The sequence below is a fragment of the Carettochelys insculpta genome, chromosome 7, assembly GCF_033958435.1.
Source record: "Carettochelys insculpta isolate YL-2023 chromosome 7, ASM3395843v1, whole genome shotgun sequence".
NCBI lineage: Eukaryota > Metazoa > Chordata > Testudines > Carettochelyidae > Carettochelys > Carettochelys insculpta.
This window is the reverse complement of record NC_134143.1, coordinates 848,969-918,930: the sequence shown is the minus strand read 5'-3', so window position 1 is coordinate 918,930 and position 69,962 is coordinate 848,969. Positions and strand designations below refer to the sequence as shown.

General features: G+C 54.0%; 5 non-coding genes across 5 annotated transcripts; 3 read left to right on the top strand and 2 right to left on the bottom strand.

The window, feature by feature from the left end:
* Positions 1 to 482: 482 nt before the first annotated feature.
* TRNAS-UGA (transfer RNA serine (anticodon UGA)) lies at positions 483 to 564 on the bottom strand. The gene has a single exon. It is a non-coding gene; the product is annotated as a tRNA-Ser (tRNA).
* A 19,309-nt stretch (positions 565 to 19,873) lies between these two features.
* On the bottom strand, positions 19,874 to 19,947 carry TRNAT-AGU (transfer RNA threonine (anticodon AGU)). Its single transcript has one exon. It is a non-coding gene; the product is annotated as a tRNA-Thr (tRNA).
* Positions 19,948 to 27,835: 7,888 nt separating this feature from the next.
* Positions 27,836 to 27,908, top strand: TRNAK-CUU (transfer RNA lysine (anticodon CUU)). The gene has a single exon. It is a non-coding gene; the product is annotated as a tRNA-Lys (tRNA).
* A 3,988-nt stretch (positions 27,909 to 31,896) lies between these two features.
* On the top strand, positions 31,897 to 31,969 carry TRNAL-GAG (transfer RNA leucine (anticodon GAG)). Its single transcript has one exon. It is a non-coding gene; the product is annotated as a tRNA-Leu (tRNA).
* Positions 31,970 to 55,268: 23,299 nt separating this feature from the next.
* Positions 55,269 to 55,340, top strand: TRNAP-UGG (transfer RNA proline (anticodon UGG)). The gene has a single exon. It is a non-coding gene; the product is annotated as a tRNA-Pro (tRNA).
* Positions 55,341 to 69,962: the final 14,622 nt, after the last annotated feature.

Below are 69,962 nucleotides of genomic sequence, written 5' to 3'. Positions count from 1 at the left end.
GACGGGAGGTGTTACAAGGCAGGTCACAGACATACAAAGCCTTCAGAAGCCTTCATCCACGCCGTGCGGGGGAGTGTGCAGGCCTGATATTCCCTTTGCAGCACACCCCCAGCTGGGGCAGGTCATTCAGTGCTTTTCTCAGAGCTCTGCTTGTCGAAAGGTGACCCCAGAGGGGAGGAGCAGGAACCTGGGATAGATGCAGCCTCTCTCTGACCTTCCTGGTGCCATGTGGCTTGTGTTTCCTCTGTCCCAGCCACAAGCTGCCCAACATGTAACCTGGAAGCCTCAGGGTTATGTGCATGGACATGGCCAAAGAGACCTGCTGAGCCTTCAGCTGGGCCCAGCAGCAGCCAGAGCAGTGACCCAACCACAGTCTCCCCAGCCCTATTATACACACTGGTCACAGACAGCCCCTGGGCTGTGTCTCAGGGTGTGTGCTGCTGTATTGTCCTGGTTCCAGGATGTGGCTAAAACACAGCCCTCGCTGTGAGCAGAATTTGAACCTGCGCAGGGAAACCCTATTGGATTTCAAGTCCAACACCTTAACCACTCAGCCATCACAACTCCAAGGCTTTTTTTCCCTGAAGGCCAGAGACCCTGGTGAATGCTCGGTGGGGGAGAAGGAGGTTCACTGGCCCTGGGGCAACTTGTCACTTGATAGCTGTGTTTTGAGCACACTGCTGTACACCAGTGAAACATGGACTTTTCACTCAAAACAAGAGCAGCGGCTCAACACGTTCCACATGCGCTGCCTTAGGCGCATACTCGGTGTCTCATGGCAGGACAAGGTCCCCAGTAGCGCAGTGCTTGAGAGGGCGCCGCCTCCATGGTCACCCTTCTTAAACAGAGGCGTATGCGCTGGCTGGGCCACGTCTCACGCATGACGGATGGCCGAATACCGAAGCACCTCCTCTTCGGCCAACTGGCGTCTGGAAAGAGGCTGAAAGGGCGACCTAAATTGCGCTACAAGGACACGTGCAAGTGTGACCTCAGTGCTCTCTCTATCAGTGCGAACACCTGGCATTCGCTCGCCTCAGACACGCATGTCTGGAAACAGGGAGTGAAGGAAGCGCTTGTTATGTATGAAACTACCTTGGTGAAGGAAGCGGAAGGCAGGAGAGCCCTCAGAGAGGTCCGTGCCCGTGACCCCAGAGCGACGTCTGCCTCCTGCTGCTCACTGTGCGGAAAGGACTGCCACTCCCGCCTTGGATTGCACAGCCACAGGAGACACTGCGCGAATCAGTCCAGCTGGGGCGCAAACCCAGGATCCCTTGGGATCGAAGGATGCCTACAACTAATGAAAAAAGAGCCGGGGTGGGGTGGAAACCACATGCTCAGTAATTCATATTTCTGCATGTTGCCCTTTTAGCCCCCCTCCCCCCAAAATGGGTGCTGGTGGTGTAGTGGTTTGAATGGCTGCTTCCCATGCAGTTGACTTGGGTTCAATTCCCAGCTTTGCTTCTTACTTTCTCTTCCCCCAGCAAGTGCTCTGTTGGAATTGGAGAGCAGGGATGATTTGCTGCTTGGTGAGATGGGGGGTGTTGGAGTTCTAACTTGTGGTGCTTGGTGTGAACTAAGATCTGTTGGCCAAAGCTTTCAGGCAGCTTAAGTGCAACCCCTTTACTGTGGTCAAAGGAGCCCAGAACAAGGGGAGAGCAAAGCAGCTGCTCACCAGGAGCTTCAGGTGTCTCCAAAACAGACCTTCCCACATGGAAATGAGAAGTGGGAGGGGAAAAGTCAAGTTGAGTTGCTCTGCTCCAGTGCAGTAGTGGTAGAAATGCAGTCACCACCAGGCTGTGGGTGTTTGCCGGCTTCTCAAGAAAACTGGCAGCAGAAAACTCCTGAATATTTAATACCCAGCCAGCAGTTCCCCTCTTTCTGTTCTTTCCAAATACCTACAGAGAGCCTCTGGTGCCCTTTCATGTGAGACCAATCTCGTGACTGATGCTCACCTGCCCCGACTGCCCTGGCTAGACAAGTGTCAGGTGTGAAGAATCAGAACTCTCCAAGCAGAAATCTCCATCCAGCCCTTCAACATGCACCATCCCCTCCCCCGTCTCAGTAACACTTTTCCCATCACCTTTTTGACCCTCCATCTCTTGTCCTTGTGTAAGTGAGGAACAGGAATGCTGAGCTCCCCATTTCCTTACCGTCCCCTGGATATACGTAATTCATGTCTAGGCCCAGTGCACAGATGGAGCTGATGTGGAAAGACATAAGACATAAGAACGGCCATACTGAGTCAGACTAAAGTCTCATCGAGCCCAGTGTCCTGTCTGCTGACAGTAGCCAATGCCAGGTGCCCCAGAGGTGCTGAGGGGGACAGTCAGCTGGGGAAGGGTTATTTTCTCTCCTCTCTGGGCAGGTGTGGATAGAACTGAAGAGAAGAAAATCCACTTCCACTCTCTGAGGATGATGGAAATACCAATTTCTCTTCTCTTCACTTCTACGAGAGCTGAGGACAAGAAGAGACTTTTCCTGCCTAAGCCCAGGATGTCAAAGGAAACAGAACCAGAGAGAGAGCAGAGCCCTGGCTGAGTGTGTCTTGGGGTCATGACTACAGCTATTTTGAATATTTCAAAAAGCTCTTTTGACAAAGGGACTGTGTAGAGAGGGAATAGCGCCTCGTTCAAAATAAGCCATAGTCCTTCCAATGACTGTATTCAGAACAGGCTTCGGTGTCTGCAGCTGCTGTATGTCAAAATAGCTGAGCCATATTTGAAATCCATATTATGTGTAGTAAAAGAGAGTAAGCCGAGCTAGTCTATACATTATCAAACCAAAAAGCAGTCAAGTAGCACTTTAAACTATTTTGCTAGTCTTTAAAGTGCTACTTGACTGCTTTTTGTTTTGATATTGTGTGTAGCTGTGCTATGTTGGAATCGGCTATTCTGGAATACCTCTTCTGGAATACCTCACTCAGGAATAATGCTGCTGTGCAGACATAGCCTTTGGCTGTGTTGACACGTGCCGCTTCTTCTGGAAGCCTCAGGCTAATGAGTTATCTGGAAAGTGCTAATGAGGCATGGATGCAAATTTTCCACACCTCATTAGCATATCAGCACATGGTTCGGAGTCCAGAAGAAGCTCTTCCTGACTCCGAAGTACATGTGCAGACGTGTGGCCTGCGGGGATCTTCTGGAAGGAAACCCACCTGTGCCCCAAACTCGCTCACCCGTGCCCCCAGAGCCCTGAAGTCACTCTTGACCTGCTCAGCATCACACTTTGCCGTATCATTAGTGCCCACGTGGATAAGAAGCATAGGATAGTAGTCAGAGGGACGGATAATCCTCGACAACACCTCTATAATGTCTTGGATACGGGCCCCGGCAGGCAGCTCACCTCCCGAGATGAACTGTCAGGGCGACAGATGGGCACCTCCTTCCCCCTTAGAAGAGAGTCCCTGAGCACCACTAATCTGCACTTCCTCCTCGCAGGGGTGGCAGCAGACTTCCCAGCCGTGGGGGCACGAGGCTTCTCCTCTGCTGTGTGGGGCGATTCTTTGTCTCCTGTATCAAGTACAGCGTAACGGTTTCCTAGTACCACGGCGGGAGGGTTCGGAGCAGGGGTGGAACACTGCCTGCTGCCAGCAGTAACCAGCTGCCAGTGTCCCCCCGATCTATCTCCTCCTCCACCAGTGGTTTATCAGCCGTCCTGTGTCCTGGGACAGTCACCTCAGCTGTCTCCACATGAATACTGTCCAGGACCTTCTCGTGGAGTCGGGTACTCCTCAACCTGGCCACCTCCTCCTGTAGCTCTCCCACCTGCTGCCTGAGAGATTCCACCAGCAGGCACCTTTCACACTGGATGGTGCCCCCAGCCTGGGTATCAGTGAGTGGGAATTGCAAGCCACAGTCCCTGCAAAGCCGCTCCAGCATCTGGGCAGAGGCATCCATGGCCAGGCCGTCTGTCTGGCTACAGGCGCAGGTGGAGGAGACAGGAGTCGTGTTTGCACAGGTGTTGGGGGTGTTCCTAGCCATCGTAGGCCTCCCTCTGTCACACTCCCTCTTCAAGTCCCCGTCTGCAGCTCCCTGTCCGTGTCTCTCCCCTGGTCACCCTTGCCTCTGACTTTCAAAGCCGACTGGCCTGCGTCAGGCTCTCCCCCCTGGGAGTCACACAGGGAAAGGCTGATGAAGGCAATCAAGGGAACAAAGGTGAGACAGGCATCCCACCCGCCTCAGAAACTGAAACTGAAGCTCACCCACCTGAAATCAAAATGGCAGTTCAAATTCAAACAGTTAAGCACACGCACTCACTCACTCACTCACTCACTCACCCGCCCCAAAAGCCAGCGCTCTCACCTGGTAGCTTCTGCCGCGGCAGGATCACTTGCTCTGCCTCCGAAACTCCCCTGTCTGCAGCTCCCTGTCCGCTTCGCCATGAAGTCCAGCCCCGAGCTGAGACTCCTTTCTGCAGCCCTATTGGCAGCGTCCCAGAGCAGTTGATTGACTGACTGACCCTGCTTTAGGCAGCGGCAGAAACAAAAAGTTGTGTCAACAACCAGGGTGAACTTGCAAATGTTACAGCTTCTTAGCAAGGGCGCTGATGACCTCTGTCCCTGAACAACTTGCAGGAGAAAGAAGAACCAGGCAGAAGTTCTCTGTCTGAGCTGGAGCTCACAGACGCAATGGATGCCGGTTTCCCTCCCATGCGACTCAGCAGGTGCAGTTACAGTCCCCTCGAACTGACACACCAGTGTGAATCTGATAAACTCTTGCTCGAGCTGGAGCTGCTGAGCTGTCAGCCGGCACTTTAATGGAGTGGGCCATTTTGTTAATGACCATTTGCATGGCCATTTCGAAGTGTTTGGCTTGTGCAGACGTAGCCTTAGAAAGACTTAGTTTTCACAGCTCAGAAGAGAAAAATTGTTCTCTGTTGTTGAAATATATCGTAAAGCTTCCCACAGAGCTGTCACTAAAAGCAGTGGGGGTTCATCTGGGTAAACGTGTGAGTGTAGGAGGCTCTGAGCGTGTGTGGTCGTAGAATCATAGAATCGTAGAACAAAAGAGCTGGAAAAGACCTAAAAAAATCATCAAGTCCAGCCCCCTGCCCGAGGCAGGACCAAACCCATCAGATCAGCCCTGCCAGGGCTTTGTCAAGGCGAGACTTGAACACCTGCAGGGATGGAGACTCCACCACTTCCCTGGGGAGACCATTCCAATGCTTCACCACCCTCCGAGTGGAAAAAGTTTTTCCTAATGTTCAACCTGGACCTTCCCAACTGCAACTTGAGTCCATTGTTCTGTGTTCTGCCATCCGTGACCACTGTGAACAGCCTCTCTCCAGCCTCTTTGCAGCCTCCCTTCAGTAAGTTGAAGGCTTTTATCAAGTCCCCCCTCAGTCTTCTCTTCTGCAGACTAAACAGTCCCAATTCCCTCAACCTTTCTTCATAGGTCACATACTCCATCCCCCTAATTATTTTGGTCACCCTCCGCTGGACCCTCTCCAATGTATCCACATCCTTCCTGTAAAAGGGGGCCCAGAACTGGACAAAGTCCTCCAGATGCGGCCTCACCAAAGCCGAATAAAGAGGAATAATCAGTTCTCTGGATCTACTGGCAACGGTCCTGTTGACGCAACCTAATATGCCATTAGGTTTCTTGGATACAAGGGCACACTGTTGACTCTTGTCCAGCATCTCGTCCACTCCAACTCCCAGATCCTTTTCGGCTGTTATTCCCCACTATCCCTCAAGTGTTAAAGTTTCATGAAAGGAAAAAAAAACCAATGAGGAAGAAAGCAGAACAGGTGAGGGTTGGACATCCCTGGACCCAGCCTCCCAGAGCTACCAGCCCTCACTGCACAGCGCTCCTTACTCAGGTAGGAGCAGCAGGATCACTCTCCCAAGGGCACCAGAACTCCACAGCAGCTCCATTGGCTCTCTCTGCTTCTCATTTCCTTGCCAGGTCTTCTGGCCTCAAGAACTCCCTCTCGAGGAAGCAAGAAAGTTATGGAAACAGGAATCCACTACTCAAGCCAAACACAGCCACACTTTAGCAGAGACTCGTGTGGCACCCGAGAAATCCCATTCAGCCTGGTTCAAATGCCTCTGGCTATGTCTGTACTACAAAATTAGGTTGAACAAGTTTGTCATGGCTGGTTTTAGTAAGAGGGAGGCCAATGTTGCAGAACAGAGAGACATTTGCAGGCTGACAATTCTGGGCTCCTGGGAAAGGAAAACCAGCAGTGGGAGGATATGGACATGGAACCGACTCTCGCCTCACCTGAAAGGGGAGGAGGTACCACTTGAGCTAAGCCCCCACATATGCAAGCCGTTTGAGGCACCAGCCAGGGAAAGTGAACGCTCCAGAGTCTGAAGTGGAACAGGGTCAGATGTGTGTGGTGGGAGGGGAATATGTACATTTGGGGAAAGGGTCCTGAGTCCTGGATCCCAGCCACATGCCTTGGCACAAAGAGCAACGGCTCCTGCATGAGGTGTGATGTTGGGCTAAGAGTTCCACCCCCCCCAAAAAGCACCACACCCCAGAAGAGAAAACCACTGTGATGTAAACCAACAAACCCAGCCGCACACCCAGCTCGGAAGCCCCAGCTGGCCTTCCCAAAATTCCCACTGAGGTCCATCACACTATGACCAGCCCTCCCTTCACCTTGCTGGACACCCACAGACAATGTCCCGTCCAGCCTTTTCCATCGAGGGCTGGATTCTCCCCTGGAGCTTGAGCGGAGGCGACAGGAGAGCAACAGGGGCTCAGCTGCAGCTTTGGCGCTGGGTCTTGAGCCGAAAGCCACGCCATCTTTCTTAGTGGCACTTGCTTCTTTCCTCTAGTTCCTCTTTGGCAAGTATAGGAAAACAGGCCGGGGGAAAAGCTGGCCTCCAAGGGCAGAGGAGGCCAAGCTTGAAAGCTGTTTAAAAGAGCTGATTGGCCTTTTGCCTCTAGTTTGCCCCGATGGCACCAAGGGACGTTCTCTTGGGCCGGGAGGTGATGGTAGAGCACAGGCCCGCGGGAGAAACAGAAGCGCCTGCCAGAAGAGGAAAGGGATGAGCAAGGATGAGATGCCGTGTTTCTGTCTGCTTTCAAGCGGGAGCCATTTTGCAGGCCTGGCTAAGACGAGAGCCCAGTGGGCTACAGAATCTCCACTTTCTTCTTTTGCCTCTTCCCTGAAATGCCATCCGCTCGGGAGGCGCTCGCCCCGACGCATGCAGACGGGCCTAGCTGGGCAGAGTGGACATGAGCTGATGGGAATAAGGGGAGTTCGAAGTAGGCGGGGTCCCTTCGAAAAGCAGCCCCGTCTGGACGAGACGTGTGGCAGCGAGGTGCGTCAATTTCGAAGTGCCGCGGCTGCCCGCATGCTAATGAAGTGCTGATTATGCGTTTCAACGCTTAATTAGTAAACTTCGAAAAGGCCATTTGCGTGGCCATTTCGAAGTTTGGGGCACATGTAGACGTAGCCATGAGGAGACGCTAGAGAGACTGGGACTTTTCAGTCTTGAAAAGAGGAGACTGAGGGGCGATATGATAGAAGTATATAAAATCATGAATGGTGTGGAGAAAGTGATTACAAAAATGTTATTTACTTGTTCCCATAATATAAGAAGTAGAGGACACCAAATGAAATTAATGGGTAGCAGGTTCAAAACTAATAAAAGAAAGTTTTTCTTCACACAGCGCACAGTCAACCTGTGGAACTCATTGCCAGAGGACGCTGTGAAGGCCAGGACTCAAACAGAGTTTAAAAAAGAGCTCAATAAATATTTGGAGGTTAGGTCCACAGATGGCTATCACATGTCACAGTTTTAGACAAAAGCCAAACCAACCACCCCCCTCCCACACACACACCAGCTGCACTTGAGTTCTCTTTGCCAAAGCCTTCCCCACACTTCCTCCTGCCTGGAGGGAGATTCATGATCTGCAGGGGGGCTGGTGCTACTGGGCTCAGTCATTCACAGCTCTGCCTGGTCTGTGTGACTCCACCCAGCACAAGTTGAGCTTCCTCCGGTGCCTTATAAGATCTAAACACCATCAAAGCTGGGCAGCCCCAAGTGTTGGGGCTGGCAGGGGGTCAGGTGTGGGCAGACAGCAGAGCTTTATCTGATATTTTGAGGAAAGAGGTAGAAAGGTTAGTGGTACGACTAACGAAAAACAAATGCCCTAGAAATGATAAGATCATGGGAGGGATGATCAAATACAGCAGAGAAAGTATGAGTCAGGAAATACACCAACTATGTAACATAGCATGGAAGGAAGGAAAGTCCAGTAAGGAAAGGACAACATCCGCGCTGGTGACAATACACAAGAAAGGAAGTGCACAGAAGGATTACCCTGACAAGTCACCGAGGCAAGCTGCTGCTGCTGGTACTGATGGAGAGACTGAGACCAAAGATAAAGGAACATCCAACAGGCAAGTAAGTGGGATTTGGAAAAGATAAAAGTACCATAGAGCATATTCAGACACTAAGATTAATAGCAGAGAACGCTCGCTGAAAGACCAAGGACATCTACAACTGCTTCATTGGTTGGGAAGGAGGCTCTTGAAGAGTTCCACCAGGATTTCAACAGTTTCTACCCCACCATCAAACTTAGTCTGGACCAGTTCACACAAGAGATCCACTTCCTGCACACTACTATGCAGATAAGCGATGGTCACATAAATACCACCCGATACCAAAAACCCACAGACCTCTATGCTTATCTACACGCCTCCAGATTCCATCCAGAGCAGACTACACGATGCATTGCACACACCCAGGCACTAAGGTACAACCGGATTTGCTCTGATCCATCAGAGACAAACATCTACAAGACTTTTACCAAGCTTTCCTCAAACTACAATACTCACCTAAGAAAGTGAGGAAACAGATTGACAGAGCCAGACGGGTACCCAGAAGCCACCTGCCTCAAGACAGGCCTTGCAAAGAAAACAAGAGAACACCACTGGCCGTCACATAGAGACACTACCTAAGGCCTCTCCAATGTATCAATTGTGATCTGCAAACCATCCTGGACAATGAGCCTTCACTCTCACAGCCCTTGAGAGGCAGGCCTGTCCTTGCCTACAGACAGCCTGCCGACCTGAAACAAAATGTCACCAGCAACTAACAAAAGGTCACAACACAGTAACTCTAAACTGGGAACCAAGCCCTGCAACAAACCTTGCTGCCAATTCTGCTCGCATATCTACACCATAAATATCATCACAGGACCGAAGAGCAAGCACACTTTCAGGGGTTCCTTTAGCTCACATCTACTAATATAATATATGCCATCATGCACCAGCAATGCCTCACTGCGATTCACATTGACCAAACTGGAGACTCTCAATGGCCGTGTCTACACTAGCCAAAAACTTCGAAATGGCCACGCAAATGGCCATTTCGAAGTTTACTAATGAAGCGCTGAAATACATATTCAACCCCTCATGAGCATGCGGGCGGCCGCAGCACTTCAAAATTGACGCGTCTCACTGCCACATGTCTCATCCCGAGGGGGCTCCTTTTCGACAGGACCCCGCCGACTTCGAAGGCCCCTTGTTCCCATCTGCTCATAGGAATGAGCAACTGAGCGAGCCGGCCTGCACAGTGACAGCTCACAAGGGCCCTTTCAGAAAGGAGCAACAGGGAGCTGCAGGGTCACGGGGGCTCTGGAATTAGCTTGCTACCCCTCCCCCACTGCTCAGAATCCCAACTGGGCATCCCCTCTGCCCCTCCCCCACCACCCTGAACCCCAACCTGGCATCACCCCCCCTCACACTCTGTCTTCCATTCCCCACTACCCTGAGCCATGGCTGGGAATTCCCTCTGACCCTGCTGCCCCTCACCCCCTGTCCTAGGCCCCTGCCGGATGTCCCCACAGACCCTGCCTATCCCCTCCCTCCGCTGCCTTGATCACGAGATTAACATGGCCCATGTTCCCTGGCAGAGGGTAACACCGTCACCCCCTGCTGCAACGTCCTTCCCATGGAGGGACCCCCAGCCTGCTGCCTGCTCCTGAGTTCAGCTGCTCCAGCTCACCCAGAGCACATGGCCTTGCACCAGCAGCTGCCCTGTCTGCTCTCCTACCCACAGGCACAGAGCCCAGAGGAGCAGAGCCCACAGCTGTCACCCCAACTCCAGAACCTTCTGCGTGTGCAGTGCTGAACCTGCCCACCACAATGACTGACCTACAACTCACTGCTACCCGCTCTGGGGCATCACCATATTAGTTACATGGCTCACATGAGCATCACCACTTTCTCTCACCTGAGGCAGCCCATGGCCATGGCTTCCTCCTTCAAATTCAGCCTCCAGGTCAGAGCTGTTCTTCTCAGCAGGTGGGAGAGAAGGTGTTCAAATGCTCTTTTGTGCCATTGCACACAGCCAAGCAGAGACAGCTCCAAATGCCCCCTCTACATTGAGAGCTTCCTGGGGAGCAGCCAAGCAGAAGGAAGGGAGCCTGGTCTCACATTGCCTTGCAAGAAAAGGCTGCAGAAAAGCCACTTTCAGTGGAGAATGTGGGTATCGATCCCACTACCTTTTACATGCTAAGCAAGCGCTCTGCCATCTGAGCTAATTCCCCTCTGCATAAGTAGAAGCTTTGCCCCCATCACCTCTTTGTTGAGTCCATCTGTCCCTGCCGCTCCCTTGGCTCCTTTCCTAAGATGCCACTTGTAAAACCAGTTCCTATCAGCTGGTTGAGCTCTTTAGACACAGCTGCTTACAAGGCCACGGTGGCGGTTTCATGCTCTAGGTGAGCCCTTGATGCATCTTGACTAAGTGGCCTGGCTGCTATGGATGGGGAGGTTCCAGCAGGCACAGGGAGCTGTGCAGCTCCAGTCTTGTGGGAGGGCTGTAAGGGAGTCCCTGCCTGCATCACAATACCACTGCCTGGGGGTGCTGGTGCCTGGCAGCCTGGCTTTGCAGAACCTGGTGTCCTGTGACCAGGTATCACCTCCCTGGGCTCAGACTTTCATTGAGCTGCATGGGCAGGTGATCTACATGCAACAGGGGTGGCTCTGTGAACTGCAGAGGTCTGTAGCACGCGCTGCTTTGACAGATGCTTCATTTCTGAGAGCAGCTGCAGAGGAGATGATGGACAGTCAGTGTCTGTGGGAGGAGGGGTTCACATTGGGGCTCTAGGGCATATTTGTATGCTTTTAATTACTGGCCATTTCTGTGATTTATTTGTGGAGCTGTTTTCGGAGTGCCCCACCCGGGTATGTTCACGAGCCAGAGCTATTTGAAAGCACCCACCCGGGCTGAGGGGTACGACCAATGAACGAGCAGGACCCACCCGGGCTGAGGGGTACGACCAATGAACGAGCAGCACCCACCTGGACTGAGGGATATGACCAATGAATGAGCAGCACCCACCTGGGCTGAGGGGTACGACCAATGAATTGAACATCCCTTCCTCTCCACGGCCTCCTATTCAGAAGATAAATGGTACATTAGTTTGCCACAGGAGGCAGGATCCAGACATTCGGCACAATGGGGTGCTGGGCACGTCGGACGCTGGCCTCAACCAAGCACCCAACATTCCCTGGGGTCTGGCCAGCCCCAGCGGGGGAGTGTGCTGATGGGAGGGCATGTGTGTGGGTTATAAGCCTGTGTGTACTTAGCTGGGTTAAATTGGGATAAAAGTGAGACCATGAACCGTTCGAGCTGTGCATGACTTTTGATTGGCTTTCTAATTGGTAACGATTCCAATGAAACCTGGTTTGGAAACAATTCACTCGTCGGTTACTTTGAAGTAACCGGCACAATATCAAAATAGCGCATTGTGTCTGCTCGCGCCATGAGCTATTTCAATGTTAAAGTCAACGTCAGGTGGCCAGACGTCAAAATCACTATTCTTATCCAAAGATGGGAAAAGCCCCCGACTTCGACATTGAACGTCAAGATACGGCATGTGTCAACGATCCGCATCCCACTACTTCAAAAGAGCGGGGTCCTCCATGGCAGCAATCAGCCGAGGGGTTGAGACGTGCTGTCCACCCCCTGCGGGGCTCTATGATCACTCTGCACAGCAGCCCTTAAAGCACCATGGACCCGGATTTCCTGTAGCAGGAAGCTGAGAGCATACAGGCAGGAGCACACGCATGTGCTGGCCTGCAAGCCCTCTATGGACCTCAACCCGACCGCCCAGCACCAAGGCATCGAGCCAGCCCCCTGAGAGCCCCCAGGGCTCCCCCCCAAGGGGACCCAGGGACTCCCAGCAGCCAAATGGGGGGCCAAAAAGCAGCAGGGCCCTCCCAGTTGGAGGCCAAGCTCTGAGACCTGTTGGGGCTCTGGGGTGAGGAGGACGTGCTCCATGTGATGGGGAGTAAGTAGCGGAATGCGGAAGCATTGACCTGACTGGCCAAGGGCCTGGCCACCCAGGGTCACCCTGCCTGTACTGCGGATCACGTCCACAGCAAGGTGAAGGAGTTGTGGCAGGGTTACACCCGGGACTGGGAGTTGGTCAGCTGGTCTGGGGCTGCCCCCACCACTTTGCCCTTATTACAGGGAGCTCAGGGATATCCTGGGCCCCCAGAACACCTCCTCCCCCCAGACCACATTGGACACAGCAGCTGAGGAGTCCCAGCAGGCCTTGGATCTGGAGTCCATCCCGGAGGCCAACCTTGCACCCCAGAGCCCACCCGAGCAGCCACCCCTTGGGATGGAAGAGGAGGGGTCCTGCAGCAAGGTGGGGGCTCCTCATAGACCTCCCCTCCCAAAGCACCAGCTGGGCATCCACCCACCAGGGTTCCCCCGACCATGCAGTGGAGGGTCAGGTACATACCCTACAGGGCAAAAACCTCCCTGACATGGGGTGGGGGCACCAGACATGACCGGGAGCCCCACACACCCCCAGGGGACCCCGAACCACAACTGCCCAGCCACAGCACGGTCCCAGGATGGCGGCATGGCCAACAGCACCCTGCTCAAATTTCCACACTTTATGGGTGCACATGGCCCAAGCTCAAAGACCCACCTGGCCCTGCGTGAGCCAGGGCTGCCCATTGCAACAGCCTGTCCCTGGAGCAAGGAGCTGGGATTTGGGGCATGTGCCTCAGTGCTGTGAGCTGCACCCCAGAAAGTCCCTTGCTGCATTGCAGAGCTTGTCTACATGAGCCGGTGGCATCAACTCAGTTCCATTCTTATTACAGCAGCCCAGAGGCTTTCCAATTCAGGCGGCCTGGATTCCCCCTCTGCCAGCTGCCATCTCCTCCTGGGAGCCACAGATCTGATCCCAGGGCAAGAGGCAAATCCCCTGGGACCATATCCCAGCCCCAGCTCCCTGTGTGGGGCAGACACAGCAGGGCTCACACTCAGCAGAAGAGCCGCCCTCGGCCCCAGCACACACTGTCTGTGCTGCCCAGGGAGTGAATTGCACTAAGGGAGCCTGTGAAGCGAAGGGGCCTCACCACAGACCTGCAGCCCTCGCCAGTGCAGACGTGTGGTGCCCCTCGCTCCTGACCTACAGCCCCTAACAGCCCTGGGAAGCCTCTTACTCATGACTTGCAGCCCCTACCAGCCCAGCTCTGTGGTGCCCCTCACTTCCCACACGCCGCCCGTGCTCACCCAGCCCTGTGGTGCCCTCCCTCTGTCCATGGGGGGAGATTGTCACACCTCAGCTCTGCTATTGGAGTGTGACCAGCACAACTGTCTCCTGTGCACAAGCCCCTGTGCACCCCTACTCCGGCACCATCAGCCTGAGGTGACACCGAAGCACCAGGCTGGTGGGGAAGGGGCAGAGATCTCTCTCCTCAGGGCTAAGGACACTGAGATACTCGGCCCGAGGGCACCTCTGAGCTGGGCCCCCAGTGCCAGTCCTGTCTACACAGCTCCACACTCCCTGCAGGTGAGTGACTCTTGTGAAGAGGATCCAAAGGGCAGCTGGTCCCTGTGAGAGGAGTCTGGGCCAGGGCTGCCTGTGGGATCCCCTGGAAAAGCCAAGAGCCCCTGGGAGGCCATTGACTGGCTGCCAAGTCCCCGGCCCTGCTGAAAGGTTTCACACAGGGAAAGCTGTAAAGTCAGCCCCACCCCCAGGGCACAGGGATTTGCACTGGGCTGGTAATAGAGCAAAGGGGTTGTGTGGAGGGTCACAAGTGGGGCTGAAGGGCAGAAGGAGACAGAAAGGCAAAATGTTCTTCTCGTTACGCTGCATCAAACACTCCCCCTGACGAGCTCCAGCTGGGGCAGCGCAGCCCATCCCCCCTCCGTGAGAGACAGGAGATAACCCTGCCCCAGAGCTGGGCCCTCCTCGCCCCACCCCTGGGGTGTGAACAGGGAGAAAGGAGGGAGTGGGGAGCACAGAGTGAAAGTGAGGGGGGGACTCAGGCTGGGGGAGCAGAGGACGGGCAGGACTCCAGGCTCTGCTGGTGGGATCCTGCACTGGGGCAGGTGGGGAGAGAGGAGGCTTCCCTCAGGCACAATGTCTGTGCTGGGGAGTGGGAAGGGCTGGTTGTGGGCAGTTCATCACAGTGGTTCAGCCCCACAAAAGCTCAGCACTTGATAAATTAGGTCAGTAACCTTTAAAGTGCTGCAGGGCTGGTTTCTGGTTGGACACAGACAAATACAGACACCTCTCTGTCAGGAGACACAACTTGCCAGAGGGGGGCACCAGGGCTTAGCTGGTTAAAGCACCTGCCTAGTAAACAGGAGATCCTGGGTTCAATTCCCAGTGTTACCTTGTGGACAATCCTTAACAACATTTTCCTACCTGTGTGTGGGGAACAGAAGAGCCCTCCCTTGGCAATCCCAGCCCTTGCTGGGGAAGGTAAAGGCTGATGGGAGAGGGGCATTGGAAACTATCCAGTCGCAGAGCAGAGCTCAGGCAAAGGGAGCTGGGACTGGTGTTGGGAAGGTGACTCCTCTGGCTGCAAGAGCAGAGTCTGATCCTCCCAGCGCTGGGGCTCTCTGGGGCTGTCTGTGCACACAGAAGGTGGCAGTGGGGCAGGGCAGGAGGGAGAGTTACTCTCCTCTCACATCCCTTTGTTTGTCACTGACAAAACCCAAACGAGTGAGGAGAAAAGTCCCAGAGAGGCTCTGTGGCTCCCCTGGCCATGGACCTCCCAGGTACATGGGGATTAGGAAAGCAGCACCCAGTGGTGCCTGGCCAAATATTTCTGGCTGCCTCTCACCTGCTTTGCAGCACCTCTGGGCTGTGCTGGAGAGTTCAGAGCTGCAGGAGGCGGCTGCCGTCCTTCTGGAGGAAGAAGTAACAGACACTGACAGGTGGACGGCTGAGGTGGCTGCAGAGGGGGCCTGGGGAGCATGGGAGGAACCCCAAAGCCCTTTGTCTGTTACTAAGGCAGGGAGGTGATACCCTTGATTCTTGTTATTCACCACCAGGTCTGTGCAGCCCAGTGCTCAGCACTAAGTCCTGGGCCACTGAGCACGAGGGAATCCCGGTCACAGTGTGTGGTGCCTCCTGGCCCTCTCCAGACAGGTCAGTGCTAACCAGCTCCTGCAGCACATTTGTGACACAGACACAATTGCCTGAGCCGGCAGGAGCTACGTTCTGCCCTGTCTGCGGGAGCAGCTCCTGCCCCAGCCCTGCCACCGCAGAGACACCCCACGCTAGTGAGCGACAGGGAGAGTCTCACTCCCAGGTGCTCACACCCAGCTCTGCCCCCCCAGTGGTAATTCCCTCTCCCCCAGCTGCCCCCAGTGCTGAACTGATGCACCCGCACTGCCGGGGAGCAGCCTGGGACCCCTCCTGTGGCTTCCCTTTGCTTCCCCTCGAAATGTCCTTGTCCTGCTGGGAGCAAAACCCCTGCAGGGACATGAATGGTGCAGGTGGGAGTGGGGCAGGATCCCCCCAGGCAGGGGCTGCACCCACAGGCTGTCTCTGTTCTCACCCAGCCCCTGGGCAGGCCCCAAGGTTTCAGTGTGTGACTGTGCAATGGAAAGGGAGGAGGAGGTCGGGTGCCAGTGGGGAGGGGTGGCAGGTGTGGGGGGAACCCAGCCAGGGGTTATGGCTGAGGGAGGAGGGGAAAAGGGCAGTGGGGGGTTGGCAGGGTCTGAGGGGACAAGGGGATCAGGGCAGTGGGGAGGGGTGGGAGAGACAGGGTCTGAGGGACACACTGCAGGGGCCCAGGACAGCTGGCAAGGGGCAGCCGGGGCTGAGGGGACCCCCCTAGCTGGGCTCAGAGCAGTGGGGGATGGGTGACAGAGGGAGAAAGGGGAGGCCAGGCTGGTGGGGGAGGGGAGAAAATCTCATTCAGGGGCCAGGGGCCCTGCAGCTGCCTGTTGCTCATTTCCAGAAGGCCCCTTGGGAGGCCCTTCTCTGCAGGCTGGAGAGCTCAGCTGGGCAGAGCCTGGTACTCAGAGCACCAAACTCGTGAGTCCCAGCCCCATGCCGGCCACTGAAGGGTCTTTCCTGTTGCCCTTCACCTGACCCCTCTGGGCAGGAGAGCAACAGAGATGAGGGAAACAGGCTGAGTGGCTGGCAGGGAGCAGGCCAGAGTCACCACCCCCGGCTAAGGGAGGGGCTGCAGCTGGGGTGTGGGCCAGGAGAGGATTCCCCAGTTCTTCAACACGGGAACACCCACCTCACACAGGAAGAGACACCAGGAACCCAAGGCCAAGGGCACCAGCCGTCCCCAACAGCTGCTGCACTGGCTTTCTCTGCTCTCCATCACCTCCCCAGGCCTTCCAGCCTCACATCAGACTGTCAGGCAAAGTCTGAGAAAAGAAAGTGCTCCCTGCAGGCCTCCTGTCGCTGCCTCTGACTATACAGTGGTTAAATACTCTGCATTGTGGCTACAACAACCTTGGTTCAAGCCGTAGCAGCAATAGCCCAGTGTTTGGGTCGTGCTGCTTTTACTTCACCAGGAGGATGGTGAAATACTGCAGTGCTTTACCTAGACGGGTGGTGCAATCTTCATCCCTAGAGGTTTTCAAGTCCTGGCTTGAGCAAGCCCTGGCTGGGATGATTTAGTTGGGGTTGGTCCTGCTTTAGGCAGGGGACTGAACTGGATGACCTCCTGAGGTCCCTCCCAGCTCTAGGATTCCATGATTCTAATCTCATCTCCACAGGAATGGGCCTGGACAGCTCAGTGTCTGACTGGAGGAAGGGCCGTGGGGCCACGTGCTAAGGAAGCCCAGGGTGGGGAGAGGGGGTCCCGGGAAAAAGAGCAGCTCCAGGGAAGCAATGAGGGCAGAGTACATGCTGCCAGCTGAGGGTGAGAGGTGCCCAGCGTAGAATACCAGCCTGTTCAAATGCGTAAGGAGCAGCTGGGGAGGTGTGAAGGTCACCATTCAGGGCTCTGCTTCCTGCAGTCACAGTTCAAGGTCAGAGGCACCTGCTAGCGCTGCCTTGGCAAGCTCTGTGTGCTGCTTCCCTCTCTCATCCCATGCGAGAGAGAGAGAGCAGGGTGACTCAGGCCTGCTGGATCCAGGTGTTTGGCTGAGCTGGCTGGAGGGGTTGGGGCAATGGGCTGGTGCTGTAGAACTAGGCAGTGGGCCCAGAGATGCCTGGAGTCCTGATTCTGGTGAGTCTGGGTCCATCCTCCCTGGAAATGCTCGATGTTGCCCCTGCTGAAGGCACTGGCCACTCTCAGGGCTTGATTTGATTCCAGTTCTCTGACTCCCAATCAGGAACTAGGTGTGGGACAGTGAGAATCAGTTTAACCGCCCTGCTCACATACAAAAATGTTCTTCTGACCCCACAGGCCACCCAACCCTTTAGTGTGTGAAACAAAAGGTTTATTCTGAAGAGAACACAACGGAACAGGATGGGAGCTGTTCAATGGCAGGTCACAGGCACACAAAGCCTCCCAAACCTTCCGATTCCAAGCAGTTCTGGGGAGTTTGCAGGACTGAAAGTCTCTCCGTGATCCAGCCACAGCTGGGGTGGGTCTTTCGGTGCTTTTCTCAGTGCTCTGGTTGGAGAACAATTACCCCAGAGAGAAGAAGCAGGAATGAAGACAAGCTGGGGAAGATGCAGCTCCCTCTTGTCTTCCTTTGCCATGAGATTTGTGGTTTCTTTTTCCCAGACAAAAGCTGTTCAGCATGTGGCCTGGAAGGCTCTGGGTTCTGTGCATGGGCATGGTCAGAGCTACTTGCGTAGCCTTCAGCTGTATTCCTGGCTTTCTCATTGGGGCAACTGGATAGGAGATGCCACAGGAGGGGCCATTGAGCAAGCTAGGCAGTGCGTTGCCCAACTGGCTTTGAGTGTGACCCAGAGACAGAGCAGAAGTTCTGAAACACAGACAGACAGACAGACAGACAGACAGACACAGCCATCACCCAAAATAGAAAGGCTGCACACACAGAAATGAGCTTGTAATATGTGAATGATTCAAACATTTTCCCCCCCTACCTTACCGCCTCTGTTTAGGACAATTGCCTCAGATCTGCCTCCTACACAAGCTGGCTGGGGCTTCGTGGTGTCCAGTGGCTCACATCCAGCCATGCCCAACACTATGAACCACTCCTCTGGCTCAGCTGCAAAGGGTCAGTGCTTCTCAGTTCCCTGAGGCTGACAGGGAGCCCCCTCAAACCCACTTCTGCTCACTCAGCTTTGCCACAATGGAGTGGCGGGTCTTGCCCTCTTGGACACAGCTTTGCTTCTTTCCCTTCCACTCCGACACCCATGTCTGCTCCTGGGCTGCCATGAGCCACCCCGGACATGCCATGAGACAGACACAGGATTCTTCCTTCCCTCAGGCAGCCTCACCTCCACAGGCTTTGGCAGAAGAAAGGGTGGCGCTCCATTTATGGGCCTAAAGCACTCAGCTTCCCCCCCGCCCTCCTTCCTCAGCTTGGCTTCCTTCTTCCCCTACATTCCTGCCTCACTTCTTCCTTCAGCAACTCAAGCAGAGGAGGCCAGCAGGGAGAGCCGACCTCCACAGGAGAACCTCCAAGGGCAGGGAGGCCAAGATTCAAGCCTCCTAGAAGTGACTGGTTTATCTCCTGCAGCTTCCCCATGTTCACAGCAAAGGCAATGCTCAGCTGAGGTCTCCATCTTCTGTCACACAGGAGCTGGGCTTATTAGAGGGACAGGTGGGGGCAGAAGGAGGTGAGGGGAGAGAGAATAAGGAAAACGTTGAGGCTTTTACTTGTTTTTGAGCAAGGGACCTTTTACATGTTAAGCAAATGTGACAACCACTACACCACAGGAGCTCTTGGGGCAAGACTTTTCCATCCCTCCAATTCCATTGACATTCTGTCAGGCACACAGGGCTGGAGAGCCTGAAAGAAATTGTGGGGAGCCCTTCACAGGCTCAGCTGCTGGATCCGAGGGCTGCAGCTGCGTTCAGGAAGTATGACTGGGGCTTCAAGGGGAGTGTGATACACCACAGCTGGGAAGAGGAGCTGGTAACCCCCATCTCCCTCCTGTGTGTGTCAGTGTGATCTGAAATGGAAAGCGGCCCAGTGAGGAAGTGACTGTCTAGGAAGGAGAACTGCAGAAATGGATTTAGGGTTCACTGCAGGACCACAAGCTAAATATGAATCAACAGGGTGATGCTGTAGCACAAAAAGCAAACGTGATTCTGGGATGTATGAACAGGAGAGTTGTGAGCAAGATGTGAGAGGGGGCACAGTACATGCTGTGCTGTGCAGGTACTTCTCTTCCCACAGCCCACACCTCCATGTGCTTCCCCACCATCCTGGCCATGTTCTGCCTTTCTGGGACTTTTCTTCTAACTTGTTTGGGTTTTGTCAATGACAAAGGGATGTGAGAGGAGAGTAACTCTCCTTCTCCTGCCCTGCCCAGACAGCCCCAGAGCTGGGAGGATCATCCTCTCTTCTTGCTGCCAGAGGAGTCACCTTCCCAACACCAGTTCCAGCTGACTTTGCCTGAGCTCTAGTCTGTGACTGGAGGCTTTCCAATGCTCCTCTCCCATCAGCCTTCACCTTCCCCAGCAATGACTGCGATTGCTTAGGGAGGGCTCTTCTGTTCCCCAGACAGATGTAGGGAAACATTGCCACAGATGTGCAGCAAGGCACCACTGGGAGTTGAACCCAGGATCTCCTGTTTACTAAACAGGTGCTTTAGCCAGCTGAGCCATAGTGCCCCCCACTTTAACCTGTGGGTTTTGACAAAGAGGTGTCTGCATAAGTCTGTGTCTTCAACCAGAAACCAGCCCTGCAGCACTTTAAAGGTTACTGACCTAATTTATCCAGTGCTGAGCTTTTGTGGGGCTGAACCACTGTGATGGATGCCCACAACCAGCCCTTCCCATTCCCCAGCACAGACATTGTGCCTGAGGGAAGCCTCCTCTCTCCCCACCTGCCCCAGTGCCAGGATCCCACCAGCAGAGCCTGAAGTCCTGCCCGTCCTTTGCTCCCCCAGCCTGAGTCCCCCCCTCACTTTCACTCTGTGCTCCCCACTCCCTCCTTTCTCCCTGTTCACACCCCAGGGGTGGGACGAGGAGGGCCCAGCTCTGGGGCAGGGTTATCTCCTGTCTCTCACGGAGGGGGGATGGGCTGTGCTGCCCCAGCTGGAGCTCGTCAGGGGGAGTGTTTGATGCAGCGTAACGAGAAGAACATTTTGCCTTTCTGTCTCCTTCTGCCCTTCAGCCCCACTTGTGACCCTCCACACAACCCCTTTGCTCTGTTACCAGCCCAGTGCAAATCCCTGTGCCCTGGGGGTGGGGCTGACTTTACAGCTTTCCCTGTGTGAAACCTTTGAGCAGGGCCGGGGACTTGGCAGCCAGTCAATGGCCTCCCAGGGGCTCTTGGCTTTTCCAGGAGATCCCACAGGCAGCCCTGGCCCAGACTCCTCTCAAAGGGACCAGCTGCCCTTTGGATCCTCTTCACGACAGTCACTCACCTGCAGGGAGTGTGGAGCTGTGTAGACAGGACTGGCACTGGGGGCCCAGCTCAGAGGTGCCCTCAGGCCCCGTATCCGGACAGCGTGTGGGAAGTGAGGGGCACCACAGAGCTGGGCTGGTAGGGGCTGCAAGTCATGAGTAAGAGGCTTCCCAGGGCTGTTAGGGGCTGTAGGTCAGGAGTGGGGGGTACCACACGTCTGCACTGGCGAGGGCTGCAGGTCTGCGGTGAGGCCCCTTCGCTTCACAGGCTCCCTTAGTGCAATTCACTCCCTGGGCAGCACAGACAGTGTGTGCTGGGGCCGAGGGCGGCTCTTCTGCTGAGTGTGAGCCCTGCTGTGTCTGCCCCACGCAGGGAGCTGGGGCTGGGATATGGTCCCAGGGGATTTGCCTCTTGCCCTGGGATCAGATCTGTGGCTCCCTGGGGGAGTTGGCAGCTGGCAGAGGGGGAATCCAGGCCAGCCTGAATTGGAAAGCCTCTGGGCTGCTGTAATAAGAATGGAACTGAGTTGATGCCACCGGCTCATGTAGACAAGCTCTGCAGTGCAGCAAGGGGCTTGCTGGAGTGCAGCTCACAGCACTGAGGCACAAGCCCCAAGTCCCAGCTCCTTGCTCCAGGGACAGGCTGTTGCAATGGGCAGCCCTGGCTCACACAGGGCCAGGTGGGTCTTTGAGCTTGGGCCATGTGCACCCATAAAGTGTGGAAATTTGAGCAGAGTGCTGTTGGCCATGCTGCCATCCTGGGACCGTGCTGTGGCTGGGCAGTTGCAGGTCGGGGTCCCCTGGGGGTGTTTGGGCTCCAGGTCATGTCTGGTGCCCCCGCCCCGTGGCACAAAGGTGTTTGCCCTGTAGGTTACGTACCTGAACCTCCACTGCCACGGTTGAGGGTACCCTGGTGGGTGGATGCCTGGCTGGTGCTCTGAGAGGAGAGGTCTATGAGGAGCCCCCCCTCCTTAGTGCTGGATCCCTCCTCTTCCATCCCAAGGGATGGCTGCTCGGGTGGGCCCTGGGGTGCAAGGTTGGCCTCTGGGATGGACTCCAGATCCCAGGCCTGCTGGGACTCCTCAGCTGCTGTGTCCAATGTGGTCTGGGGGGAGGAGGTGTTCTGGGGGATCAGGATATCCCTGAGCTCCCTGTAAGAAGAGGAAAGTGGTGGGGGCAGCCCCAGACCAGCTGGTCGACTCCCAGTCCCGGGTGTAATCCTGCCGCAACTCCTTCACCTTGCTACAGACGTGATCTGCAGTGTGGGCAGGGTGACTCTGGGTGGCCAGGCCCTTGGCCAGTCAGGTCAATGCTTCTGCCTTCCGCTGCTTGCTCCCCATCACATGGAGCACGTCCTCCTCACCCCAGAGCCCCAACAGGTCTCACAGCTAGGCCTCCAACCAGCAGGGGCCCTGCTGCTTTTTGTCCCCCCGTTTGGGTACTGGGAGTCCCTGAGTCCCCTTGGGGGGGAGCCCTGGGGGCTCTCAGGGGGCTGGCTCGATGCCTTGGTGCTGGGTGTTCGGGCTGAGGTCCGTAGAGGGCTTGCAGGCTAGCACGTGTGTGTGCTGCTGCCTGCATGCTCTCAGCTTCCTGCCACAGGAAATGCAGGTCCATGGTGCATTAAGGGCTGCTGTGCTCAGTGATCGTAGAGCCCCGCAGGGGGTGGACAGCACGTCTCAACCCCTCAGCTGATTGCTGCCATGGAGGACCCTGCTATTTCGAAGTAGTGGGACGTGGATCGTCGACACATGCCCTACTTTGACGTTCAGTGTCGAAGTCGGGGGCTTTTCCCATCTTTGGATAGGAATAGCGATTTTGACGTCTCACCTCCTAACGTTGATTTTAACACTGAAATAGCGCATGGTGCGAGCAGACACAATGCGCTATTTTGACATTGTGCTGGTTACTTCAAAGTAACCGACGAGTGAATTGTTTCCAAACCAGGTTTCATTGGAATCGTTACCAATTAGAAAGCCAATCAAAAGTCATGCACAGCTCGAACGGTTCATGGTCTCACTTTTATGCCAATTTAACCCAGCTAAGTACACACAGGCTTATAACCCACACACACTCCCTCCCATCAGCACACTCCCCTGCTGGGGCTGGCCAGACCCCAGGGAATGTTGGGTGCTTGGTTGAGGCCAGAGTCCAACGTGTCCAGCAGCCCATTGTGCCGAATGTCTGGATCCTGCCTCCTGTGGCAAACTAATGTACTATTTATCTTCTGAGTAGGAGGCCATGGAGAGGGAGGGATGTTCAGTTCATTGGTTGAATCCCTCAGCCCGGGTGGGTGCTGCTCGTTCATTGGTCGTACCCCTCAACCCAGGTGGGTGCTTCAAACAGCTCTGACTTGGAAACACACCCAGATGGGGCACTCTGAAAACAGCTCGAGAAATAAATCACAGACATGGCCTGTAATTAAAAGTATAAAAATATGCCCCAGAGCCCCAATGTGAACCTCTCCTGCCACAGACACTGACTGTCCATCATCTCCTCTGCCGCTGCTCTCAGAAATGGTGCATCTGCCAAAGCAGTGTATGCTACAGACCTCTGCAGTTCACAGAGCCACCCCTGTTGCATGTCGATCACCTGCTCAGGTAGCTCAATGAAAGTCTGAGCCCAGGGAGGTGATACAGCAGCGGAACCTGGTTTGAGGACACCAGGCTCTGCAAAGCCAGGCTGCCAGGCACCAGCACCCCCAGGCAGTGGCATTGTGATGCAGGCAGGGATGTCCTTAGAGCCCTCCTGCACAGCTGGACATGCACAGCTCCCCATCCATGCTGGAACCTCCCCATCCAAAGCAGCCAGGCCACTTCATCAAGATGCCCCAAGGGCTCACCTAGTAGCTGTGTCTGAACAGCTCAGCCAGCCGGCTGCTTGGAACTGGTTTTACAAGTGTCATCTCTGGAAAGGAGCCAGGGGAGCTGCAGGGACATATGGACTCAACAATGAGGTGGCTGGGGCAGAAATTTTCTTTAAGCAGAGGGGAATTAGATCAAATGGTAGAGCAGTTGCTTTGCATGCAAGAGGTTGTGGGATGGATTTCCCTCAGAGTGGTTTTATGCAGCCTTTTCTTCCAAGGCAATGGGAGAGCAGTGCCCCCTTCTTTCTTCTGACTTTATTGTCACTCCACCAGTTCCTGCTGGCTTGGCCTGTCCCCTGGTTCAGCAACCCACTGGCCTGGCCACTCTTCCTCATCCAGTAGCTAAAAGCTGAAAACTAAGAAAGCAGAGCCCTGGAGGCCTTCTAATCCCACCACCTCCAAGGGAAGGAAGGGAGTGCTGGGGGGAAGACTCGATATCACATCTTGAGGAAAGGTTGCAATCCAAAGTTATTCAGAAGGTTTTTAGTTCCTGCTGAGCAACCCACCCAGCAGAGGAATGAGGTCCCACCACCCTTAACATCTCTGCACTAATTTGTGTCGCACAGCCAGACACTTAGACACTTGAATGTCTCTGAAGAGGATTTGCAGAGTTCCACAACAACCTCTGCAGAAGTGCTGGGGGCCATGACTGGCTGGGGCAGTGGTCTCCTGTGTTTATGACTTCCCTGATTCCTAGAGCTTTGAGGCCAGCAGAACTGGGGAGGAAATGGAGAGCAGAGAAAACCACTGGAGCTGCTGTGGAGGGCAGGTGCCACTTGGCAGGGTGCTCCTGCTGCCCCTTCCTGGGGTAGTGTGCGGTGCAGTGCGAGCTTATGGGGGGCTGGCTTTGTTTTTTGAGAAGCTGGGTCCAGGCAAGCCCCAGCCTCACCTGGTCCAGACCCACTTGGAAGCCTGTCCCTTTTGTAGAGGTGGTGACTATTAAGCCTTCCTCCGCCTCATGGGCTGGAGACCCTGCCCCGGTGGGGTGTATTTGGACCGCAAGAATTTTGTCCGTCAGGTCAACACAATGAGGACTGGACAAGAACCTTGTGATCAACATCATCTCCTGGGATGGGGAAAGGCTGGTCAGGCTGTGTCCAGGGCCCAAGTGCTTCTCAGTCAGGTGAATCAGTGATAGAATCATAGGACACTAGGACTGGAAGGGACTTTGAGAGGCCATCGAGTCCAGCCCCCTGCCCCAATGGCAGGACCAAGTACTGTCTAAACCATCCCTGACAGACGGCTCTGTAACCTGTTCTTAAATATCTCCAGAGATGGAGAATCCACAACCTCCCCAGGAAATTTATTCCAGTGTTTGACCACCCTGACACTTAGGAACTTTTTCCTAATGTCCAGCCTAAACCTCCCCTGCTGCAGCTTAAGCCCATTGCCTCTTGTTCTATCCTCAGAGGCCAAGAAGAGCAAGTTTTCTCCCTCCTCCTTATGACACCCTATGAAGTAAGTAGCCAAGCGAGGGGAGGGATGGAGATGGCCAAAGCCCCTTTCCAACAGGCTGGCCAGCCTCACCACATGTGCATGCTGGTGTCTCCTCCTATCAGAGCTCTAGATTGCTCTCTGCCAGCTAAGTATCCGGTGGCAGGGCCGTCCTTACCCATATGCTGACTGCACTGCTGCATAGGGCACCTCAGCATTTCCCGTTTCATTCCATTCATTGCAACGGCAGCCGGGCACCTGAGTCCCCAGTCTCAGCCCTGTGTTCCTTCTGTGCTGTGTGGGCCATGCTGGCAGGGAACAGAGAGGCCCTGGGGATGCCAGACCTGATGTACAGGGTCAGGGACTCTGCTTAGACAGCCCTTTGCCTCCAGCAAACCCTCCAGGGGCTGCAGTGCATTGGGTAGCTGCAGTATCCCTTGTGCAGCAGCGTAGATTGGGGCATATCAAACTCTGGTGCAGCCATGGGGTGGCGCAGTGGGTTAAAGCAGGTTCACCTCCCACTAGCAGCAGCTCCTGGGGGTGAGGGGAAAGTGGCTCCGTGCACTCCCTGCCATTCGTAGGCACCACACACCACTTCCTATTGGCTGCGGTTCCCCCTTCCTGGCCAATGGGAAACGCAGGGGCAATTCCTGCAGTCAAGGGCAGATATGAGTTCCCCCTTCAGTGCCTCCCCTGGGGCTGCAGAGGATGTGCCGGCCACTAAAGAGAATACTTGACACTCCAAGGCTAAGGAGCAGGGCATAGAAATTCAAAAGTCTTTAGAAGTGAAGCAGGGCGAGGGCCAGGGCCAGTGGGAGTCACAGACTCATAGGGCTCTAGAATTGAAGAGACCTGAAGTGGTCATCAAGTCTAGTCCCCTTCCCTCATGGCGGGGCCAAGCACCATCTATCGTGGGGTGAGCAAACCTCAGGGGGCATGAAATTTCATAAGGGGGGCACAGCCCAGTTACCTGCTGGGTCTCAGGCTCATCCATGTAATGAAAAATGATGAAATCTGTTACTGTTTCTATGTCTGTGTCATCACATTTATACACTGATGAATAAAGTTCTTCTATTTTACAGACTTGTTTTCTTTCACACTCCCAAATGGGCGTTTAAGCCTGTGAACATCACTGAAATTTCTGTAGGTTCTGATCACATTCGAGAGGTTGTGCGGTAGCTCCTAATTTCAGAGATGAAAAGTGGGGACCAAAGTAAAAAGTTTCCTTACCCTTGGTCTAGGTATTCTCCGCTGGATATTTCTCCAACTTCTAAAATATCTCCAAAGATGGAGATTTTGCCTTTACCCAAGGCATTTTATTCCAGTGCTTAACTGCCCTGATAGGAAATATTTCCTAATGTCCAACTGAAATCTCCCTTGGTGCAATTAAAGGGGAATTCAATTTAATTAAAATTAAAGGGAAGGAATTTTATGACATATAGTTGTATTCCCAATTAGATAGATAGATTGATGGATTTTTGGTGTCTATCTATCTATCTATCTATTGTTCATTACTCTGGCCCGATTAGGAATTGTAGAACTCACTGCTCAAAGAATTCAATTTCAGCTTGAGAGAGATATAAAACTGTGAAATGTGCAGACCTGAACACAGAGATGTTCTGCATGTGAATTATGATGCAGACCCACAAGAGTGGACTTTGGGTCCTTTCCTTTCTGGTCACTGCATTAATGTCCTCCAGATGCCCCAGGATATGGGGCTTTCTCTAGCCCTAGGCACCTTCCAGTGCAGACCAAGTGCTTGTCTGGTGTGCGCTTTGGTGCCCTGCTCCCGACTGTGCCATACAGGAGGCCTGTGATGTGCAAGGAGGTCAGACGAGATGATCTCTGCAAACAGCCTGTGGCACAGAGCAGCCTCTGGTGTTCCCATGCGCAGCCGAGTTGAGCCCCAGAATGTCCCTGAGTGAGTGGGGGTGACACAGGGGTGGAAGCTCAGCCATGCAAAGGGGCTGCCAGGGGCAGGACATGAACCCTGCAGGGTACAGGTAGGTGTGGGAGTGACATCACAGGGGCCTCTTACAGCACCTCAGCTGATTGGTTAAAAGAAGTTGGAAGGTGATGACCTCACAGAGAGGCCATGACAACAGCCACGCGGGACAGGCTGCAGGGCAGGTGACATCTCAGACACCCCCGGGGCTTTGCCTCAGGGACTCTCCTTCCTCAGCTCTGCCCACGAGGCTGGAGAGGAATCAGGGTGAGGAAAACGAGCATGAGGAGGAGCCTCTTTGTCCCGTTCTCCTGCCCCATAACTAACTGCGCTGGGCGACCGACGTTCATCTGGGGCAGGTCAGAGCCTGATCCACCCGGTGCTGGGCACATTGAAGGCAGGAAACACTCGGTTAGGGTTCTGCCCTCCCCAGTGGAACTGAAGGGTGAGTGAATCAGGTCCCTCTTTCTGCTCCCTTCGCCCAGCGTTGTAAAGCACAACCGCCTGTGAGCCACTAATGCCCCTTTCTCTGGAGAGTCACTAACAGGCAATTTCCCACGGAAAACTCTCTTCACCTGCGTGTTCTCTCTGAATGAAAAAGAAACGTGTTCGACTGCCTGCACCGGCTCTGCGCTGGGGGAAACGGTGTCAGCGTTAATTTGTTGTGCAGAAATGGCCGTAGGTGTGTGAGGTGTGCGGGAGAGCTCGCAGCAGCAGTGAGAGGCTTGGCCAAGATTCACTCCAACAGTCTGTTTTCTTTGCATCTCACCTCCGGCAGCCCCAAGAAGAAAGACTGGAGTCTGGCCCTTGTGAGCACTTTGCCACACACATTTGTCTTTGACTCACCTGACATGCAGATTTGACTCCTTCTCCTCAGTGATAGGTCATGAGACACTTTAACCCTTGTGGCCTGGCTAGCTCAGTTGGTAGAGCATGAGACTCTTAATCTCAGGGTCATGGGTTCAAGCCCCATGCTGGGCGCTTCCCTTCTTGCACTCATGTTTTCAGCTGATTGAGCAATTCTCAAACACCTGTCGCTGACGTCCTGGCCTAAGGCAGGAAATGTGTGTTCTTGTTCTCATCTCTTGTACAAACTGGTATTTCCATCATCTTCAGAGAGTGGAAGAGGATTTTCTTCTCTTTGTCTCTATTCCCACCTGCACAAGGAGGACAGAACAAATCCTCTCCCCAGCTGAGTGTCCCTCTTCAGTGCTCGGTAGATTCACATCTTTCTGCATGGGCTCCAGGTGGGCACTGGGTGTACAAATCAGCTCCAACTATCCAGGGGATGGTGAGGAAATGAGGAGCTCTTGTTATTCACTTACATGAGGACAAGAGATTGCGGGTTCAAAAGTGTGATGGGAAAAGTGTTATTGGACAGGGGCAGTGATGGTTTGTGTTCAATGGAGGGATGGAGATTTCTGCTTGGAATGTTCTGATTCTTCATTCCTGCCGCCCGTCTCGCCAGGGCAGTGGAAAGGTGAGTGTCAGTCACTAGATGGCTCTCACATGGAAAGGGCACACGGGGCAATTTGTAGTTATTTGGAAAGAACACAGAAGGTGCGTCTACACGAGAAAGCGAGATGGAAGTAGCAAGCACAGCTTCGAAATAGCATGTGCCACATCTCCACGTGAGACACGCTACTTCAAAGCTGCAACCGATGTTAGCCAGTGTGATGTCAAAACTGCAGCTCCTATGAGAAGATGGGAACAGAGCCCTACGTCGACATCTGTCATCGAAGTAGGACGTGTGTAGACATTCCACGTCCCTCTACTTCAAAATAGTGGGGTCCGCAATGGCGGCAGTCGGCTGTTAGGAGCACTTCCTGGACTGACTCTGAGCTCCGTGACCTCTGGGGCTCTGAGTGAGGAGAAGGTGCTCCACGTAATGGGGAGCAAGCAGCAGAACGCAGACGTGTTCCCCAGCTGGCCAAGAGCCTGACCACCCGCGGTCACCCTGCCCGCACCCCTCACCACATCAGTGGTCAGGTCAAGGAGTTGCAGCAGGGTTACGCCTGGGCGCAGGACTCGGCCAGCTGGTGTGGGGCTGTTCCCACCACTTGCCCCTATTACTGCGAGCTCCTAGCCATCCTGGGCCCCAGCGACACCTCCTCTCCCCGGCCTTCCTTGGCGCCATGGCTGAGGAGCCCCAGCAGGACGTGGAGCCTGAGTCTGGACCGGAGCCCAGCCCCGCACCCCCAGGGCCAGAGCAGGAGCCAGTCACCCACCGTCCAAGTGGTCCAACAGTGAGGCTGAGCTTGTGCTGGACATCCCCTCCTACGGCTCCAGCCAGGCATCTGCCCAACGGGCGTTCCCTGACCACGGCGCTGGACTGCCAGGTACGTACCCCCCAGGGCACACACCCCTCAGGGCATGACCCTGGCATGCCTGGGCCTGGCAGACGACAGCCCACGGATTAGGCCACGGCCACCAGTGCCCATCAGCACCCACACCCTTGGGCAGTCCCATGCGCCCCGTCCCCCCATGAAAATAGTTAGTGTATCTCGTTTCCCCCATGTCCGTACTGAGTCATGATGGTGTTTGTTGTGTTCCACACTCAGAGGTGAGCTTTTTGGTTGTTTAACAAGGAATCAGTTTTATTTTCACACACACCCGTGTTACGTGTGGGGGCGGTGAGCGGGTGGTGGGGGCGGTGTGCATGTGATGGGGCTGGTGTGTGGGTGATAGGGACAGTGAGTGGGTGGTGGGGGTGGTCAGTGGGTGGTGGGGGAGGTGTGCAGGCCGTGGTGTGAGTGTGCAGGGGGTGCACCAGGGGTGGCCTGGGTGGTGCTCACTAGGACCACCCCAGTCAAAGTACTCCCATAGGACCTCCCAGACATGGACCCACTCTTGGTGGGCCTGATGGCTCCGGGCAGCAGCCCAGCTCACCTGTCCTCCTTCGGGCACCCGGAGGTGCAGCTGCTGGTAGTGACACATCCGTGGGTTCCTGTTTAGAAGGGAGGTGTTTTCGCCAGCTAAGCCATGAGGCCTGCCTCAGCCTGAGCTCTGCTGTCTGCCCACACCTGACTCCTGCCAGCCACACCTGGGCCTGCTTCGCTCTGCTGGAGTTTAGATCCCATCCGGCAGAGGAGCTGGGGAAGTTTAACTCCCAAGGGGGGTGACTCTTTGCACAGATCCGCGCTAGACAACTGGGTGGTGTCTCTCAGGGGTGTAAAAGAACTATTTGAACTAGCTAGAATCATGATCCCAGGAGATGCCCAGCCAGGGCTCTGCTCTCCCTCTCTCCCTCTCTGGCTACGTCTACACGTGCACCCAACTTCGAAATAGCTTATTTCGATGTTGCGACATCAAAATAGGCTATTTCGATGAATAACGTCTACACGTCCTCCAGGGCTGGCAACGTCGATGTTCAACTTCGACGTTGCTCAGCCCAACATCGAAATAGGCACAGCGAGGGAACGTCTACACGCCAAAGTAGCACACATCGAAATAAGGGAGCCAGGCACAGCTGCAGACAGGGTCACGGGGCGGACTCAACAGCAAGTCGCTCCCTTAAAGGGCCCCTCCCAGACACACTTTCATTAAACAGTGCAAGATACACAGAGCCAACAACTAGTTGCAGACCCTGTATATGCAGCACGGACCCCCAGCTGCAGCAGCAGCAGCCAGAAGCCCTGGGCTAAGGGCTGCTGCCCACGGTGACCACAGAGCCCCGCAAGGGCTCGAGAGAGAGTATCTCTCAACCCCCCAGCTGATGGCCGCCATGGAGGACCCCGCTATTTCGATGTTGCGGGACGCGGATCGTCTACACGTCCCTACTTCGATGTTGAACGTCGAAGTAGGGCGCTATTCCCATCCCCTTATGGGGTTAGCGACTTTGACGTCTCGCCGCCTAATGTCGATTTCAACTTCGAAATAGCGCCCAACACGTGTAGATGTGACGGGCGCTATTTCGAAGTTACTGCCGCTACTTCGAAGTAGCGTGCACGTGTAGACGCAGCTTCTGTCTCCTTTGAGCTCCTGGCCTTAGGCAGGAAAAGTCTCTTCTTGGCCTCAGGTCTGGAGAGGAGCAATTGATGTTTCTGTCACCCTCAGAGAGCAAAAGAGGATTTTCTTCTCTTCAGTTCCATCCCCATATGCCCCAAGAGGGCAGAAAAAAACCCTTTGCCAGCTCACTGTCCTCCTCAGCACTCTGTCGTGTCATGTCTTTCCACATCAGCTCCGTTTGTGCCCTGGACCTATAAATGATCTACACAGAGCCAGAAAAGGAGGAGCTCTGAATTTGTGTTATTCACTTACACCAGGACAAGGGTTTGAGCGCTCTGCCACTTGAGCTAACTCCTCTGCCTGGGAACAACTCTCTTAACCCACTCACCTTGTTCCTGACCCCATAATGGGACTCTTTCTGCCCCTGAATCTTCTCTTTGTTAAGTCATCCCATCTCCTCCTTGCAACATGTATGCCCAGAAGAGAATCCCACGGTTGAAGAAACCTTCGCTCTCTCTCCGACATGATCTGCACAACCACACATTTATCTCCATGGTTCAATGATCCTGGACCTTTTCCTTCAACAGGGAGGATGGCCGAGAGCACCTGAGGACCCCTGGATGCTTCATCCCGATGGGTCACTTCTTCAAAGACTCTTCCTGGGGTTGCTTTGCTTTGTAACTCTTGGCCTTTACACACGAGTGGCCCTGCTTACTTCTTGCCCCTCTCCAAAAGCTTGGGCACCATCCGGTCACACAATGATCCTGAGGCTAAGTGGCCAGGATGTGGTAAGATACTCTTGTGGTGAAAGGGTCAGATCCCATCTTCTTCCTTACCATCAGTATCCTGCAGTCCCCTGCGGCCACTGGGTGAACCAGGAAGTTAGGCAGAAATGGGGCAAAAGAGGAACTCAAGCTGAAGGAAGCTGCCAATATTCCTCCTGCCTCTCAAGGACACTTGCAAAGGCAACAATAGCTGAGAAAAACATTTCCCATAGTGATGGGGTGGTATTTACACAGCTGCTGAAGTAGCTCAGTTGGGAGAGCGTTAGACTGAGCATCTAAAGGTCCCTGGTTCAATCCCAGGCTTCTGTAGACCTTTCCCAAACAAAGGCCCTAGAGCAGTTAGTGACTAGTGGGGTCCTTGCTGCTGGCAAGCACTCCTGGAAAGGGCATTGTCAGACCTTTCCAGACACCTTACTGCTTGAAGGCTGTTCCTTTCTTCTGTTGCTCTTCCTCAGCAAGGGGAGTCTAAAAAGACCCCCATTGTGTCCACTCAACTACACAGAACTTGCTGAGAGTTCCCTAAAGTCCACTGCTCCACCCACTGAGCTAGTGAAAGGCAGCTCTTAGGGCCTCTCACCACCACTTTCTCCAGGTTGGCCTATCCATGTGTCTCGGCACATGCGGCACAGGTGGATGGCATTGCAGGGGAGGCTCAGAGGAAGCCAGCTGAGATTCTGTGGTGCACTGGTTATCCCAAAAGTTTCCAAGCTGAAATCAGCAACAAACACAGGATGTCGTTTGTGTCCTGGCATGTGCTCCTGCTTGTATGGCTGGCCTGGAGCCTGGCCTTCCCTGCCCCTATGAGTGCCAGCAATCAGACAGCCTGCGGTACCTTTCAATGAGCCAAGGGAACACTTTTGTTCTAAGTGAAACAAAAACCATCCACCAACAGCCTTGGCCAGGGAGCCTGTCCTTCCTCTCTGGCTGCTATGAGCAGAGGCCCAAAAAAAATGACACAGTCTGAGTGGCTGGCAGGGAGCAATCAAGAGACCTGATGGGAGGCGACTTCAGCATTCACAGGTGGTGTGGATGGCAAGTTAAAGGAATGTGGATTGGATAAACGGACGGTAAGATGGATAGAAAGCTGGCTAGAAGGTTGGGCCCAGCGGGAAGTGATCAACAGCTCAATGTCGGGATGGCGCTCGGTTACTAGTGGAGTTCCACTTCGGTTCGGTTCTGGATCCTGGTCTGTTCAACATAGTTATCAATGACCTGAATGAGGGGTTGGATTCCACCCTCAGCAAGTTTGTGGATGACAATGAGATCGGGGCAGAGGTAGATATGCTGGAGGGTAGGGCTACGGTCCAGAGTGACTTCAACAAATTGGAAGACTGGGCTGCAAAAAATCTGACGAGGTTCAATAAGGACAAGTGCAGAGTCCTGCACCTTGTCTGGAAGAATCCCAAGCATTGTTAAAAGCTGGGGTCTGACTGGTTCAGTAGTAGTTCTGCAGGAAAAGACCTGGGAGTTGAAGTGGACGAGAAACTGGACATGAGTCAACGGTGTGCCACTGTAGCCAAGAAAGCTAACGGAATATTAGGTCCCATCAAGAGGAGGGTTGCCAGTAGATCCAGAGACGTGATTATTCCTCTTTATTCGGGTTTGGTGAGGCCGCATCTGGAGTACTGTGTCCAGTTCTGGGCCCCCAGTTTTTGGAAGGATGTAGATACACAGGAGAGGGTCCAGAGGCGGGCGACCAAAATCGTGAGGGGGCTGGAGCATGTGACCTATGAAGAAAGGTTGAGGGAATTGGGACTGTTTAGTCTGCAGAAGAGAAGACTGAAGCGGGACCTGATAACAGCCTTCAACTTACTGAAGGGAGGCTGCAAAGAGGCTGGAGAGAGGTTGTTCACAGTGGTCACGGATGGCAGAACACGGAACAATGGACTCAAGTTGCAGTTGGGAAGGTCCAGGTTGAACGTTAGGAAAAACTTTTTCACTCGGAGGGTGGTGAAGCATTGGAACGGTCTCCCCAGGGAAGTAGTGGAGTCTCCATCTCTGGAGATGTTTAAGTCTCGTTTTGACAGAACCCTGGCGGGGCTGATCTGATGGGTCTGGTCCTGCCTCGGGCAGGGGGCTGGGCTTGATGGCTTTTTTAGGTCTCTTCCATCCCTGTTCTGTCATTGTAGTGCAGCCACCCCCCTTTGTCCGATGGATTGAACAGCTCTGATAATAGACAAACCCCCAAAGGGCCATCACTCCTTTGCTTTCACTTAACCCAGCTCTGCCCTCTCCACCTCAGCTGCTGCTCTTCGCATGGAGTCTTTTCCAGGAGCACACACCCAGCTGGCTGCAGTTCTCTCCCAGAGGCCATCATTTTGATTTCTTTGACATCCCCAACTGGCCTCTTTTCAATGTCTCTCCTGACATTGTCCCAGCCCCTACTCCAGGTTTCTGTGGGAGCAGTGGTAAGAATGATGCATCATTCAGACATGAACTTCTTGGGAAAGTGATGGTGAACCTCCTACTCTGGCAGTGCGGCCACACAGTCAACCAGCTGATAGGAACTGGTTTTACAAGTGTCATCTTAGGAAAGGAGCCAGGGAAGCGGCAGGGACATATGGAATCAACAATGAGGTGAGTGGGGCACAGGTTTTCTTTAGCCAGAGAGGAGTTAGCTCAGATGGCAGAGCGCTGGCTTTGCATGTAAGAGGTAATGGGATTGATACCCACATTCTCCACTGAAAGTGGCTTTTCTGCAGCCTTTTCTTCCATGGCAATGTGAGACCAGGCCCCCCTTCTTCTCCTGCTTGGCTGCTCCCCAGGAAGCTCTCAATGTAGAGGGGGCATTTGGAGCTGTCTCTGCTTGGCTGTGTGCAATGGCACAAAAGAGCATTTGAACATCTCCTCTCCCACCTGCTGAGAAGAACAGCTCTGACCTGGAGGCTGAATTTGAAGGAGGAAGCCATGGCCATGGGCTGCCTCAGGTGAGAGAAAGTGGTGATGCACATGTGAGCCATGTAACTAATATGGTGATGCCCCAGAGCAGGTAGCAGTGAGCTGTAGGTCAGTCATTGTGGTGGGCAGGTTCAGCACTGCACACGCAGAAGGTTCTGGAGTTGGGTGACAGCTGTGGGCTCTGCTCCTCTGGGCTCTGTGCCTGTGGGTAGGAGAGCAGACAGGACAGCTGCTGGTGCAAGGCCATGTGCTCTGGGTGAGCTGGAGCAGCTGAACTCAGGAGCAGGCAGCAGGCTGGGGTCCCTCCATGGGAAGCACCGTGCAGCAGGGGGTGATGGTGTTACCCTCTGCCAGGGAACATGGGCCATGTTAATCTTGTGATCAAGGCAGCAGAGGGAGGGGATAGGCAGGGTCTGTGGGGACATCAGACAGGGGCCTAGGACAGGGGGTGAGGGGCAGCAGGGTCAGAGGGAATTCCCAGCCATGGCTCAGGGTAGTGGGGAATGGGAGACAGAGTGTGAGGGGGGGATGCCAGGTTGGGGTTCAGGTTGGTGGAGGAGGGACAGAGGGGATGCCCAGTTGGCTTGTTTACATTTGCTTCCTCTCCTGCGCCTGGCAGGGCTGTGACTGTGCTGCTGGACCTCCTGTGCACTGGGGATGGAGCCTGGGAACACCGTGTCTGCCTCTCCTAAGTGCTGTGGGTGCAAACACTGGCTAGAAGAGAATCCATTGATGGTCTTGCACTTTGGTTTCCTGTTTTGTTGAAGGAGCCCCGGGGCGGTGGCAGGAAACTTTGAGTGGATATGAACATTGATGGTTGGAAGGTCTGGCTGTGTTTCGTCTCCTTGTGAAAGAGGGAATTGGAGATGCGATTGCACCATTGTTATTGATGATGTTTTTAAAAGTTCTTGGTGCCCTTTGCTTGCCCATTCTTCAAAGAGAATCTGGCTGACGCACTGGCTGCCGAGAACACTTCAGAAAAGCACCAAACTGTCAGTGTGTGCTGCAGTGTTGTGGTTAGCACTTTGGCCTAACCTGTAAGTCGTCACTTGCTCAGTACCAGTGCTCCTGTCTCTTGTTATTTCTTCAGTGGGGCCAACTCATTTCTGGAAGAATCGTTAAGAGCGCTGCCTTCCTCCTCAATGTGTTTTTTTTCTTTTCATGAAACTTTGATATCTAAAGATGGGGCAGAATAAGAGCCAAAAAGAGCTCCTGTCTCTTGGGTACTTGGTTGCCACCTAATTTGGAAATATGAGCATTGAAAAATTCCCCTACTCACTGTGGCAAACTGGTAGTTTCTTCTTCATTTGTTTCTTTTCAGCTAATGCCATATATATAGCACCAAGTCAAAGACAACACCAAGGACCAAACTGCATTGCAACTTTCTTTTCTTCCACTTACAATGCTTTCAACCAGGGAACCCTGTGCAATCCATGTCTTATGCAGATACATCGACTGCCCTGTCCCCCACAATGAGTTGGGGAATTGGTGAGATTTCACAATTCTTCTGCTGAGTGTTAGCATAAATTGTGATTTTACAACAATGTGTTTACAATCGAAAAAAACCTCATTGCTTCCTTGCTACCCATCAAGCTTTCTTTGCAAGGTATCACACATGCACACCTTTGCATTCTCATGCAAATGATCTCTGGGTGACACATTCCTCCCAGCCTTCAGCAGCATTGAGTTCCCCCGGCACATTCCTGACATAAGTAACCTAAATTGTTCTTGCCAAAATCAGGCCTAATTGGTCGAGAAAACCCTGAGGGGTACCAGAAATCATTCCCTTTTTGCTGCCTTAGAAAAAAAGACTTGGGGAGAAAAATCACCTCCTTGAGGAAATTCCATCTTTGTGCTGCAGCCGCCGTCAGTGTTCTGTGTAAGGTGTGGGTTTGTGTGAGTGTTCAGCAGAGATTCCAGTGCTTCCCAGCTGGTTAGCAGAGCATGTCCACCTAGGTTTCTTGTGTCTACTCATGGTGTGCGTTTGCTCAGACATAAGGTCCAGGGGTGGAAGGGGGCAACAGAACTGTGAGAGGTCTCTAGGGAAGGGACAGGGGGCCATACTCCACATTCCCACCAGGGTTGGGATGGGGCTGGGATCATGAGGAGGTGAGAGCAAGGGAGGGGTCCAATACGCTTGGGTTAATTAGGGGCTGCGAGAAAGGAGGGAGGGGTTGGAGGCAGATTGGGTGGTAGAGGGCAGCAATGTTAAGGACTGTGGGCGGATGTGTGGGGAGAGCTGTGGAACTGTGGAGGACATGTTGGGCAGGGGCTGTAGAAGTGGCTGGTGAGAGAGTGGGCGGCTGGGCCAGCTGGGTGGTCACAGCCTGTGTGAGGGTGTCCAGACAGCCTGTTATCCAGTTGGGCTCCATCTGACCTGGTGGTATCCCAGGTGGGTCCCAGGAGGCTGTTGAGCTCCTGGAAGTGGGACAGATGGTGGCCGCATCATGGGCTTGGCAGTAGACCTGCCACAGTTCCTTCATTTTGCTCCATCGTTGGTCTGCTTTGCAGGTGGGGTGTCCCTTGGAGCTCAGGCCAGTCAAGAGGTGGCTGAAAACTGCAGCATCCTGGCACCTACTTGTCATGTGGAGCAGTAGCTCCTCATCCCCTCAGAGCAGCAGAATTCCTTGACCTTGGCCTCACTCCTGGCTGGGTTTCTGCAACCCCTCAGATGGGTTGAAGGGGAGGGTCTGGGGGATACAAGGCTCCAGGTCGTTGGCCAGGGATTGCCACAGGATTGGTTTGGGGAGCCATAGGCCGTGTCTACACGTGCCCCAAACTTCGAAATGGCCACGCAAATGGCCATTTCGAAGTTTCTAATGAAGTGCTGAAATGCATCGTCAGCGCTTCATTAGCATGCGGGCGGCAGCGGCGCTTCGAAATTGACGCGGCTCGCCACCAGGCGGCGCATCCAGACAGGGCTCCTTTTCGAAAGGACCCCCCCTACTTCGAAGTCCCCTTATTCCCATGAGCTCAGGAAGGAAGTGATTCCACTGTGAGAAGTGTGCCGAGGTGCCGGCTTTTGGAAAGCTGCTGCGTGTAAATGAAATTGTTCTTCTATTTGCAACTTGTTGCAACAACATTTTCTGAATTCGAAAACTATTTTTTTCCTATTTTACACTGAACTGTCTCCAGGGCAGAATGATCCCCCTCCCCGACCATCTGCTGCCCCAGGGCCACAGTTTCCTAAAATGTTCCCTAGGGACATAGAATACATTTTGCTCAGTGCACCAAGGCCTGGGCAGATGTGCACCTCCAAGAGAAACACCGGCTGCTGCCTGTGGGGCTCTGCTAATTAGCCAGGCAGCACCTGCATCTCTCCTGAGCAGCCGCCCAAGCACACAGCTTCCAGGGACACTGCCGGGGCCGGGGCTGAGGAAAGGGGAGGGCAGCAAAACCCCCCAGCTGTCTGGCAGTGTTCCTGACCAGCCTCGGCCCACCGAGCATTCACCAGGGTTTCTGGCCTGGGGGCAGTAATAGTCTCACAGCTGTGATGGCCGAGTGTTTAAGGCGTTGGAGTTCAAATCTAGTGGGCTTCCTGGGTGGAGGTTCAAATCTTGCTTTCAACAAAGCCTGAGTTTTAGCCACACCAGGACAACACAGCTGCACACGCCCTGAGACACTGCCCAGGGGCTGCCTGGGGGCCGTCTGTGTCAGAGGTGAGGGGAAATGCTGGCAATGTGGGCTGGTCACCACGCGGGACACAGGCTGGCTGCTGCTGGGCCCAGCCTGTGTCAGCCCAACAGCGCTGCACTCACCTGTGCCCCCTGCAGAGCTTCTGCCTGGGCTGAGCAGGGCCCCAAGCATAGTCAAGGTGTAGTGCCCTGGCAAGGAGGGGGCAGCCCTGGCTCAGCTGCAGAGTGGGACGTGGGCAGCTGCCTCTAAGGGAAGGGGCTGTTCCCAAGGCTGGCTCAGGGGCTCTGGTCTCTTCCAGCTCCTGAGCTGTGCAGTACACAGCTGGGAAAGGGACAGACACTTGCCCGAGGGGGAATGAATGTCACAATCTCCTCTCTGCCCCAACAGCGATAGACTGATCTGCAGAACCAGACACAGGGCCTGGGGCAGGTCTCCATGTGACTGTGCCGAACCCTGTGCAAGCTCTGGCTTGTTTTGTGCTTGTCTCCACCTGGGGAACAGCCTCTTCAGGACACATCTCCTGCCCCACAGCTAAAATGAGCCCCACAGTTATGAGACCTCACTGAGGATTTGGCTGATTTCCTCCCACCTTGTGACGCTGCCTGTAGACCACACGCTGCTTTGGGGGTGTCCTTAGTGAAGGTTTGGTGGTGGGGAGCAGCCTGGCTCAGAGACGTTATGAAGATTCTCAGGCCACATAAGGTCATGGTCCTCCCCTCCTCTTGCACTGCCCTCAGGTGCTCTGTGGCTTTTGAGCCATCCCATAGAGGTGTCAGTATCAGCAGGACAGGTGAGCTGGACTCCAGCCTGGGACTCTTGCTGTCCCATGATTTTTTTAGCCTGGTCTTGGTGCTCCTTTCTTTAAGTGCCATGTGTGCAATAGGAATAGCCTGGCACCTCCAGGACAAGTTGTGAGGGCATCAGGGGCAGCCATGAGAAACACAACCTCAGACCACATCTATCTCTACACACACTGGTGAGTTCTAGGGCGCCAATATATTGCAGGTGGATTGGTGAGTCAGCCCAACCAGACACCTGGCTCCAATGGGCTTCATTCATCCAGCAGGAGGATAAAGCACTCACTCGGGTACTCCTGGGGATAAAATAGCCAAGCCTTTGGAAAAGAAGAGGTATACAGTAGAGAACCACCAGGTCCCACTGATATTTGAACTCAGATTGCAGAATTGAAAGTCCTGAGTACTGCCCTTTCCACCATGCAACCCATAAGCAAGTGTATTTTCTGAGCACCCATGACTTTTTCTTGGCTGGTGTTGGGGAACCCTGTTCCCCTGGCGTACAGTGTCCCCCAAAGGTCCGAGGCTGGAGGTCAAAGCAGTGAGGCAAGAGTGAGATCTAAAAGGAAACTTTATGATGCATGCATGCAGGCTGCCAGCTTCCAAAGAAGTGGGAGCCATGAGAACCAGTTCCAAGGACTCTTTCCAGTTTGTTTGGACAGTTTAGTCGTTAATTGTCTTCTTTAACATATGAAAGTCTCAGCAGAATTGCCCTGAGATGTGTCTGCAAACACCAGCTGTGCTTGAGGCCAGTTTACACTACAAAGGTACCTGATAACCCAGACAGAGGAGCCTACAGGATAAATTGTCTCTAGGCAACAAAATAGGGACTTCTCGGTGACAGGGTGGGGACTTCAAAGAAGTGCAGATGACCCCCTTGTACCCCCTTACAGAGTGAGTCTGGTTAGTGTGAAAAAACCTCTTTTAACCCTGAGAGCAGTTTTTTCCCCCACACGCCTTTTTGCTCTCTTGTCACACCACTGTCAGTGTGGAGGGGGCCTGCGAGGTGAATTGAAGGAACGGTCCCCTGAGCTGCTCATGAACTGTACGCAAGGAGGCATCAGCTCATCTCCTGCTTCTCAGAATTTTTTTCTTGTTGTGAAGAACGTGCCAGCAGGAACTCAGTGCTGCTGGGGGATTGGGGAATGTGCCCTTCAGAGGTCTTTGCCACGAAAATGTAAAGGGGTGCCCATGTGGTACCTTGTAAACAAAGCCTGATGGGAGCAAGTGAAGCAATGATTTTTCATCTATTGTAAATAACTTGTTGTTGTAACGTGACAATTTGTGCTGTCACCCAGGGTAAGAATTGTGGAGTCCCACCAATGCTTGAAGGTGTTGTGGGGTACGGGGCAGTCACCACTGCTGTGTAAGATATGGGTTACACAGGGCTCCCTCCATCAAAGCATTATGAGGTGGAAAAGGGGAGGAATAGTGGTTGATTGAGCTTGCTGGAAGCCTTTGGGCGATACAGCAGGAAAACTGGTTTGACTATTTCTTCCCCCTGCTGTTGGAAGGTAGAGCTGGAGATGGGTCTATAACTATTCTGGAAGAATCCATCCTGGTGAGACTGAGATGCTGTACGTAGGTCCAGAGCTGAATACCACTCGGGACTGAACTCCCCTGTGAGCGGGTAGCTGAAGCCCTGGAGTGCTACAACCCCAGGGTTCTGTCCACTGCAAAACCCACAAGAGAGTAGAGGGGCATCTGGTGTGAGAAGCAGCCAGCAGGTGTGCTGGCGGGTGGGCAGCTGGCAGGGGAAGCGGAACGATGGTCCAGCACAGAGGTTGCATTACCTCCTGTTCAGTGCGGGAACGCGTCAAAGGCCCCATCGACACCAGCCTTTCGGAAGGGGCATGGTCATGAGTGAGGTCAGAAGAAGCAAAGGAGATGCCACCATGAATATTCAGTGCCTCATTAGCATAACGGAGGACACGACGATTGAAAAGTGCCACTTTCTAATCTTGTGCCGTCTGTGTAGATGGGGGCCTGTCGAAGGGACCCCCTATTCTTCAAATGTCCCTTCTTCCTGTTTAGTTTTATGAAGGGGCAAGTGTAGACAAGTCCAATGTGACGTGTCAGGGCCTGCACGGACTGGGCAGACTTGTAAGTGGGACATTTGAAGCAGGTAGGGAGAAAGTTTGGGTGTGTGGATTGACTCTTTACAGTAGAGGACTGCTGAGCCTGAGAGGCAAAGGGCGCTGCTCCATCTAATTGAGCTGGGACACTTAGTTGAGGGTTGGTTGCGAACTCTGGGTTTGGTATTTCCCCAAGCTTGTGCCATGTGACTTTTCTGCCTCTTTCATTCAAAGCTTATTTTCTCCACTCAGACTCTCTGCCTGTGAGTGGGGAAGCATTGCCTCTGCGAGGCGCCTAGGGGCGTGAGAATTTCCCGGGCTACTGGGTGGGGGCTCCAGCCGGTTCTGTGTGAAGTGGATGAAAAGGGACCCCTGGATGTTGAAACAGGCCCTGGTTGCTGCCGACTCATTCTGACAAAAGGCTCACATTACACAGCTGTAGACCATCTTATTAGAGTGAGCTCCCTCTTGAGTCCCTCAGTAAATCAAAGGGGTGACCATGCTCCAGTCTCTTTCTTCGAGTACTAGAACTGGAAGGGACCTCACGAGGTCAACAAGCCCAGTTCCCTGCACTTTACCTTGCACAGACTCCCCAGATGTCAATCAAAACCGCAGCAGCTAAGATGAAACGTTAAAAAGCATTTATTCCCCACAAGCAGATCAGTTGCATGTGCTTCGAGGTGCTATTGGAGCTGGAGTCCAGAACTGCTCCAAGAGAAAGAAAAGAGAAATTCTGGTCGAATTCCTAAATGTTCTCAGGCTGAGCCAGATTGGAAGGTTTCCCTTCCCCATAACTTCTGGCAGTTTGTGCTTGCTGGGATGGTTTTCTGGTTTGGACAAGTCACAGGTTTCTTTGTCTTTCCAACATTGTTGCTGCCTTCAGTGTAGGTACAGGAGGAGAGGAGAAACGATCATGTCAATGTCCCTTATTTTACATGCTCCTCTGGGTGCCAGAAAGATCCTTGGTGAGTCTCAGAGCCAGGCAGCTCACGGCGTACAGCCCACTGAGCAGCTGCCTTTCACGGGAACTGTGACTCTATTACCTACATGTCCCTTAGTGGTGAATGGCCAGGGATGGTAACTTGACATCTAGCTGGGTGTGGGTCACTCCTTTGTTGCTCCTGCAGAGTTAGTCCATGGGTGTTTCTCAAAATCACAACAAAGAAAGAGCAAATACAAAGAAAGAGCAAATGTTTTGTCTTCCCAGGTAAGAAACGTACATTTATGAGAGAGAATTTTATCCCTCATTGCTTTCATTTGCCTGAGTACCCCAGTGGCCTAATGGATAAAGCATTGGCCTTCTAAGCCAAGTATTGTGGGTTCAAGTCCCATTTGGGGTAAAACCCTTTCTCCCTCCTATTAGTTGCAAGGCAAAGGTGGGACTTTCGTAAATCAGATAGGGTCCTTGCAGCAGTGGTCCTCTTGAAGTGCAGGAGGCTGCTTTTATGCTATTGAGTTGTTGCATATTGACATCACTGCCTGATTAGCATCTGTTCAGGCTTCCCAACCTCTGCACCCCATCCATGGGCAGGGCTGACTCTCCCTCAGCAGGAGAACAGCAGGTTTATTAGCTGACAGGACACAGCATCTTACAGGAGAGTCAGTACGGTAGGCAGAGACAGCCAGTCCAATCCGTGTTGGGAAGAGGAGGCCCTGAGGGGCCCCCAGAGCCAGGGCCTTGCCCCCTCCTTTGTCTCTCTCCCTCCCAGCCCAGACGAACTGCTCCCAACTCCCAGTTTCAATTGAAACTCCTTGGGCTCCACCTCCCGCTTTGTCTGCAGTACAAAGGTGTTACCTGGTCACCAGGTTACCCTCAGCAGGAGCCCCACCCCCTCTGTGAGCCACTCACACACACACACACACACACACACATACCCCCCTACATCACAGCATCTTCTGAAGTGGCGCACTCCCATAGCCCCTGCAAAAGAGAGGCTCGTGTGGCCACATCCCACGTGTGTCAGACAGAAGTTGGGTTCTGGAGAAGGAGAAAGGGGTTGCTTGCGAAAAAGCAGATCCTGAAAATGGGCCACTGTGGGAAAGGAAGAGACTCAAATCTGTGGGTACCCAAGAGGCTCCTGTTACCACCTGCCCTCAGCCTGAGGAGACTGATGGAGTGAACTCTCTCCCGCTGGCAGCACAAGCCCTCTCCTCTTCCTGCCCTGGTCTTTGCCGTTCCTCTGTACGCAAGTGACAGACACTCTCTTTTGAGTCATTGATCTTCAGGCCCCTGCAAGACAAACCCGCTTCCCCGGCTCCTTTTCCTCCCCCACTCCAGAGTGGTTTTACAAATGGAGTTTCATTAAACTTTCTCTCTCCAGAACAAAAAAGCAGTAAAGTAGCACTTTAAAGACTAACAAAATAATTTTGAGGTGAGCTTTCGTGGGACAGACCCACTTCTTCAGCCCACAGCCACAGCAGAACAGACTCAATATTTAAGGCACAGAGAACCAAAAACAGTAATCAAGGTTGACAAATCAGAAAAATTTATTATCAAGGTCAGCAAATCAGAGAGCAGAGGGGCGGGGCGGGAGGGCAGTCAAAAATTAGATGAAGCCAAGTATGCAAAACAGCCACTGTAGTATCCCAGAAAATTTGCATCCCGGTTCTAACCACGTGTTAATGTGTCGAATTTGAATATGAAAGAGAGCTGAGCAGTCTCTTTTTCCAAAGCGGAATAAAAATTCTTCAATAAGATGCAAATTCTTAAGTCATTAACAGAATGGCCCACTCCATTAAAATGTACACTGACTAGTTTGGGAATCAGGAATGTTTTCATGTCCATTTTGTGCCCATTAACTCTTTGTCTGAGAGAGTTTGAAGATGTCAGCTTTGATTACTGTTTTTGGTTCTCTGTGCCTTAAATATTGAGTGTGTTCTGCTCTGGCTGTGGTCTGAAGAAGTGGGTCTGTCCCACGAAAACTCACCAGAGCACTCTGCTTGGAGCCAGCCCCCGCGCCTCTCAGAGAAAGGGAAAATCCAGTGGAGAAAATGACTGACCTGCACCGCAGGCATTGTGGCTGCACCGGGGGTGAAAACAGGTTCTCAGTGATCCCTATTTCTGGGTGTGGCAAAGAGGGCTTGGTGTAAGCCTCAGCCTGGTTGTCTTCTGAGCCGGTGGGCTGGGCTCAGTGCCTGAGTTTCTTCCTTCCCTTCGGTTAACAGATCAGTAGGTACAATGGAAGTGTAGGGAACGTGGCAGCAGGAATGCAAGGTTACTGTGGCTGGGATTTCCTGAGGCTGGGAGGAACGTGTCTCCCAGAGACGGTTTGCATAAGAATGCAAAGGTGTGCCTGTGTGATACCTTTCAGGCAAAGCCTAATGGGTAGCAAGTCAGCCATGAGATTTGGTCTATTGTAAACATATTGTTGTAAAATCACAATTTAAGCTGACACTCTGTGCGGGAGTTGTGAGATCTCACCAATGCTCTGGGTTGTTGTGGGGGACAGGGCAGTCGCCACAGTGGCATAAGACATTGATGACACAGGGCTCCCTGTTTTGAAGCATTGTAAATCAAGAAAAAAGAGGTGTTGTTTTACTCAGTTGGCTGAGTGCTTTTGGGCCTCCCTATGCTTTGGGTACCTAGTTATAAACCTGGTTTGACTAACCTTCTCCACCTGTTAAAAAACAGAGCTGCATAAAAAAGCAATGGTGAAACCCCACAGGAAATATTTGGAGCTGACATTACAAAGTAACAGCTCAGGCCATACAAAGCTGAAATTAAAGGGATCTGCCTCAGGGCAATTCCCAGCAGGGTAATAGATACGGGAGTGACAATGGTGACTGGCAGGTGGCTGGAAGAAGGAGTGGGGGATGATGGTTGCCAGCTGGTAAGAAGCCAGTGGCTGGCAGGAGGCAGCCAGAGGATGCTGCAGACAAGTGGACAGCTTGTACTGCCCTGGTGATGTACGTGTGGGCTCTGGGTTCTGGACTGCACTGTGGGAGGCAGGCCCTGTAACTGTGTGTGTGTGGTGAAGGGCCAAGAGCCCCAGCAAGAGACTGGGTTCTACTGCATATGGGGATGGGATCTGGGTGAAGGGGGTTTGTCTCTTCTTTGCTTAGATACACTGTGTCTGTCACTGTAACCTGGGGCTGGGTTATGGTCATTAAACAGGCTGTTTCTATCTCAGACTCTGCGCTTGCGAGGGGGCAGAACCGCCTTACAGGCACCCAGCACGGGGGTGAAATTGTCCCAGGCCACTGGGTGGGGGCTGAAGCTGGTTGGTTGTACCCTTGACAGGAGACCCCCCAGGAGCTGAGCCCGGCCCTTCTGGCAGCACCAGGCATAAATAGAAGGGTTACGTGAGGAAAAGGAAAGGAAGAAGAAAGAGCGTGTTGGTTTGTGGGGGCTGCTGTGCTGGTTTCAGGTTTAAACTGCTGGCTGAGGAGGAGAGTGGGCCAGGCTGGGGGGTGGCTGAGCCAGGGGACAGACCACACCAGCGGGAAATGGTGGCCTGACAACTACTATCATTTACTGCAGCTAACTCAGTGCAGTGCCAGGTTTGGGGTGGCTGCTGGTGGGGGGGAGGTAGTGGAGATTAGGAGGGGCCCCTCCCTTAGTAAAACAGTGGCTGGCTGAGTGGGAGGAGAGAGCAGGAGGGTTTCAGCCACAGCCTCCCTCAGAGCAGCTGAGGTGAACACAGCAACCAATTCCCCTTTGGCTTGGTGCATGGGGAGGGCTTGGAACCAGTGGGGGACATGGGCCAATTTCCGGGAGGTTCCTCTGAAGGTGAGATACTCTTGGTGGAGCTCCAGTGAGCCTCATTCACACAGCATGAGGAAAAGTCCCACACTCAGGTGTGCCTGTGGATAAAAAAGGCCCAGCCCTTGAACAGACAGAGATTTCCAGCCAGCCCTCACTGTACCAGGAGATCCCACTGAGCTTTCAACTCAGACTGCACAGATAACAATTCTGAGTGAGTGTTGCCCATTACACCAGGCAACCTGCAACTTAAGCCTTTTCTGGACAGGCTTGGGAGGCCGGCACCATGTACTCCTGGGCTGGCCAGACTGTCATGTTCACACTCCTTCTGAGAGAGGTCAAGTTACTTCTCCATTGTAACAAACCTCTCACCATTTTCCACTGGTGAATAACAAGGTGGTGGAGCATTTGACTGCAGCTGAAGAGGTCCCCAATGCTCCTTTTCACAGGGTTTCCTTAAAGGAAATATATTTTCATCTCCCTCTCCAGTAAGTGGGGGGGTTGCACTAGATGTTTGAAATGGATTTAAATACTGCACGTTTCCCTTGGCAAAAGTACCAGCCCTGAGCAAACCCAGCCCTCAGCTGCAGTCAGTTCCCAGCCTGCGAAGCTCAGCTTTCTGTTCCATTGATCGCACAGAGGCACAATATGACGTGCACATGCAGGGCCTGCTCACCACGGGCTGTGCTGGGCAGGGGAACCAGAGCCAGCACTGGGGGAGTCAGGAGTCTGACACACAAAGACCTCATGGTGCAGGACAAGCTCAGAGCTCTTTGGCTCCATCATAGTCAGACAGCAGCAGCGGGACCTGTCCCAGGCACAGGGACCAGCCCGTGGCTCTCAGCAGGCAATATTCACCAGGCTGGGGCAGAGCTGCCAGGAGCCCCAGAAAGGCCCCAAGCCCAGGAGCAGCACAGCCCTACCAGAGAGGAAACTGCAGAAGTGACCAATGCAGCAGCAGAAAAGGCCCCAGTTCCTGAGCTGCAGGCACTGGCCAGAGCCCCTGAAAGCAAGACCTGAGTGAGCCAGGCTAACAGCAGCCCCACTGCCATGGGTCAGAAGGTGGCGCCGAGACGAGCATGCAGTGACGCCCGCCCCCAAAGGCTCATGTCGTAGTTAACCTTGGGGCTACCAGAGAGGCTACAGTCCTGGTCTGCAAGATGAGGGGTTTCTCACCTGGGACAGCTGCCTGCCATGTCCCCTGCTGCTCTGCTTGGCCTCAAAAAAGAACCAAACCCAAGAACCAACCAGAGCAACAAAACACGTGCAGAGACTGGAACAACTCAGAGTCCTGAGCGTGAACTAAACCAGACGGTGACTGTGGCAGGACATCCCCCCAGCACAGGCTTGTGAAGGAATCACTGCCCAGGCTGCACCTGGAGGAAATGACGAGGAGCACAGAGCGATTGCCAGCGGGAGCAGATGGGGCTGTAAAGGCAGGATGGATGCTAGTAACACAGAGGCTGCTGGGAAATGGCCATCACTTGAAAGGCTGAGGGTTCATAGACAGGAGAGCCAAATGAAGGGGGAGTTGTAGGACGCAATGCAGGGGAGGAGCAGTGGGAGCTGGGAGGGAAAAGCCAAGAAGTACTTGGAGTAGGGTCCCTGCTGGGCTGGAACCAGAGGGAGAGTGGGCCTGGGTTCCCCCAACAGCCCCTGCTGGTGTAGCATAGATTGGGCCTGTGGCAGGGAACAAGTGGACTGCCTGGGTCACTGTAGGAGTGACAGAGAATTGAAGGGCCTTTTGCTCAGAAGATGGGAAATGCCAAGTTATCCAAAACACAGCTGAGTTGCAAGATGTGCATTGGTGGTTTCTGCCAGCAAGACGCGCTGCCACAGTGAAGAGAAGGGGTGTAGTCACTGGCAGGGGCCTCATCCTGGCAGAGTTAATGCCTGGGCTGAGCCATCCAGTTCCATTCAACTACTTCTACACACTGAGCAAATGAACTGAGGAAGAATAAGTGCAAGGCCACCAGCTGCCCAGGGAGAGCATGAGGAAAAGGGCTTCTTTGGGATTTGAACCCTGGACCTCTCCCACCCAAAGGGAGAATCATACCCCTAGACCAACAAGCCCCCTTTTGAGGGGGTGCTTGGGATATGCTCCAGGACCAGGTTTGAACAAACAGCCAGTGCCCTGAGAAGTTCTGCATCAAACTTCTGATTTCCAAGGTCATTTCCAAGGTGTCTTCACAGGTCTAAATGAAGAAACTAACTTCACATTCTGAACAGGTCACAAACCACTCTGAATGGGAGAAAAATGTTGGGAACAACACAAAGTCAAGGAGAGCAGCAAACACACTCTTTGGGGGCAGCATCAGGGAGTTCAACTCAAGACTTTTTGCTCTCTGAGCAACACTCGGCCTTGCAAAGCAAACCCAGCTGTGGAGGAAGAACAATCATCACTTCTCACACCCACTGCACCTGACCTCACCTCCCAAACCTTCCCCACACTCCCTCCTGCCTCGAGTGAGACTCACACACTCTGAGCTGGATGGACTGGTGATGCTGGGCTTAGTCCTTCATGGCCCCTTGACCTGCCTGGTCTGTGTGACTCAACCCAGCACAAGCTGAGCTCACCCTGGTGCCTTACAGGATCCAAACACCAGCAAAGCTGGGCAGGCCCACGTGTTGGGGCTGGCAGGGAGTCAGGTGTGGGTTCTTGGTATCCTCTGTGCTGCTGGGCCTGGGCCTGGGCCCTCACAGATTTGCTGAGCTCGATGTGATGGTGCTGTACATGCAACAGGGATGGTTTTGTGAACTGCAAAAGTCTGCAGCTTGCTCGTGTTTTGGCAGATGATCATTCAGAGTCTTTCAAATGTGTCATATTCAGCCGCATGGTGTCTGCACACTTTGTAAATGTGTGTGCAGAGAGGATGTCAGTTACCCTGTGAATTCACTGCGCCTATTTCGATGTGGTTCCCTCGCTGTGCCTATTTCGATGTTGAACATCGACGTTGCCAGCCCTGGAGGACGTGTAGACGTTATTCATCGAAATAGCCTATTTCGATGTCGCCACATCGAAATAGGCTACTTCGATGTAGGCTTCACGTGTAGACGTAGCCCGGGTGTGTCTGTTATAAGAGCTGTTTCATCCATAGGTTTCCATCCCTGGCTGCTCAGGCTAACAGCCACCAAGACAGCTCTCCTCCAGGAACTTTTCATTCTTTTATGTGCCTGGCGAGAATTGTGCCCCTCACAATTTGTACTGTCTCTGCTTCTACCAAATCGGAGAACAAGAACAGCCATGTGCTACCAAAGGCCAAGACGTCAGTACAAGCTGGGAGAGAGCTGCTGTATTGGCTGAGACAATCAATATCAAGGCAGGAAAGAAACTGCCTAGGATGGGATGTGAACCCATGACACAGGGAAGAGGGGTGGAAGCCTTCTTACTATCTACCAGAGGTAGCAGTCACTACACCAATACACCTCACATTCTGCTACCCAGCAGCTGGAGTCAAGCATGTATAAGTGTGTTGCACAAAGTCCAGGTCTCCTCAGGGTCTCTCACAACTCCTGAGATGGAAACACAGGTAATAGCAGGAAATTCTATGATATAAATCACTGATAGCAACTCCAGTTCCCAATTTCCTCTCCTCCAGCCCAAAGGCAGCACTCTGGCGTAAACCACCCCCCAGCCCTTATGAGTTAGCCTCACTGTCCGTTAACCCCTTCCCCTCGGTCCCAAGTGGCTCCAGTTCCCCAGCGGGGGCTGCCCTGCAGAAGGGTTTAGTACCTCACAGGAAGTGCCCCACACCAGCTCTCCTTTGACACTGGAGAGTTTGCCTCTGTTCCCGCACTGAGAGATCCGTTATTTCCTTCCAGCCTCTCCTGCGCCAGGAAGGCTTCACGGGCTGAATGACGAGTGTGTCAGGAAAGTGCCAATCACATTAGCCAGTGATTCAATTTAAATGTAAGACTGAATTTCCCGCCCTTGTGCTCCTGGGCAGCCTCCTCTGTGGGCAGCACCATGTGAGCGCGGTGAGCCCAGGGTCCGTCACAGACCACACAGATGGGGCTTTGATCCTCTTCACAGAACAGTTTCAGAGCCTCCTGATGCTCCCCACACACCCCGTCCCCTCCGGCTCCCTTCACTGCCAGCAAACGCAGCCCTCTGAGCAGTTCCACTACGTTTGCAGCTGCCTGTTGGGCCGCAGGTGTCTCTGCCACACAGTCTCTCTGCACTGAGGGCAGGAGGTGGCTGGATCAGCCCCACCCCCAGCACTGGCTGAGGCAGGCTGGGCAGAAGTTGTACCCACGCTCTGTAATCACGGGGTCCTTGAAATGCTCCAGACAGATGGGACACGTCGCTTCCTCCTGGAGACTTTTCATAGGGCTCACTGCAGCCGTGGCTCCCTCTGGGCTGGGGAACAGGGCTAGTTTCAGCTTCCTCAGTTCAGACTAGGCCCGGCCTGCAGCAAATACTGGGCATTCCCCTTCCCGGAACTGACTCGGCTCTTGGCTGGAGTGGGCAGAGCCAGCTGGTGTCATTGCAGCCCTGGGGGCTTTGGGGAAAAGCCGACCATACTTGGGCGCCCAGCCTGCAATCTGCCACTTGTGCTGCTGTGGCAGGTCACTGGGGCTGCACCTGGACCCCAGAATCCCCCACTCCTGATAAGCTGCCAGAACTGGGTGTGTCTAAGGGGTGATATTTGGCCCTAGGCAGAATTCAGTGAATTTAATACATAGTTCTGACAGAATTAATATTTACAGTATTTTACATTTATCTCCTGACACGCTCCCAGCTGCAAAGGTTTTATCCATTTCAATGGGCAGAGCCGTGGGAAGCTCTGCATGGTAGGAGGTGAAACAATACGGTGCTCAGACAGTAATTACTGAACGGCAGCAGACACCCATTCCAAACTCCAAACCTTGTAACCGTTAAAACCAAAACTGTCAAGAGCAGATCTGGAACCCTCAGAACTCCACAGCCTGAAATCCAACTCTGCCAAGGGCTCCCGTCGCCTCATCCCTCTGGGCCCTGTCTGTGCCCTTCAGTAATTCCAAACTGGAATTTCAGTTTCTGGAGTGAAATGGATATTTACTGGCATCTATTGATCACAGAATCATAGAGTGCTAGGACAGGAAGGGACCTTGAGAGGTCATTGAGTCCAGCCCCCTGCCCTCATGGCAGGACCAATCACTGTCCTAGACCATCCCTGATACACATCTACCTAACATGTTCTTAAATATCTCCAGAGATGGGGATTACACAACCTCCCGAGGCAATTTATTCCAGTGTCTGACCACCCTGACAGTAAGGAACTTTTTCCTAATGTCCAACCTACACCTCCCTCGCTGCAGTTTAAGCCCATTGCCTCTTGTTCTATCCTCAGAGGTTAACAAGTACAAGTTTTCTACCTCCTCCTTATAACATCCTTTTAGATACCTGAAAACCGCTATCATGTCTCCCCTTAATCTTCTTTTTTCCAAACTAAACAAGCCCGATTCTTTCAGCCTTTCTTCATAGCTCATGTTCTCTAGACCTTTGGTCATTCTTGTTGGTCTTTTCTTGAGCCTTTCCAATTTCTCCACATCTTTCTTGAACTGCGGTGCCCAGAACTGGACACAATACTTGAGCTGAGGCCTAACCAGCGCAGAGGAGAGCGGAAGAATGACTTCTCGTGTCTTGTTCACAACACGCCTGTTTATGCATCCCAGAATCATGTTTGCTTTTTTTGCAACAGCATCACACTGTTGACTCATATTAAGCTTGTGGCCCACTAGAACCCCTAGATCCCTTTCTGCTGTAGTCATTCCTAGACAGTCTCCCCCATTTTGTATGTGTGAAACTGATTGTTCCTTCCCAAGTGGAGCACTTTGCATTTGTCCTTATTAAACTTCATCCTGTTTACCTCAGCCCATTTCTCCAATTTATCCAGATCATTTTGAATTATGACCCTATCCTCCAAAGCAGCTGCAACCCCTCCCAGCTTGGTATCATCTGCAAACATAATAAGTGTACTTTCTATGCCAATATGTAAATCGTTGATGAAGATATTGAACAGAACCGGTCCTAGAACAGATCCCTACAGAACCCCACTTGTTATACTTTTCCAGCAGGATTAAGAACCATTAAGAACTACTCTCTGAGTATGGTTATCCAGCCAGTTATGCACTCATCTTATAGAAGCCTCATCTAAATTGTATTTGCAGAGTTTTTTTACTGGAATATCATGTGAGACAGTATCAAATGCTTTACTAAAGTCTAGGTAAACCACATCTACCACTTCTCCCCTATCCGCAGGGCTCGTTATCTTATCAAAGAAAGCGATCAGATTGCTTTGACATGATTTGTTCTTTACAAATCCATGTTGGCTGTTTCGTATCACCTTACCACCTTCCAAGTGCTTGCAGATGATTTCTTTAATTACCTGCTCCATTATCTTTCCTGGTACCGAAGGTAAGCTGGCTGGCCTGTTGTTTCCTGGGTTATTCTTATTCCCCTTTTGATAGATGGGCACTATATTTTCCCTTTTCCAGTCTTCTGGAATCTCTCCCTTCTCCTATGATTTTCCAAAATGATAGCTAAAGGCTCAGATACCTCCTCTATCAGCTCCTTGAGTATTCTAGGATGCATTTCGTCAGGCCCTGGCGACTTGCAGACATCTCATTTTTTGCAGTGATTTTTAACTTGTTCTTTTTATATTTCAACTTCTAACCCTACCCCTTTCCCACTAGCATTCACTATGTTAGGCAATCCTTCCTCAGACTTGTCAGTGAAGACCGAAACACAGAAGTCATCCACCCTAAGACTCTGGAAGAACAAAGGAACATAAAAAATAATCTGTCTGTCTGTCTGTCTCTTGAAAATCTTAGGCCCTGCATGGATCAATCTCATTTTTGAATAGTTTTCCTAAATGCTGGGGTCTCAGAGGTGTGTCACTGTGCTGTGAAGGGCACAAGCCCAGCTGGGTACATAAAAGAATGAGCTAAGTCCCCGGAGGAGAGGTGCATTGATGGCTCTTAGCCAGGACTGTCAGTGAGGAGACCCCATATGCTGGGTGCCCCTGGCATCTGAATGCCAGAGGAGAGGATGTGCTGTATAGCACACAGGGCTCTGAGGTGCAATGGAAAACAAGTTAGACTGCTAAGCTGCCCTGGCTGTGTGGAGTTAAGGTCAGTCGTTCAAAGGCTGTGGGTTGAAATGCCACCAGAGTCACTGTAATGCGCATGGCCTGTTGGGAGGGCTGGGGAAGATGGAAGGGCAGGTCCTTCACACAGCAGGGATCTGCTCTCCAGAGACCTCAGCTCTGTCCACTCCCTCACTGGTGCTGCCACAGTTGCCACATGTTTAGGTTGTTATTTCCGCCAGTCACTCTGCTGTCAGGAAACTCCTCCATGGGGCAGCTGCCTCATTCACCAGCATGTCACAACTCAGGGGGCAGCTCCTGCTATGGGGAATCTCCTCCATGGGACAGCTGCACCTTTACCCAACATGACAGCCCCACTTCCAGGGACCCCTGCCATGGGGTGGCTGCTGCATTCCCTGGCCCCCCTCCTGGGAGGTTTCACAGCCCCTATTCTCAGCACACACCCCCACTAGGGGGCTGTGGATCCCCCATTCTCTGCTCCCCTTCATCTTGCTGTGGCACCTCTATCTCTGGGCATCATCATGAGGCAGCAGCCCCCCATCACGGAAAGGCCCTGACACATGAGAGCAGCTCCCCTATCGCCAGAGACTGGTGTCTGGTGTTTGCCATAGGGCGATGTGGTCACTCTCTGGAGTTCCCTTTCTACATTGTCCCAGTTTCCCTCTACTCCGTCTCCGGGGAGTCCAAACTGCCCAACCTTAGATGGAACCACTTCTCCAGTGTGACACCAACTTCCGCACACTAAGACCTTTTATCCCTCCCAAGGCCAGTTCCCTAAGTGCCAGGTTGCAACCCTCACACACCAGGGAGTAAACACCTGCTCTGATGAAAGGCTTCAAGTCCCAGCACGGCCACTTTGGGGCTCACCAGAGACGTCTTCCACCCACTTCCCAAAGATCTCAGTTCAGCTCCAGTCTTGTCACTGACGTGTCTTTATTTGTCACCTCTCACACTGCCAGTGTTCCCCAATCGGTGTTCCCCAAAGTGACAGTCAGGGTTCCCCGGTCGGGGTCAACAACCTGTGGCTCCAGAGCTGCACGGGGCTTAACGCATCATTTGCAGGTCTGGATGCTGCCACTGCTGACTCCTCTGCCACTGCTGGAAGGGGAGTCAGGCAGGTTCTGTGTTGTCCTACATCGGGCCCTCTGGACTAGAGTCGGAGGAGCAGAGGTACATTCAAGCCTCAGATTGGGTGAGGTATTTGGGAGGGTTTCGGGCTGAGAGGGATTAATCCTGGGGATGAGGAGGGCAGATTTGGGCTGAGAGAGATTAAGCGTGGGGATGAGTGGGGCAGATTTAGGATGAGAGAGGTTAAGCCTGGGGATAAGGGGATAGATATTGACTGAGAAGGGTTAAGCCTGGGAATGAGGGTGGCAGATCTGGGGTTGAAAGAGATTAAGCATGGGGATGGTGGTGCAGATTTGGGGCTGAGAGTGGTTAAGCCTGGGGATGAGGGTGGCAGATTTGGTCGGATAGGCGCTAAGCCCGTGGATGGGGGGGGGGCAGATTTGGGGTTAAAGGGTTATTTGGGATTCTGTGAAATTCTTTCAAGTTTGAAAGGGTTCTGTGGCAAGTAAAATTGGGAAACACTGACCCAGGCAATCACACACAGCCGGTGTCCTCCGCCTCCCCCGCCAGCCCCCCTGTGCTCAACAAGGGAGCGCAGCTCATCCCTTCCAGGGTGGGGGTCTCAGCTGACTGCAGGGAGAAAAAGTGGGTCCTGATGTCGAAAGTTTGCTCCTGCCTAATGTAAACCATCAGAACAGCCCTTATGGGTCACAGAAAAGGATCAGAAAGGCAAGTGGCCTGATAGTGGCCAAAGCCAAGTGCAGGAAAACCCAACACCCGGGCAATCGTGGGAGTGGAACGTAGGGTCTCCTCTTTACAAGGCACCTGCTTTAACCAGCTAATTCATAGAGCCCGTCATCATCAACAACAGCCATGAGCTCAGCGCCCATTGCTGCCCGACACCTCCCTCACGATTTCCTTCCATCTTTCCCTGTCCAGTGTGGAGTGGCTCAGTTTGCGTAACTACCTCTGCACCCATCCACTATGTCATCTCCCCAGTCTCTGTGGGCTCTGCCTCTCCTACAGAAACAGTATGATACTGCAGATACCAGGGGCGTGATTGCTGGTTCATCGTTCATTCTGCAGGTCCACCCAAACAGCTGTAACTTCCGTTGTGTAACCTCCTGGAGCAGGGTCTCTTGGGGGTATCTTCCTGTATAATTCCTGGATAGGTCCCCATGTGTTTCTCCCACACGGTCTTGTTTGTGAACTGTCCAGAGTGTGAAGTTGGTTTCTTGCTTCAGGACTGTGAAGAGACCTTGGAAAGGTGAATTTGGAAGCAGCACTTAGCTGAGCACTGGCTGTTTGTTCAAACCTGTTTCTGGAGAAGGCTTTGTCAAGGGTGGCTTGTTGGTCTAGGGGTATGATTCTCCCTTTGGGTGGGAGAGGGCCTGGGTTCAAGTCCCCGACAAGCCCATCTTCTGCCTTTCTCTGATAACTCCCCTCTGTAGTTGGGGTCCCAAATCCTCAGCTGTGTCTTTCTTCTTCCTTTGCTGAGTGCAATGGAACAGCCACTTGCCGCTGGATGGCTCAGCTCTGTGAAGATGAGACTCTGCCAGTGACGACACCCTTCATGCCAGAGGTCACTTTCACAGCGCTGAGCAGAGGCACAAACAGGGCACATCTCCACAACTCCCTCTCTGGGGAAGGGGCAGGACAATGAGGGATTTTGGCAGATGCTAATGAGGTGCTGACATGAATATGCAGAGACTCATTAGCATAATGGCAGACATGCAGTTTGTGAAAGTGCCGCTTTGGACGTGCAGGCTGCACACGCAGATTGGGGCCCCCAGGCTCCCAAAGCCCTTCTTCACAAACAGCTGCTGCCAGCGCTGGAAGCTCCCGAGAAGTGGAACCTTCATTTGAGCACTTGGAGCTCTGTAGGAGTCGGGGGTGGTCACTGGTTTGCTCACTGGGCCCCGTCCCCTCCACACTCCTCGCTCGGCCTCCTCCCTCTGAGGCCCCACCTGTGCTCTCCCCTCACTCCTGGTTCACCTCCTCCCATCCCTGCTCTGCCTCTTCCACTGCAGTCTGCCTGCTGCTCTCACCTCTCCTCCCACCGGCCCACCCATCTGCTGCTCTCTCCCCTATCCCCCCAGGCCTCCCCACCTGCTGCTCATGGCTCTCCCTGCCCTACGCCAGGAGCTGCCCAATGCCCAGGGAAGCCCCAACATTACAAGGGGAAGGACCCCTGTTTAGCCTCTCCCTTAGCCTGAGCTGGACACAATTTTGCCTCCCTTTGTAGCGTGGGCTGGAGAGCCTGGCCTGTTAGGGAGCATTTGGGTGGACGGTGGAGGCAGCGAGAATGACAAGCATCAGCTCAACCCCTTGGGGAAAAAGGGTCAAGCAGAGAACCCTGCCCTGAACCTCTTCTCCAGGCACTGGGGAGGTGACTTGCCAGGCTGGGTCCAAGTCCTTTTCAGACCCGGGTGTGAGACGTAGATGAGGGGAAGAGGTTCACAGGGCCCGGACATGCTGGGTCCTCCTCTCACCTGCTCCCTACAGGCTACTCAGCCTTTTTTTCCCCTCCAGACTCTCAGTTGTCACCTGAGGGACGACAAGCCACAGATGACGGTTGGCCAGCATGGGATGGGAAATACCCACCTTAGCATTAGTAACACCCCACCCTTCCCAACTGAATTGGAGTGAAACTCCCAAGGGGCCCTTTTGGAAAGGAGCCCTGGGCAGCTGCAGGGACATTGTGGCCCCTGGAATGAGACTGGGGTCAGGACAAGTATATACGGGCAGGGGAATTGGCTCAAACAGCAGGGCAGGAAAGGCTCATGTGTAAGGGAGGCGATGGTGGTGGTGTGACAGCTTTGTGTCTTGTTTGTGTCGTGACAAACCCCAGGTGGTCATTCCTTAGCCCTGCCGCTGGCAATGAAGCCCTGAGACAGCCAAAGCTGGGCTCATTTGCATGTACATGGGGCAGCAGCCCCCTCCCCTGCCTGAGCAGGCCTGTGTCTGGTGGGGTCAGGAGGGGCTTGCTGCTCCCAGCCTTTGTAACATGGCCACCGGTGAGGATGAGAAGAGATCATGATGGAATCTGTAGCAATAATCTCCTGAGCTTCCTTCCCCACCCGACGATCCCTGAACCTGCTCGTCACACCCACTGACACATGGCTGGACACCCACACACACGGCCACACAGACCCCTGCCCTGCTCTGCCTCACGCCAGCCTGTCTGGCTGCCTCCAGCCTGGGCTGAGCTCAGGGCACGGCTGGGTGAGCTGCCCTCCAGCTGTGACAGCATCGGGCCCCTCCCACCAGTCTGCTCCGTCGCTCAGTGCATCCCAGGGAGCCGAGTCCTTGTGCCCGGCCGTGGCACTCTCTGCCAGCCAGCCAGCCTGTGTGGAGGAGCCGGAGCCGGGGGGTGTCCAATGGCTGGTGCTTTCGAGTTGGGTCAGGAGGAAAGTAACGAACCTTCCCGCACCAGAGCACTGACTGGAGAGCGCAGGGCACAAGGCCACCGTGTCTCACACGCAGCAGGCGCTGTCGCCAGGGGAGCTCTGCACAGCGCTCTTGTCTCCAGCACTTCTGCCTCTGCCAGGGACAGGGGGCTGGGGCCCAGCAGCTGTCAGCCTCCGATTCTTGCTGCCTGTGCACGGGGCTGGGTCAGTATCACTGCACTGCTCAGGAGGGGGGATAATATTTACACCCCGAGTCATGGAGTGACACCAGCACATTTTCTAGCCAGACCTGGCCGAAGAGTCACCCCCGCTTGGGAGTAAATGTCTCCAGCTCCTCTGCCTGACAGGGTCCGAACACCAGCAGAGCTGGGCAGGCCCAGGCGGGGCTGGCAGGAGTCAGGTGGGGCAGACAGCAAAAGCCTCCGGGAGGCAGGCAGGCACCAGGGCTCAGCTGGGTAAAGCGCCTGCCTAGCGCACAGGAGATCCTGGGCTCAGCTCCCAGCGGTGCCTGGGGACTGGCCGTCTGGGGCAGCTGGTGTTGCCCACTGCCCAAAGACAGGCCTGGACCTTTGGTCTGACCCCAATGGAGGTTACGTGCAGTGACAACACCTGCTGAGGGGTCAGGGCTCCAGCACCCCACGGACAATCCTGTCCCTGTGGGAAAGGGGTAGGTCTGAGCTCTCGCAGCAAACGGCACATGGGGGCTGCCTGACTGTGGGCGGCTCCTCCAGTGAGGCCAAGGCCCTGCTTTGTGTGTGTCAGAAAATGACCCCCCCATGGAATAACGACTGCAGCCGAATGGGCCAGTGTCTCGGCTCCACAGCAGCCAGCCCCAGGGAGAAATGCCGGGGGGTCCAGGGTAACACGCAGGGGGAGGGTCTCTGAGCCCAGGCTCCAGCCACGGCTCCAATGTCCCACTGCAGTGTTCAGCTCCAGGCATTCGCCCCCATGAGCCCAGGCAGATGCCCCCGGCAGCCATGTTCCAGTCAGGGGAACAGCAGAGATGTGTCTCCATTGCAGTGTGAGCGCCCTGAGAGCACCTGGACACCCCAGCGTCTGCAGTGGCAGAGAGAAGCAGCAGTGTCAGGGAGGGCTGCCCAGGCAAGGTGGCATGAGGACTACAGGGCTCTCTAGACAGACTCTCAAGTTCCAGAGCCCCAGCCGACTGCAGCCCTGCCCTCCAGCCAGCCAGAGCACAGCCCCAGCGCCAGTGGGGGGAGTCTGCCCTGCAGAGGGAGGGGGGGAAGTCAGTCACGCCAGGAGAGGGGGAAGAGTCCCTGTAGAACCCCATGGTCTGGCCATTCAGCACCAGTAGGTCCCACTGCAGTTCCCACTCAGCTTGCAGGGCTCAGAGTCTTGGGCTCTGACCATTACACCCTGGGGCCAGCTGCTGGCCTTTGCCTGCCACTTTTCACCCTGAGCTGTCGGGCTCCACTCTGCCCTTTTCACTGCTCTCCAGCTGCTCTGTCTCCCTTGGCTTTCTCAGCACCAGGCCCTGCAGTGCTTCCCCAGGCCAGAGCCTGCACTTACCAGTCGGGTACCTGGGGACTGGAGCCTCCATCTGTCTGCCTCAGGTCTTACCAAGGAAAGGGAGTTTCCTGGCTTGGGAATTGTTGTGTCGCTCTGGGCAGTGCCAGGGCTCATCGAGCTCCTGGGGCACAAGGGAAATTCACAGCCGGCTGCTCAGCAGTCTCACATTAAGAGCCTGATGTTGTTGTTCCCACTTCTGCTGGTGAAAGAGGCTTTTCCTTTTCAAGCTAGAGCCGAGCGCAGAGTCAGGGCCGTGTCTGTCGGCTTTCACTGGCTGAACTCTGCAAACCTCGTCTGAGAACTCGGCTCCTGGGGGGATGGCATTTTGCAGCACTGACTCGCCTTCACACAGCAGCTCCTCTGCACCGCTTGGGAAGTGTCTGGAAGGTGGCAGCTAAAAATGCCCTGCAATGAGCCTAAGATGCCCTTCAATCCTCAGCTCAGAGGTGGCTGCTCTGCAATAAAAGCCAAAAGTTTCGTAAGACGCGTCTATCTCGTGTAAAAACAAAGCTATGGCCACACAGCAGCCTCAGCTCACACTAGGCATACTTTAAAATAGGCTATTTCAGCATGTGGGACGGTCTAAAGAGCAGCAACTGTTGAACTCCTGTGTTATATCCAGGCTTCCCTTCCTCCCCCTGCAAGGAGGAGTCCAGGGATGTGGAAGGAGCCTGCCAGAGCCACACAGCTGAGAGTGCTGAAGGAAATGTCTGAGCTGCCAGCAGCAATGTGCCCTGCAATTAAAAGCAGCCGCTCTGCCGGAGAACTGCTGCCTCCTGGGCAGAAAGGTGAAGGCATTTGCTGGCCAGAGCCCCCAGCCCAGCCTGTCTGCCCCTGGCCCCTCATCCCAGCCCAGGCTACCCACTTGATTTGTCCCCTCCAGTCACTCCTCTACACCAGCCAGTCAGTGTCTGCCTCCTGCTCAGGACCCACCCCACTAGGGTTGGCCCCTTTTACTGCCTGGCACAAGCTGGGAGCTGTGACTGGGCCCACGAGAGGGCAGGGTGAGGGCAGCAGCCATAGCAGTGGGTACTCAGCATGGGCTCCTGCTGAGTGGCTGGAGGGCCCTGCCCCATGCAGGGTGTGACACTGACTTGTACTGAAGCCACACAGGGATCCAGCGGCTGAAGCCAGCTGTGAGCTGCGGAGGGGAACAGGCTGTATTTCAGCATTTCCAGATGCTCTGGGGAAGTGATTATTCCCCTCTACTCGGCCCTGGGCAGGCCACATCTGGAGTACTGTGTCCAGGTCTGGACCCCAGTGCACAAGGGATGTGAATACCTTGCAGCCAGTCAGTGAAGGGCAATGAAAGTGGTTCCTGGGCTGGAGCAGGTGACCTGTGAGGAGAGGCTGAGGGACTCGGGCTTATTTCGTTTTCAGGAGAGCTTTCAGCTTCCGGAGCGGGGGCTCGAAAGAGGCGGAGAGAGGCAGTTCTCAGCAGTGTCAGATGGCAGAACAAGGAGCAATGGTCTGAAGTTACAGCAGGAGAGCAGAAGGTTGGATATCATGTCCCCAGGAGGGTGGTGAATCACTCGAATACGTTACCTGGAGAGGTGGTGGATTCTCCATCCCGAGGGGTTTTTAAGTCCCAGCTCGACAAAGTCCTGCCTGGGTCGATTGAGTTCGGGGTGACCCTGCTTCAGGCAGGGGGCTGGACTCCGTGACCTCAAGAGGTTCCTCCCGACCCTGGGAGTCTCTGATCCTATGACACTTTTAAACCTGTCCAGGTCTAGGGGCCGACACGGGGCCGGAGGAGGTTTGCTCCTCTCAGTGTGTGATGGACACTCCCATTAGGTTAGATTGCCAGGAGGGCGCAGCCATGGGGGGAAGTGTAACACCACCCATGAGGCAAAGCACCATGTGGGGAGGCAGAGACGCTGCCAACAGTCTGAGGGGGATATTCCCCATCACTGGGTGTGTGTGTGGTGTGAGTAACTCTGACAGGGCCCCTCCTTCACCTTTTTCGGGTCTAAGTGACTTGCCCAAGGGCACACAGGCCATCTGTGTCAGGACAGGGAATTCAACACAAATATCCCGAGAGCAAGTGTGGTGCCTGAAATGCAAGAAGAGCTCTGCTCTTGTGTATCTACCACAGATCTACCCCCACAAGAGTGTGAACTGCCTCATGAACCCTCCCTCCACCCTACAGCCCAGCCCCTCTCGCTGGCAGAAGCCAGCACGTCACAGATCAGCCACAGCCAGAAGAGGACTCCGGGAACTACAACCTGTGCCCAGGGGTCTGACACACTGGCACCAGAGGTACCCTGCAGGCACCAACAGCAGCCAACCCCGAGCCCCAGCCCCAGCCCCAGCCCCAGAGCGCTGGTACCTGCCAGTCCTGCCTGCGCCCTCCTCTCACACCTCCAGCCGAGGCAGAACATGGCCAGGATGGTGGGGAAGCACATGGAGGTGTTGGCTGTGGGAAGAGAAGTACCTGCACAGTCCACCACGTACTGTGCCCCTTCTCGCATCTCGATCACAACTCTCCTGTTCATACATCCCAGAATCACGTTTGCTTTTTGTGCTACAGCATCACCCTGTTGATTCATATTTAGCTTGTGGTCCTGCAATGAACCCTAACTCCATTTCTGCAGTTCTCCTTCCTAGACAGTCACTTCCTCACTGGGCTGCTTTCCATTTCAGATCACACTGACACACACAGGAGGGAGATGCGGGTTACCAGCTCCTCTTCCCAGCTGTGGTGTATCACACTCCCCTTGAAGCCCAAGTCACACTTCCTGAATGCAGCTGAGCCTATGAAGGGCTCCCCACAATTTCTCTCTGGTTCTCCAGCCCTGGGTGCCCGATGGAATGTCAATGGAATTGCGGGGATGGAAAAACACTCCCCTGAGAGCTTCTGTTGTGTGGTGGTTGTCACATTTGCCTAACACGCGAAAGGTCCCTGGTTCAGAAGCAATAAAGTTTTCCTTATTCTGCCTCCACTTTTTGCTCATCTCCTTCTGCCCCAGCCTGTCCCTCTCGAAAGCCCAGCTCCTGTGTGACAGAAGATGGTGACCTCAGCTGAGCATTCCCTTTGCTGTCAACGTGGGGAAGCTGCAGGAGTTAAACCAGTCACTTTTAGGAGGCTTCTGGCTTGGCCTCCCTGCCCTTGGAGGTTCTCCTGTGGAGGCCGGCTCGTCCTGCTGGTCTCCGTTGCTTGAGTTGCTGAAGGAAGAAGCGAGGCAGGAATGCGTGGGAAGAAGGAAGCCAAGCTGAGGAAGGCAGGAATGAAGCTCAGTGCTTTAGACCCATAAATGGAGCACCACCCTTTCTTCTGCCAAAGCCTGTGGAGCTGAGGCTGCCTGAGGGGAGGAAGACTCCTGTGTCCGTCTCATGGCATATGAGGGGTGGCTCATGGCAGCCCAGGAGCAGACGTGGGTGTGGGAGTGGAAGGGAAAGAAGCAAAGCTGCGTCCAGAGGGCAAGACCCACCACTCCACTGCGGCACAGCTGGGTGGGCAGAAGTGGGTTCAAGGGGGCTCCCTCTCAGCCTCAGGGTACTGAGAAGCACTGACCCTTTGCAGCTGAGCCAGGGGAGTGGTTCATAGCGTCGGGCATGGCTGGATGTGAGCTACCGGACTCCACAAAGCCCCGACCAGCTTGTGTAGGAGGCAGATCTAAGGCAAGTGCCCTAAATATCTGGGGTAAGGAAGGTGGGGAAATGTTTGCATCATTCACATATCAGAATCTCATTTCTATGTGTGCAGCCTTTGTATTTTGGGGGATGGCTGTGTCGGTCTGTCGGTCTGTCTGTCTGTCTGTCGGTCTGTCTGTCTGTGTTTCAGACCTTCTGCTCTGTCTCTGGGTCACACTCAAAGCCAGTTGGGCAATGCACTGCCAAGCTTGCTCGATGGCCCACCCTGTAGCATCTCCTTTCCACTTGGCCCAATGAGAAAGCCAGGAATACAGCTGAAGGCTACGCAAGTAGCTCTGACCATGCCCATGCACAGAACCCAGAGCCTTCCAGGCCACATGCTGGTGCTTTAGCCAGCTGATCCATGGTGCCCCCCTTGTTTGAGCTGTCGGTCCTGACAAAGTGGTGTCTGTATAAGTCTGTGTCTTCAACCAGAAACCAGCCCTGCAGCACTTTAAAGGTTACTGACCTAATTTATCCAGTGCTGAGCTTTTGTGGGGCTGAACCACTGTGATGAACTGCCCACAACCAGCCCTTCCCATTCCCCAGCACAGACATTGTGCCTGAGGGAAGCCTCCTCTCTCCCCACCTGCCCCAGTGCCAGGATCCCACCAGCAGAGCCTGGAGTCCTGCCCCTCCTTTGCTCCTTCAGCCTGAGACCCCCCCTCACTTTCACTCTGTGCTCCCCACTCCCTCCTTTCTCCCTCTTCACACCCCAGGGGTGGGGCGAGGAGGGCCCAGCTGTGGGGCACAGTTATCTCCTGTCTCTCACGGAGGGGGGATGGGCTGCGCTGCCCCAGCTGGAGCTCGTCAGGGGGAGTGTTTGATGCAGCGTAACGAGAAGAACATTTTGCCTTTCTGTCTCCTTCTGCCCTTCAGCCCCACTTGTGACCCTCCACACAACCCCTTTGCTCTATTACCAGCCCAGTGCAAATCCCTGTGCCCTGGGGGTGGGGCTGACTTTACAGCTTTCCCTGTGTGAAACCTTTGAGCAGGGCCGGGGACTTGGCAGCCAGTCAATGGCCTCCCAGGGGCTCTTGGCTTTTCCAGGAGATCCCACAGGCAGCCCTGGCCCAGACTCCTCTCACAGGGACCAGCTGCCCTTTGGATCCTCTTCACAACAGTCACTCACCTGCAGGGAGTGTGGAGCTGTGTAGACAGGACTGGCACTGGGGGCCCAGCTCAGAGGTGCCCTCGAGCCCAGTATCCGGACAGCGTGTGGGAAGTGAGGGGCACCACAGAGCTGGGCTGGTAGGGGCTGCAAGTCATGAGTAAGAGGCTTCCCAGGGCTGTTAGGGGCTGGAGGTCAGGAGTGAGGGGCACCACACGTCTGCACTGGCGAGGGCTGCAGGTCTGTGGTGAGGCCCCTTCGCTTCACAGGCTCCCTTAGTGCAATTCCCTCCCTGGGCAGCACAGACAGTGTGTGCTGGGGCCGAGGGCGGCTCTTCTGCTGAGTGTGAGCCCTGCTGTGTCTGCCCCACACGGGGGAGCTGGGGCTGGGATATGGTCCCAGGGGATTTGCCTCTTGCCCTGGGATCAGATCTGTCGTTCCCGGAAGGAGTTGGCAGCTGGCAGAGGGGGAACCTAGGCCGGCCTGAATTGGAAAGCCTCTGGGCTGCTGTAATAAGAATGGAACTGAATTGATTCCACTGGCTCATGTAGACAAGCTCTGCAATGCAGCAAGGGACTTTCTGGGGTGCAGCTCACAGCACTGAGGCACATGCCCCAAGTCCCAGCTCCTTGCTCCAGGGACAGGCTGTTGCAATGGGCAGCCCTGGCTCACACAGGGCCAGGTGGGTCTTTGAGCTCGGGCCATGTGCACCCAGAATGTGTGGCGATTTGAGCAGGGTGCCGTTGGCCATGCCGCCATCCTGGGACCGTGCTGTGGCTGGGCAGTTGCGGGTCGGGGTCCCCTGGGGGTGTTTGGGCTCCAGGTCGTGTCTGGTGCCCCCGCCCTGTGGCACGGAGGTGTTTTCCCTGTAGGGTACGTACCTGACCCTCCACTGCCACGGTTGGGGGAACCCTGGTGGGTGGATGCCCGGCTGGTGCTGTGGGAGGGGAGGTCTGTGAGAAGCCCCCCCTCCTTGTTGCTGGATCCGTCCTCTTCCATCCCAAGGGGTGGCTGCTCGGGTGGGCCCTGGGGTGCAAGGTTGGCCTCTGGGATGGACTCCAGATCCAAGGCCTGCTGGGACTCCTCAGCTGCTGTGTCCAATGTGGTCTGGGGGGAGGAGGTGTTCTGGGGGATCAGGATATCCCTGAGCTTCCTGTAATAAGAGGAAAGTGGCGGGGGCAGCCCCAGACCAGCTGGTCGACTCCCAGTCCCGGGTGTAATCCTGCCGCAACTACTTCACCTTGCTACAGACGTGATCTGCAGTGTGGGCAGGGTGACCCTGGGCGGCCAGGCCCTTGGCCAGTCAGGTCAATGCTTCTGCCTTCCGCTGCTTGCTCCCCAGCACATGGAGCGCGTCCTCCTCACCCCAGAGCCCCAACAGGTCTCACAGCTAGGCCTCTAACCAGGAGGGGCCCTGCTGCTTTTTGGCCCCCCGTTTGGGTACTGGGAGTCCCTGGGTCCCCTTGGGGGCTATCAGGGGGCTGGCTCGATGCCTTGGTGCTGGGTGTTCGGGTTGAGGTCCGTAGAGGGCTTGCAGGCTAGCACATGGGTGTGCTGCTGACTTCATGCTCTCAGCTTCCTGCCACAGGAAATGCAGGTTCATGGTGCATTAAGGGCTGCTGTGCAGAGTGATCATAGAGCCCTGCAGGGGGTGGACAGCACGTCTCAACCCCTCAGCTGATTGCTGCCATGGAGGACCCTGCTATTTCGAAGTAGTGGGACGTGGATCGTCTCCACATCCCTACTTTGACGTTCAGTGTCAAAGTCGGGGGCTTTTCCCATCTTTGGATAGGAATAGCGATTTTGACGTCTCACCTCCTAACGTTGATTTTAACACTGAAATAGCGCATGGTGCGAGCAGACACAATGCGCTATTTTGACGTTGTGCCGGTCACTTCAAAGTAACCAACGAGTGAATTGTTTCCAAACTGGGTTTCATTGGAATTGTTACCAATTAGAAAGCCAATCAAAAGTCATGTGCAGCTTGAACGGTTCATGGTCTAACTTTTATCCCAATTTAACCCAGCTAAGTACACACAGGCTGAGAACCCACACACACTCCCTCCCATCAGCACACTCCCCTGCTGGGGCTGGCCAGACCCCAGGGAATGTTGGGTGCTTGGCTGAGGCCAGAGTCCAACGTGCCCGGCACCCCATTGTGCCGAATGTCTGGATCCTGCCTTCTGTGGCAAACTAATGTACCATTTATCTTCTGAGTAGGAGGCCGTGGAGAGGGAGGGATGTTCAGTTCATTGGTCGAATCCCTCAGCCCGGGTGGGTGCTTCAAACAGCTCTGACTTGGAAACACACCCAGATGGGGCACTCTGAAAACAGCTCGAGAAATAAATCACAGACATGGCCTGTAATTAAAAGCATAAAAATATGCCCCAGAGCCCCAGTGTGAACCTCTCCTGCCACATACACTGACTGTCCATCATCTCCTCTGCAGCTGCTCTCAGAAATGGTGCATCTGCCAAAGCAGCGCATGCTACAGACCTCTGCAGTTCACAGAGCCACCCCTGTTGCATGTCGATCACCTGCTCAGGTAGCTCAATGAAAATCTGAGCCCAGGGAGGTGATACAGCCAGCGGAACCTGGTTTGAGGACACCAGGCTCTGCAAAGCCAGGCTGCCAGGCACCAGCACCCCCAGGCAGCGGCATTGTGATGCAGGCAGGGATGTCCTTAGAGCCCTCCCGCACAGCTGGACATGCACAGCTCCCCATCCACGCTGGAACCTCCCCATCCAAAGCAGCCAGGCCACTTCATCAAGATGCCCCAAGGGCTCACGTAGCAGCTGTGTCTGAACAGCTCAGCCGGGGGCTGCTTGGAACTGGTTTTACAAGTGTCATCTTTGGAAAGGAGCCAGGGGAGCTGCAGGGACATATGGACTCAACAATGAGGTGGCTGGGGCAGAAATTTTCTTTAAGCAGAGGGGAATTAGATCAAATGGTAGAGCAGTTGCTTTGCATGCAAGAGGTTGTGGGATGGATTTCCCTCAGAGTGGTTTTATGCAGCCTTTTCTTCCAAGGCAATGGGAGAGCAGTGCCCCCTTCTTTCTTCTGACTTTATTGTCACTCCACCAGTTCCTGCTGGCTTGGCCTGTCCCCTGGTTCAGCAACCCACTGGCCTGGCCACTCTTCCTCATCCAGTAGCTTAAAGTTGAAAACTAAGAAAGCAGAGCCCTGGAGGCCTTCTAATCCCACCACCTCCAAGGGAAGGAAGGGAGTGCTGGGGGGAAGACTCGGTATCACATCTTGAGGAAAGGTTGCAATCCAAAGTTATTCAGAAGGTTTTTAGTTCCTGCTGAGCATCCCACCCCGGCAGAGGAATGAGGTCCCCCCACCCTTCACATCTCTGAACTAATTTGTGTCGCTCAGCCAGACACTTAGACACTTGAATGTCTCTGAAGAGGATTTCCAGAGTTCCACAACAACCTGTGCAGAAGTGCTGGGGGCCATGACTGGCTGGGGCAGTGGTCTCCTGTGTTTATGACTTCCCTGATTCCTAGAGCTTTGAGGCCAGCAAAACTGGGGAGGAAACGGAGAGCAAAGAAAACCACTGGAGCTGCTGTGGAGGGCAGGTGCCACTTGGCAGGGTGCTCCTGCTGCCCCTTCCTGGGGTAGTGTGTGGTGCAGTGTGAGCTTCTGGGGGGCTGGCTTTGTTTTTTGAGAAGCTGGATCCAGGCAAGCCCCAGCCTCCCCTGGTCCAGACCCACTTGGAAGCCTGTCCCTTTTGTAGAGGTGGTGACTATTAAGCCTTCCTCTGCCTCATGGGCTGGAGCCCCTGCCCCGGTGGGGTGTATTTGGACAGCAAGAATTTTGTCCATCAGGTCAACACAATGAGGACTGGAGAAGAACCTTGTGATCAACCTCATCTCCTGGGATGGGGAAAGGCTGGTCAGGCTGTGCCCAGGGCCCAGGTGCTTCTCAGTCAGGTGAATCAGTGATAGAATCATAGGACACCAGTACTGGAAGGGACTTTGAGAGGCCATCGAGTCCAGCCCCCTGCCCCAAGGCAGGACCAAGTACTGTCTAAACCACCCCTGATAGACGGCTCTGAAACCTGTTCTTAAATATCTCCAGAGATGGAGAATCCACAACCTCCCCAGGAAATTTATTCCAGTGTTTGACCACCCTGACAGTTAGGAACGTTTTCCTAATGTCCAGCCTAAACCTCCCCTGATGCAGTTAAGACCATTGCCTCTTGTTCTATCCTCAGAGGCCAAGGAGAGCAAGTTTTCTCCCTCCTCCTTATGACACCCTATGAAGTAAGTAGCCAAGCGAGGGGAGGGATGGAGATGGCCAAAGCCCCTTTCCAACAGGCTGGCCAGCCTCACCACATGTGCATGCTGGTGTCTCCTCCTATCAGAGCTCTAGACTGCTCTCTGCCAGCTAAGCATATGGTGGCAGGTCCATCCTTACCCATATGCTGACTGCACTGCTGCATAGGACACCTCAGCATTTCCCGTTTCATTCCATTCATTCCAACGGCAGCCGGGCACCTGAGTCCCCAGTCTCAGCCCTGTGTTCCTTCTGTGCTGTGTGGGCCATGCTGGCAGGGAACAGAGAGGCCCTGGGGATGCCAGACCTGATGTACAGGCTCAGGGAGTCTGCTTAGACAGCCCTTTGTCTCCAGCAAACCCTCCAGGGGCTGCAGTGCATTGGGTAGTGCAGTATCTCTTGTGCACCAGTGTAGATTGGGGCATATCAAACTCTGGTGCAGCCATGGGGTGGCGCAGTGGGGCTAAAGCAGGTTCACCTCCCACTAGCAGCAGCTCCTGGGGTGAGGGGAAGGTGGCTCCATGCACTCCCTGTCATTCGTAGGCACCACACACCACTTCCTATTGGCTGCGGTTCCCCCTTCCTGGCCAATGGGAAAGGCAGGGGCAATTCCTGCAGTCAAGGGCAGATATGAGTTCCCCCTTCAGTGCCTCCCCCAGGGGCTGCAGAGGATGTGCCGGCCACTAAAGAGAATACTTGACACTCCAAGGCTAAGGAACAGGGCATAGAAATTCAAAAGTCTTAAGAAGTGAAGCAGGGCCAGAGCCAGTGGGAGTCACAGACTCATAGGGCTCTAGAATTGAAGAGACCTGAAGTGGTCATCAAGTCTAGTCCCCTTCCCTCATGGCAGGGCCAAGCACCATCTATCGTGGGGTGAGCAAACCTCAGGGGGCATGAAATTTCATAAGGGGGGCACAGCCCAGTTACCTGCTGGGTCTCAGGCTCATCCATCTCATGAAAAATGATGAAATCTGTTACTGTTTCTATGTCTGTGTCATCACATTTATACACTGATGAATAAAGTTCTTCTATTTTACAGACTTGTTTTCTTTAACACGCCCAAAGGGGCGTTTAAACCTATGAACATCACTGAAATTTCTGTAGGTTCTGATCACATTCGAGAGGTTGTGGGGTAGCTCCTAATTTCAGAGATGAAAAGTGCGGACCAAAGTAAAAAGTTTCCTTACCCCTGATCTAGGTATTCCCCGTTGGATATTTATCCAACTTCTAAAATATCTCCAAAGATGGAGATTTTGCCTTTACCCAAGGCATTTTATTCCAGTGCTTAACTGCCCTGACAGGAAATATTTCCTGATGTCCAACCGAAATCTCCCTTGGTTCAATTAAAGGGGAATTCAATTTAATTAAAGTTAAAGGGAAGGAATTTTATGACATGCAGTTGTATTCCCAATTAGATAGATAGATTGATGGATTTTTGGTGTCTATCTATCTATCTATCTATTGGTCATTACTCTGGCCCGATTAGGAATTGTAGAACTCACTGCTCAAAGAATTCAATTTCAGCTTGAGAGAGAAATAAAACTGTGAAATGTGCAGACCTGAGCACAGAGTTGTTCTGCATATGAGTTATGATGCAGACCCCCAAGAGTGGACTTTGGGTCCTTTCCTTTCCGGTCACTGCATTAATGTCCTCCAGATGCCCCAGGGGCATGAGGCTTTCTCTAGCCCTGGGCACCTTCCAGTGCAGACCAAGTGCCTGTCTGGTGTGCGCTTTGGTGCCCTGCTCCCGACTGCGCCATGCAGGAGGCCTGTGATGTGCAAGGAGGTCAGACGAGATGATCTCTGCAAACAGCCTGTGGCACAGAGCAGCCTCTGGTGTTCCCATGTGCAGCCGAGTTGAGCCCCAGAATGTCCCTGAGTGAGTGGGGGTGACACAGGGGTGGAAGCTCAGCCATGCAAAGGGGCTGCCAGGGGCAGGACATGAACCCTGCAGGGTACAGGTAGGTGTGGGAGTGACATCACAAGGGCCTCTTACAGCACCTCAGCTGATTGGTTAAAAGAAGTTGGAAGGTGATGACCTCACAGAGAGGCCATGACAACAGCCACGCGGGA